Raw genomic sequence first — 62,327 nt, 5'->3', positions numbered from 1 at the left:
CTGCTTTCTCTTGGTCTGTGCTCTCTTGATCATACTTTCATGCGCTATCTTACCTATGTGCCCTTTCTCACACACTCTCTCTTATGTGCTCTTGCTCACACTCACACTCTCACTTGTTCGCACTCTTGCTTGCTCACACTTCTCCTCACTCACACTCAAATTCGCCGCTGGTCCCCCTGCAGCGATGGAAATGTGCACTCACTAGTGTTGGTCAGAGAGGTGACTAATGACAATGTAGGTCAATAATAACAAAGTAACTGTGATACCGATTTGCTGCACAGTGGAAAATTATGGAAAATCTACAGTGATTACAACTGCAGCGACCTTTACAGTAACATATGTTGCACATATGAATCTCTGCTCCTTTAAATTGATAGAACATTGAAAACAAGTGGGCAGCATTGATAGAGAATTAGACTTTGTTCTGCCCTGTTTTGAGTGTGGCGAGCGCCTGAGAGTCTGATTGTTAATTTGATTGTTTTGTTAATTCCTCCCTTCCTGGGCCAATAATTCCCACCCAGTAGCTGAATGTCAGGAAAGGACCTTGTACACAGTTTGTGGACGCAGTCTGTACAGGCCGGAATGTGTCTGCTCTGCCCACGTCTGTTCCGTGACCGTAGACGACGCAGAATGTGGGTTATCTCACAGTCAGTATCTGGAGAGCTGAATATAAACGTATATTGCCCCAGAGGTAGCAGAATCTGCCCCATCTTTCACTGCTTATTGTACAATATACACTGATTCATTTACATTACAGCTCAGTGTAAACTGAGGAACCTTTGTTTAGATTTGAGCTATGAACACGAGCGACAGCGGAAGTCAGGACACTAAGTTTATGTCAACACCACTTACTATACAAAACCACAAAACACTACTCACATTTCACAATGATGTGTGGAAGAATTAGGGCTTATACTGTATTGTTAGCACTGCTGAGAGGATTCAGTGGGGGTACTCCTACGATTTTGGGTCCAAAACAGGGGTAGTTGGGGTGGTATTTGTGAGGCTTGTTGGGGCATAAGACTCAGTTTATTCTGGATAATTAGATGTGCGGTGTAAGATTATACAATTATATCTGTGTACTGTGTGTTAGGTCGTCTTGGGGTGTAAGCTCCTGATTCAAATGAAGTGTATGGATTTCATATGTCTTATTCATTGGATGTTTTAAGATCATTGACCGTTAAAAGGATATTTGAAATGTGTTCTACTAACCAAATATATTTTCCTTTTTAATTTTTCCCATTAAGATATTAGATTAATGTATAAAAATATGCTGCTTATAAGACACATTTCTGCCGATGCATTGGATACAGACCTGGCGGATGATGGTTGGCGCACACTGATGGTTGGTGCACACTGATGGTTGGCGCACACTGATGGTGGACACTGATGGTTGGTGCACACTGATGGTTGGCGGACACTGATGGTTGGCGGACACTGATGGTTGGCGCACACTGATGGTTGGCGCACACTGATGGTGGACACTGATGGTTGGTGCACACTGATGGTGGACACTGATGGTTGGCGCACACTGATGGTTGGCGCACACTGATGGTTGGTGCACACTGATGGTTGGCGCACACTGATGGTGGACACTGATGGTTGGCGCACACTGATGGTTGGTGCACACTGATGGTTGGCGCACACTGATGGTGGACACTGATGGTTGGCGCACACTGATGGTTGGTGCACACTGATGGTTGGCGCACACTGATGGTGGACACTGATGGTTGGCGCACACTGATGGTGGACACTGATGGTTGGCGCACACTGATGGTTGGCGCACACTGATGGTTGGTGCACACTGATGGTTGGCGCACACTGATGGTGGACACTGATGGTTGGTGCACACTGATGGTTGGCGCACACTGATGGTTGGCGCACACTGATGGTTGGCGCACACTGATGGTGGACACTGATGGTTGGTGCACACTGATGGTGGACACTGATGGTTGGTGCACACTGATGGTTGGCGGACACTGATGGTTGGCGCACACTGATGGTTGGCGCACACTGATGGTGGACACTGATGGTTGGCGCACACTGATGGTGGACACTGATGGTTGGCGCACACTGATGGTGGACACTGATGGTTGGTGCACACTGATGGTGGACACTGATGGTTGGCGCACACTGATGGTTGGCGCACACTGATGGTTGGTGCACACTGATGGTTGGTGCACACTGATGGTGGACACTGATGGTTGGCGCACACTGATGGTGGACACTGATGGTTGGCGCACACTGATGGTTGGCGCACACTGATGGTGGACACTGATGGTTGGCGCACACTGATGGTTGGCGCACACTGATGGTTGGCGCACACTGATGGTTGGCGCACACTGATGGTGGACACTGAGCGGCTGTAGTTACCGCAGACAAGTGATATACACGCTGTACTTCCTGTATGTCTTGTAGGTCTGGACGTGTCTTCTCTCATCTCTCTTATACTCTCTCTCATTCCCCGACGCTCTCACTCACATTCTCTTACTCTGTCACTCACTGTTACACACTCACATTCTCTTACTCTGTCACTCGCTCATACTCTCACTGATACACACTCACATTCTCTTACTCTGTCACTCACTGATACACACTCACATTCTCTTACTCTGTCACTCGCTCATACTCTCACTGATACACACTCACATTCTCTTACTCTGTCACTCGCTCATACTCTCACTGATACACACTCACATTCTCTTACTCTCACTCACTCATACTCTCACTGATACACACTCACATTCTCTTACTCTGTCACTCACTGATACACACTCACATTCTCTTACTCTGTCACTCACTGATACACACTCACATTCTCTTACTCTCTCACTCACTCATACTCTCACTGATACACACTCACATTCTCTTACTCTGTCACTCGCTCATACTCTCACTGTTACACACTCACATTCTCTTACTCTGTCACTCACTGTTACACACTCACATTCTCTTACTCTTTCACTCGCTCATACTCTCACTGATACACACTCACATTCTCTTACTCTGTCACTCATACTCTCACTGACACACACTCACATTCTCTTACTCACTATCTCTCTAATGCTCTCACACTCATTCTCACTCACACTCTCGGTGTCACACTCTGGCTGTAACAAGATACTGCAATGACGGATAAATCAATACACTGATGATTAGTGTAACTATAGTAGTATATAAACCTACATGCACACAGTATAACTATGTACAGATGGTAATTGTCCAACAACTGAGGATAAAACCACTACATATGTATAAATAAAGTGTATGTCAGACTGAGTGACACATAAATAGAAGTGATATACCTATATAATGCAATAAACAATATCTAAGGTATTCGTGCAACTTGAAAAAAGTTGGTGTCTCCGTCCATCTCACTATATTATGTATATAATGTGAAACGCGTGTGCCCAGCTGTGGACAATATGTCCTTGTGTGTACGTAGAAAGGATGATCCGACATATAGAGTAATACAACTATGTTTAGATGTACAGGAATGGTAACTACTGGGGCTATAAGCAAAATATTTATTGGTTGGACGTTTAAAAACCATTAAAACAAAATCATTGTTACATCCACAAAAAGAGAGAAGTCAGAGTCCAGTTGTAACCATGAAAACAACTGGACTATGACTGAATAATAAAACGCTGAACATAACATCGAGAAGTGACAACACAAAGCCACAATCTATGTTTATCCAGATTGATAATCACCTCCTGTCCTGAACTGGCAACAGTCATCTAAACTCACTTGTAAGAGCATCTAAACCACCAGATATCAATTTACAAACAGTCATTCTGCAATATCCAGAGTATACCATGAATGTGAAACCAATACAGTATGATCACCAGATAAATGTACTAAATTATCAGATATACACGTACTACAATCACAATGTGCGCTGCTCAGTCTTGATTTAGAATACCAAACCTTGGAGAATTAATGCTACAAATATAAAATCACTGATAATAGTATACTTATTAGTCTACAATGCAGCACTTAGAAACATGCATGAAGTACTAGTTCCGGTGTAATAGCAGAACGGACCCATCAATCACCTTATATGTATTAAAAAAAAAAAAAAAAGATTCAAAATTAAGATCTTATAAACACCAGCAAAGATCCCAGCGGTCTCATGTACAACTAACATAACTAAATTCAATTAATCTCTAACGCAATGGACCTAACTACGATTGAGTAAAAGGCATTTTACCACAGGACCAGTTTGTATTACTGTGGCTGGGTCCCCCTCGATCCCTCACCTCTCACGTGGTTACAGTATCAGAGGGGTTAATACCCGATGCTTTGTTAGGCACCAGGGGAGGAATAAATGTACTTTAAAATGTATATATTAAATAATTATATATTAAATGTATGAGGGTTGCGACACCGGTCAACACATATTAAAATTCATTAGTTTTAAGACCATTTACAAGCTGCCCAATATGACATGGGAAGAAACCTCAGTTAGTTTCCTCAAGCCATGCTTTTACGTTGCTTCCTGTCTGGTTACTGCTGGTGTTATAGTCGCTATGTTCTGCCGTCCACCTGGTCCTAGGCAGCTGAGACGCTTTCTGACGCTGCTGATCTCTGCATTTCCTTTGTCTAGTTACGAATTTGAAGCTACCAAGGTTTCTAGGATACATTATCTCCACTGAAGGTTTCTCTTTGGATCCCAGTCAATTTCAGGCCATCCAAGATTGGGTTCAACCGACCAACTGCCATCCAAAGGTTTTTAGGATTCGCCAATTACTATAGAAGATTTAGTTGCTCATTTTCAGTCCTGGTCGAGTCACTGCTCTGACTAGAAAGTGGCTGAGACTGTGGATTGGACCCCTCAAGCCTTGGAAGCTTTCGTTGCCTTTAAACAAGCATTTATCTCTGCTCCAGTTCTCATCATCTCAACACACAATGACCTTATGGAAGTGGATGTTTCAGATGTGGGTACAGGAGCCGTCCTCTCTGCCGTGGACCCAGTACATGGGCTACACCAGTGGGCCGTTCTATCCAGCAAGTTTTATTCTGCTGAATCCAATTATGATGTTGATAATCGAGAACTCCTTGCAATAAAGAAGGACTTTGAGGTCTGGAAGTATTCGTAAGAAGGAGCCATTCTTACTGACCACAAAAACCTGTTGGATATCGAGTCAGCAAAAAGACTAATTTCAAGACGAGCACGTTGGGCGCTGTTCTGTAACCAAATGAACTTTATTATTACATACAGAACTGGTTCTAAGAACCTCAAAGCCGACGCTCTATCTCGTATCTATATGTCCAGAAACTACTGGTCTCGGGAGAGTCGAACTGTCTGCCGTTTAGTTTGGTGGCCAATGATGAATTATGATATCAAATAATTTGACCTGTCTTGTGAAATAGGTGCTAGAAATAAGTCTCCTAGAATGAAAACCCTGGACCCTTATCTCTGTGGCTTTTATTCTTGAATTCCCCATTGTTGTTAGTCATAACACCCTCTAGGTGATTGTTGATTTAGCAAAATGGCTCATTTTGTTCCTCTTGCAGAGCTACCCACTGTTAAATCGTTGGCCTCTCTTTTCATCCAACATATAACCAGACTCCATAGACTGTGCTGATATAGTCTCAGACCGAGGATCTTAATTTGTTGCTCAATTCTGGAAATCCTTTTGTTCCCAGCTGGGTATTAACTTAAGCTCATCCTCTGCTTATCACCCTCATTATAAGACTGAAAGGGTGACCCAGTGTTTAGAGCAGTATCTGTGATGTTATATTTCTAAACTTCACAATAACTGTTGAATACTTACCGTGGGCTGAATTTACATATAATAACTCCTGTTATTCCTCTTCTAATACATCCATTCTTTTGTGTAGGATCCTGGGTCTAACTCATGATCTCACCTCATGCTTACTAACCTCCCCAATATATATAATATATTTCTATGTTTTAAATCCATTTGGAGGAAGGTTCATTTAGCATTATTACTGCTTCCTTTTGTTCAAAAATTTTCTCAGATCAGCAACACAGGACATGTACTTTTAAAGTGGGTGATAGGGTCTGGTTATCCATCTGAAACATAAGACTCCAGCAACCGTTGAGGAAATATGGACCTAGGTGAAGTGACCCATTCAAAATTATTAGAGGGTGAACCCTGTTGCCTTTGGGCTGGATCTCCCTGGATCATTAAAAATTCCCAACACTTTTCACTGTTCTCTATTCTAGCTTGTTGGTTTCTTTTTAAAAAAAGTTTAGTCCTAGTCTTTCAGCTAACCCTTCTCTGGTGGATGTCGATGGGCCCCAATAACTTGTTGTATGTAGAGAGAATTTTGGTTTCTAAATGGGTTCAAGGCCAAATTCATTGTTTAGTCCACTGGAGGGGTTATGTGGATAGAGTGACCACTAAATGGGAGGAAGAGCTCGGCCACCCGGGCGGTGATAGTGTTGCTCCTGCACTTTGTACACTGTGAAGCCAGATGTTTGCTGAGACTATTCTTATTGATTACCTTGATTGCCTGTCCCCTGATATTCTTAACTGCTTCCCGTCTTGACCCTTGGCTTGTTTCTAGACGTACTTGCTCGCTGCCATCCTTGACCCTTTGGCTTGTCTTTGGTTATCCCTGCCACCTGCCCCTGCAACTTCCCTGGTTCTGGGTACCCTCTGGTGTATTTCTACTACTTCCAGTCTCAATACTTCATCGCTACCCGGTACCTGAGATAAACTCATGTGACTCTGAGTATAAGTCCAGAGGCATCTGAATACCTGTGAGAATAATACTCTCTATTGGGAAGATGGCTTGCTATAGGTGAAGACCTCTCAAACACCCAACTCTAAGAGTTTATCTGGCTGTATGTAATTTTGTTCTCAAAGTCCTATAAAAAGATTAGCATAACTTGGTAAAAACATTGTCCCCATGGCCGTACCTTGTAGCTGTAAATAAAAATTCTCAAAAATCCATAATTTCAACAATAAAATCGACTTGTCCCAACATTAGTGTGTTGTCCTCCAAAAATAATTTTCTAGATGCTTCATTTCCTTGTGAATTAATAATGAATGTGTACAAAGAAGACACACATCAGTAGTTTCTTAACAAATCTCCTTCCTGCCATTCAAACTCCTGCAGCATTTGGATGATCTGGATCAAGTCTCTTGGCTAAGAAATTTGTTCACAAGTTTCTTAAAAAAATTATGCACCTGGCTAGATAGTCCTGATGTAAGGGAGTTATTCCCAGAAATAATGGACCTTCGTGGGGGATTAATTGGGTCGTTATACAACTTGGGTAAAAAACAAAAATAGGGGAATCTTGGGGGAGTGATATTTAAATAATCTAACTTTCCTTTTAGTCAGGTTATTCTTCTTGAAGGCCTCTGCTAGCATTCTGGAAAGCTGCTTCTTGTAAGTTTGCGTAGGGTTAAGAGGTAACACTTTGCAAGTCATAGTATGTTCAGTCAGTTTGAGAATGACACAAGTATTGGTTTTCACACAGTTTGCTGCTTTAGTGTTTTTAGACCTTTTTGTCAGACGTTGCTATGTTATACTGAAGTAAAATTACAAGCATTTCATAAGTGTCAAAGGCTTTTATTGACAATTACATTAAGTTTATGCAAAGAGTCAATATTTACAGTGTTGACCCTTCTTTTTGAAGACCTCTGCAGTTCGCCCTGGCAGCTGTCAATTAACTTCTGGGCCACATACTGACTGATGGCCGCCCATGCTTGGAGTTTGTCAAAATTTGTGGGTTTTTGTTTGTCCTTCCGCCTCTTGAGGATTGACCACAAGTTCTCAATGGGATTAAGGTCTGGGGAGTTTCCTGGCCATGGACACAAAATTTCGATGTTTTGATCCCCGAGCCACTTAGTTATCACTTTTGCCTTATGGCAAGGTGCTCCATCATGCTGGAGAAGGCATTGTTCATCACCAAACTGTTCTTGGATGATTGGGAGAAGTTGCTCTTGGAGGATGTTTTAGTACCATTCTTTATTCATGGCTGTGTTCTTAGGCAAAATTGTGGGTGAGCCCACTCCCTTGGCTGAGAAGCACCCCACACATGAATGGTCTCAGGATGCTTTACTGCTGGCATGACACAGGACTGATGGTAGCACTCACCTTTCCTTCTCCAGACAAGCATTTTTCCAGATGCCCCAAACAATCTGAAAGGGGATTCATCAGAGAAAATGACTTTACCCCGGTCCTCAGCAGTCCAATCCCTGTACCTTTTGCAGAATATCGGTCCGTCCCTGATGTTTTTCCTAAGGAGAAGCGGATTCTTTGCTGGCCTTCTTGACCCCAGGCCCTCCTCCAAAAGTCTTCGCCTTACTGTGCGTGCAGATGCACTCACACCTGTCTGCTGCCATTCTTGAGCAAGCTCTGCACTGGTGGTGCCACAATGCCGCAGCTGAATCAACTTTAAGAGACAGTCCTGGTGCTTGCTGGACGTTCTTGGGCGCCCTGAAGTCTTCTTCACAATTATTGAACCTCTCTCCTTGCAGTTCTTGATGATCCGATAAATTGTTGATTTAGGTGCAATCTTACTAGCAGCACTATCCTTGCCTTTTGTGGAAAGCAATGATGTCTGCACGTGTTTTCTTGCAGGTAACCATGGTTAAAATAGGAAGATCAATGATTTCAAGCACCACACTTCTTTTAAAGCTTCCAGTCTGTTATTCTAACTCAGTCAACATGACAGAGTGATCTCCAGCCTTGTCCTCGTCAACACTGTCACCCGTGTTAAGGAGTGAATCTCTGACCTGATGTCAGCTGGTCCTTTTGTGTCAGGGCTGAAATGCAGTGGCAATGTTGTTTTTTTGGGGATAAAGTTTATTGTCATGGCAAAGAGGGACTTTGAAATTAATTTTTCACTCTTCATGATATTCTGGAGTATATGCAAATTACCATCATAAAAACGGAGGCAGCAGACTTTGTGAAAAATAATATTTGTGTCATTCTCAAAACTTTTGGCCATAACTGTACACCTACACTGAAGGTTAGGGATCATGGATCCCTCTGCTGTACGTGACTCACAACGCGCACAAGAGGGATGAAGATCACAGATTTGAAGGTAAATCGTGTAGGTGTTTACACATTAATCAGTGTGGTCAGTGGGACTTTTAATTGTTGGTGAAATCGTTACAGAAATCACATCTGAAGTAAGAGTACATAGATGTGTATCCAGCTTTAGATGTTTTAAATTTTTGTTCTGCAAATTTGTCTTTCTTACTGACGCCAACGTCTTTTCCTAAATGATACCCAAAACTTTGTCTCCCATATAGGGATCACCAGTTAATTCCTAGACAATGATCAACATCTGGACCTCTATAGAATTCAATATTTGATTTCTGGCTTGAAATCTGGATGATAAAAACATAATTATGATGGGGCTAGTTGTAGGGATGTCATTTAAATTAAAACTGGAAAAAGCATCCAGTTTTACATTCTGTTGTTCTTGGAGAAAACACTGTCTGGATTTAATTATTATTATTACTTTATACATTCACAGTGAGAGGATTATAATTCATTTAAATACCGATATCTATACTTTATACACCACATAAAATGTGATAATAATTTCAATCATACTATTTGAATCACCATGCTGGGATCACATAAAGTGATCCTGATATTCATATTATAAGACATGATAGTGATAGGAAATAATATGTGATTTGAATTAGCGACCAGGGTGAGTGACTGACAGGGATAACGTGTAATCATTAATGTCTCTTATAGGCCTGAGAAGCAGAACACACAACATACACAATATTTTATACCCATGTAGATCTGTGGGACTATTGTATTATCCTTCTACCTTCTGTGCGGATATCTCTGATAGATTAGTATCTCATTGGATCTATAAAACAACAGCAATGACTCCAGTCATGGAAGTTAAAAAAAATCCAGCAACACATAAAACCATTTTAACGATTAGATGAGTAATGGTTGGCTGACGTGCGCTACATTGGGTATATAGTAATATATAAATATTTCTTATTTTACTATGCTAATACCATGATAATAATAATGGAACCAGTAAGTAAATCCTCATATTATACCGCCCAGTGGTGCAGCCAGTTCAGATTTTCCACTCTTGTCGGCACAGACGTCTTCAGTTCCGCAGCAGACCCTGGGTCCTGGGCCCATGCGCATCTTCAGCTGCATTAGTGCAGCCCTAGAGCTTCGGCGTGTTACTAATCTATGTGCCCCCCTGGCACGTGCCAGTTGTGATTGCTTTAGCATCCCTTTAATCAGGACCAGAGGCGCAACTAGCGGACTGTGGGCGCCGGTGCAGGGAAGCGGGAAGGAGGAAACCGGGGACCACAGCTCCCTAGTTCCCTGTGCAGTGGACCCCATTATCTCCAGGGGCCCCGGGGCAACGCAGCTGCTGCATTAATGGTAATTCTACCACTGATCAGGACATTAGATGAATTACAGAGGTGCTGTCTCTCGCTGATTCGGATTAGGAAACCTCAGATCTACATCCTTGTGTATGATCAGATAATGTAACGTGAGCTTGTTTAAAATGACCTTTTAGATAATTACTGACAGAGAAAAAATACAGAACATTTTCCTTTATTCACGATATAACCAAGTCGGTGCAGATACAAATGTGTCATTGTGCAAGTCACAAAAGCCTTCTAAAAAGCAGGTACTGTTCCCATTACATTCCCAGCCTGTTGTCATGTGCAGGACGTGTCCTCCGATACTGAACTCTGGGACGTGGAACTTAATTATAGGGCAGGATACAGATTCCCTGGGCGGACATGTATTTTCATATGGGGCCAACAACAAGTACCAGCAAGCCCTGCCAGGGAGACACTGGGTCCCATGTGGAACTACAACTACCAGCAAGCCCTGCCAGGGGGACACTGTGTCATGTGGAACTGCTAGTACCTGCAAGCGCTACCAGGGGGAGACACTGGGTACCATGTGGAACTAATAGTACCAGCAAGCCCTGCCAGGGGGAACACTGGTGCCATGTGGAACTAATAGTACCAGCAAGCCCTGCCAGGGGGAACACTGGTGCCATGTGGAACTACTAGTACCAGCAAGCCCTGCCAGGGGGATACTGGTGCCATGTAAAACTACTAGTAACAGCAAGCCCTGCTAGGGGGACACTGGTACAATGTAGAACTACTAGTACCAGCAAGCCCTGCCAGGGGGACACTGGTGTCATGTAGAACTACTAGTACCAGCAAGCCCTGCTAGGGGGACACTGGTGCCATGTGGAACTACTAGTACCAGCAAGCCCTGGCAGGGGGACACTGGTGCCATGTAGCACTACTAGTAGCAGCAAGCCCAGCCAGGGGGACACCGTGTCATGTGGAACTACTAGTACCAGCAAGCCCTGCCAGGGGGACACTGGTGCCATGTAGAACAATTAGTACCAGCAAGCCCTGCCAGGGGGACACTAGTGCCATGTGGAACTACTAGTACCAGCAAGCCCTGGAAGGGGGACACTGGTGTCATGTGGAACTACTAGTACCAGAAAGCCCAGCCAGGGGGACACTGTGCCATGTAGCACTACTAGTACCAGCAAGTCCTGGCAGGGGGACACTGTGCCATGTAGCACTACTAGTACCAGCAAGCCCTAGCAGGGGGACACTGGTGTAATGTGGAACTACTAGTACCAGCAAGCCCTGGCAGGGGGACAGTGTGCCATGTAGCACTACTAGTACCAGCAAGCCCTGCCAGGGGGACACTGTGCCATGTAGCACTACTAGTACCAGCAAGCCCTAGCAGGGGGACACTGGTGTAATGTGGAACTACTAGTACCAGCAAGCCCTGGCAGGGGGACAGTGTGCCATGTAGCACTACTAGTACCAGCAAGCCCTGCCAGGGGGACACTGTGCCATGTAGCACTACTAGTACCAGCAAGCCCTGGCAGGGGTGGATGTACTGGGGGCGGCTCTGGCCCCGGTGGGCTGGCTGTCTCCTCCCTCCCCGGTCAGTCTGCGCTCAGTGTCTGCTCCATGCTGCTCTCTCCGGCTGTCCCTGCTCCGGGGGCCGCTCCCGCATGATGCTCCCCGGCTTCTGGCTGCTGCTCCTGGGCGCCGCCCATTGTGCTCAGACTCATCCGGACAGACCCTGGTCCTCCCCGGGGACCCCATCTCCCAGCGCCCCGGGCACCAGGACTGACCCGGGGGAGACCTCAGTATCACTGCCTGGTCCAGCACTGAGGGGGAGAGCGGAGACATCGGGATTATGGAAGAAGAAGAACTCACTAGAAGCAATCTGGACACAGACTGATCCATTATGGAAGACACCTAACACAGGGACCAATTCTTTATCAGAACCAAACAGGACACAGACTGACCCAACATCAGAACCAAACAGGACACAGACTGACCCAGCATCAGAACCAAACAGGACACAGACTGACCCATCATCAGAACCAAACAGGACACAGACTGACCCAGCATCAGAACCAAACAGGACACAGACTGATCCAGTATCAGAACCAAACAGGACACAGACTGACCCAACATCAGAACCAAACAGGACACAGACTGACCCAGTATCAGAACCAAACAGGACACAGACTGACCCAACATCAGAACCAAACAGGACAAAGACTGACCCATCATCAGAACCAAACAGGACAAAGACTGACCCATCATCAGAACCAAACAGGACAAAGACTGACCCATCATCAGAACCAAAAAGGACACAGACTGACCCAACATCAGAACCAAGCAGGACACAGACCGACCCATCATCAGAACCAAACAGGACACAGACCGACCCAACATCAGAACCAAGCAGGACACAGACCGACCCATCATCAGAACCAAACAGGACACAGACTGACCCACCTTCAGAACCAAACAGGACACAGACTGACCCACCATCAGAACCAAACAGGACACAGACTGACCCACCATCAGAACCAAACAGGACACAGACTGACCCACCATCAGAACCAAACAGGACCAATACCAATCCATCGTTCAATGCTGACATAGAGAAGACCCAGACGATTTCAGACCATCGGGGACCCCACATTTATTTTAAATCAGAACCTGGCTGGACAGAAGGGGATTTTATCCAGAAAAGCAGTCAGACAAGCTCAGGTGAGTGACCCCCTAACACCCCCACATAACATGAGGTCACTGTTGGAGACCAATGATTCAATTATGGTTTATAGTTTGTGAATTATTCTCTAGCTACTTTAAATATTGGTCTATTTAACCCCTGTCTATCAGTGTGCTTTATCCTTGTGTGTATGTGTATAATCTGCTTTTATGGACGTTGCATTGAATGTATTTTTAACTTTGTAAGAAATTGGTTTTATAAAAGCACCTTTTTTCAAAAAAAAATATGTAATTATGTAATTGTCCTGGAGGGATGGATGCTGTATATGACCTATGGAACACATAGTGCCGGCAGTGTGATCAGCACTTCTTAAAGGTCAAAAGACTTAGCGGCTACCAGGGCAAAGTATAATAAATAATCTGGGTAATAGGGGATAATGAGAAGGTGGAATCACATAGGAAACATTACATAACTGCACCCACACATTTCATATTAAGGGGTCGCCTCATGTACACACTTTTCCATTTCCTCTAAAAGAGGATTTCCTCAATAATACTTATATCTCCAAAATATTCATTTACCAGAAATAAGGAACCATTCAATCTGGCAGCGAATTCTCTATCATGCTGATCGGAAAACACATTGTAGACAATCACAGAACAAGATGCACAACATAGATTGTGAGCTCACGTGCAGCAGCCTCTTATAGCTGTCTGTCTGCTAATACCCAGTCTTATTGCTGTGTTTGTGCCCAATTGTAAAGTGCAGCGGAATATGCTGGCGCTATATAAATAAATGTTATTAATAATGATAACACAATGTCTCAACATACTATGTAACACTGTACACAATGACCAGACACAGTGCTGTGTACATTGACAGAACATGGGCTACATAAATACTGCACAAAGCAATCTACACAAATCACACACATCTGACAAGACAAAGAAATAATACACAAAGCATCAATCTCTGTATAACAATGTGACTTATATAATGTGTTTGTTATAGAGACACAGTGAACATCTACTTCATTGTATATCCATATAACTAGAGCCACATTAATACTCAGCTATAACTAGATAGTATTATAATGTAGTATATATTGTTATTTTCTTTATTATGTATTATTATTATTATGGATATCTTTTCCACCAACAACAGAGTAAATAGTAAATATTATTATAATCATTTATTTATATGGAACCATGAAATTAGTAGATACATCATAGTACAAACACAGAGGTATTATTAATGCAAAGTTAGTATGGAATTAACCATAATCCCACATACAGGGAGCTATGTCCAATCATAATAGTCAGATAGTGCGGAGAAACTTGTGCAATGAAGACCCGTTCACATGAGCTTACAATCTAATAAAGTTGTGAGTTGCACAAATACATGTATCTGTCACAGACACTTTTCATATTTGTTGATTTAGGGTTTAGGTAACAACTATAGAAATACATGGTAGATATTCAGCTTTGCTCCTTTCTCTACAACTGTTGCCTGACGTATAATTGTGAGTAATGTCTGCACTGACCCAGATCTGCCTATAGACCGATCACTGCCCTGACCCAGATCTACCTATAGACCGATCACTGCCCTGACCCAGATCTACCTATAGACCGATCACTGCCCTGACCCAGATCTACCTATAGACCGATCACTGCCCTGGTACAGATCTACCTATAGACCGATCACTGCCCTGGTACAGATCTACTTATAGACCGATCATTGCCCTGACCCAGATCTACCTATAGACTGATCACTGCCCTGGTACAGATTTACCTATAGACTGATCACTGCCCTGACGCAGATCTACCTATAGACCGATCACTGCCCTGGAGCAGATCTACCTATAGACCGATCATTGCCCTGACGCAGATCTACCTATAGACCGATCACTGCCCTGGTACAGATCTACCTATAGACCGATCACTGCCCTGACGCAGATCTACCTATAGACCGATCACTGCCCTGGTACAGATCTACCTATAGACCGATCACTGCCCTGGTACAGATCTACTTATAGACCGATCATTGCCCTGACCCAGATCTACCTATAGACTGATCACTGCCCTGGTACAGATCTACCTATAGACCGATCACTGCCCTGGTACAGATCTACCTATAGACCGATCACTGCCCTGGTACAGATCTACTTATAGACCGATCATTGCCCTGGTACAGATCTACCTATAGACCGATCACTGCCCTGACGCAGATCTACCTATAGACCGATCACTGCCCTGACGCAGATCTACCTATAGACCGATCACTGCCCTGACGCAGATCTACCTATAGACCGATCACTGCCCTGGTACAGATCTACCTATAGACCGATCACTATCCTGACGCAGATCTACCTATAGACCGATCACTGCCCTGGTACAGATCTACCTATAGACCGATCACTGCCCTGACCCAGATCTACCTATAGACCGATCACTGCCCTGATGCAGATCTACCTATAGACCGATCACTGCCCTGATGCAGATCTACCTATAGACCGATCACTGCCCTGATGCAGATCTACCTATAGACCGATCATTGCCCTGATGCAGATCTACCTATAGACCGATCACTGCCCTGGAGCAGATCTACCTATAGACCGATCACTGCCCTGGTACAGATCTACCTATAGACCGATCACTGCCCTGGTACAGATCTACCTATAGACCGATCACTGCCCTAACGCAGATCTACCTATAGACCGATCACTGCCCTGGTACAGATCTACCTATAGACCGATCACTATCCTGACGCAGATCTACCTATAGACCGATCACTGCCCTGACGCAGATCTACCTATAGACCGATCACTGCCCTGACGCAGATCTACCTATAGACCGATCACTGCCCTGATGCAGATCTACCTATAGACCGATCACTGCCCTGGTACAGATCTACCTATAGACCGATCACTGGCTGGCGCAGATCTACCTATAGACCAATCACTGTCCTGGTACAGATCTACCTATAGACCGATCACTATCCTGACGCAGATCTACCTATAGACCGATCACTATCCTGACGCAGATCTACCTATAGACCGATCACTGCCCTGACGCAGATCTACCTATAGACCGATCACTGTCCTCACGCAGATCTACCTATAGACCGATCTCTGCCCTGACGCAGATCTACCTATAGACCGATCACTGCCCTGATGCAGATCTACCTATAGACCGATCACAGCCTGACGCAGATCTACCTATAGACCGATCACTACCCTGACGCAGATCTACCTATAGACCGATCACTGCCCTGGTACAGATCTACCTATAGACCGATCACTATCCTGACGCAGATCTACCTATAGACCGATCACTGCCCTGGTACAGATCTACCTATAGACCGATCACTGCCCTGACCCAGATCTACCTATAGACCGATCACTGCCCTGATGCAGATCTACCTATAGACCGATCACTGCCCTGATGCAGATCTACCTATAGACCGATCACTGCCCTGATGCAGATCTACCTATAGACCGATCATTGCCCTGATGCAGATCTACCTATAGACCGATCACTGCCCTGGAGCAGATCTACCTATAGACCGATCACTGCCCTGGTACAGATCTACCTATAGACCGATCACTGCCCTGGTACAGATCTACCTATAGACCGATCACTGCCCTAACGCAGATCTACCTATAGACCGATCACTGCCCTGGTACAGATCTACCTATAGACCGATCACTATCCTGACGCAGATCTACCTATAGACCGATCACTGCCCTGACGCAGATCTACCTATAGACCGATCACTGCCCTGACGCAGATCTACCTATAGACCGATCACTGCCCTGATGCAGATCTACCTATAGACCGATCACTGCCCTGATGCAGATCTACCTATAGACCGATCACTGCCCTGGTACAGATCTACCTATAGACCGATCACTGGCTGGCGCAGATCTACCTATAGACCAATCACTGTCCTGGTACAGATCTACCTATAGACCGATAACTATCCTGACGCAGATCTACCTATAGACCGATCACTATCCTGACGCAGATCTACCTATAGACCGATCACTGCCCTGACGCAGATCTACCTATAGACCGATCACTGTCCTCACGCAGATCTACCTATAGACCGATCTCTGCCCTGACGCAGATCTACCTATAGACCGATCACTGCCCTGATGCAGATCTACCTATAGACCGATCACAGCCTGACGCAGATCTACCTATAGACCGATCACTACCCTGACGCAGATCTACCTATAGACCGATCACTGCCCTGACGCAGATCTACCTATAGACCGATCACTGCCCTGGTATAGATCTATCTATAGGTTGATTACAATGGGCATGTGAGCAGTTTTCTTTTACATCATGTGGACGGCTGTGTGCGTCGTTTACCTGGGGAAGAGATGGCACCAGGATGCACTATGGGAAGAAGGCAGCTGGCGGAGGCCGTGTGATGATGTGAACAATGTTCTGCTGGGAAACCTTTGGTCCTGACATTCATGTGGATGTTACTATGACACGTACCACCTACCTAAATATTGCTGCAGACCAAGTACACCCCTTCATGGCAGCTGTATTCCCTGATGGCCTCTTTCAGCAGGATAATGCGCCCTGTCACACTGCAAACATTGTTCAGGAATGGTTTGTGGAACATGACAAAGAGATCAGGGTGTTTATTTGGCCTCCAAAATCCACAGATCTCAGTCTGAGCATCTGTGGGATGTGCTGGAAAACAAGTCCAAGCCATGGAGGCCTCACCTCACACCTTACAGGACTTACAGGATCTGCTGCTAACGTCTTGGTGCCAGATACCACAGGACACCTTCAGAGGTCTTGTGGAGGCTATGCTGTGATTTGTCAGAGCTGTTTGGGCAGCACGGTGGCTCAGTGGTTAGCACTTCTGCCTCACAGCACTGGGGTCATGAGGTCAAATCCCGACCCTGGCCTTATCTCTGTGGAGTTTGTATGTTCTCCCCATGTTTGCGTGGGTTTCCTTAAGGTGCTCCGGTTTCCTCTCACACTCTAAAAACATACTGGTAGGTTAATTGGGTAATATCAAAAATTGACCCTAGTCTGTGTATGTATGTATGTTAGGGAATTTAGACTGTAAGCTCCAATGGGGCAGGGACTGATGTGAATGAGTTCTCTGTACAGCGCTGCGGAATCAGTGGCGCTATATAAATAAATGATGATGATGATATTAGGAAGGAGGTCCTAATGTTGTGGCTGATTGGTGTATATATTACTGCACCCCCCATGTATTCTTTCTCATGGGAGTACCTGCAAGACTATTGTACAGAAATAAGTCTTCTGATCTAGAATCGTATCGCTGTGACTGACTTCCATCCTCATGCCGGGGTCAGTACAGGTATATTATACATGTATATTATAATGCAGTAAGTGACTCTACGCTACAATTCCCCTCCCCCAGTCTCCTGTATGAAAAAGAGCAATTCTTATATCCTAGGTTTGGTTGATGATAATGTCGTATTTGTTGTTTTCACTCCAAATAAGTAAAGAATGGTGATTTTATGGCTACTTGGGAGAACGTTAATTACTTTCTGTGTCCCGAGGGGCTTCATTTCCTGCTTCCTCCCTTTCTCTATATATAAGTGTAGGTGGACACAGAGCCTTGGTCTCATACAATGGGCGTCTTCCTGTATTTTGTTCATACAGTTCATTAAACGTCTTGTTTTATTTGTGACACAAATATAGATACGGTGATATAAGAAAGTCACCGAGTAACCAGGAAACGTCACCTGCTGTATATAGGCATCTCCAGGATCTGTCTCCGTCATCTGAAGGAAACTGTTTTTATTTAGAAATTCAGATCTGAGACATTTTCTTCTGTAATAACAGAATCCCTGAGAATGATTTGGCAGCAGCCAGTGAACCAGCAGATGTGTACAAAGACCAGGCCGTGACCTTATTACACATATATATATATATATATATATATATATATATATATATATATATATATATATATACAGACATACGTTATGTAAAGATGTGTGTTTTATAAGAGAATTTAGATTGTAAGCTCCCTGGCACAGTAACTGATGTGAATGATAAAATGCTGTATAACATTTTGGTGCTATATAATGGAGAGAGTATATGTTAATGTATTATTAATTACAACAAGTAAATGAACTAGACAGTTGATGACATTTAGCCTAAACAAAGCCACAAAGGTACAGATCCATTTATCCATTTCAATCTGTTTCCATCTTACTCCCTGAATATCGTTTACTGTTTGGGTGACACAAGGACAGTAACGATCCAACGCGATCAATATAACGCCGCTTGTACAGCGCTTGAAGACCCTGTCGGTAGTAGTCTGTGAACTGATGGCTGTAGTAGTAATCAGGGGTTCTACTGCGACATTTTGCTCCAATTTGATCTGCCAGATGGAAATTGTGATGTGTGTTGTGTCACAATTCACTAACCATCAATTTAATTTGAATTTCTCCAGATTCATTAATTACGTGTGTGTCATTTTTATGTTTCAGAAAATAATCCATTTTGGTGCAGGAAAACTATACGATCTGTATGTGTACATCAAGCTTAGTACCCAACGTCTGCCCTGAGTCTGCGCCACACATCGTCTGGCTATATAGCAAATATATAACAGCGCAGGATAGAGGCCTGTACAGGACACTCCTTTGTTATTATTTATATTAATATATAGAATATATATATTCTCCACCATTCTGTGTTATCCAGTGTATGACAATCTTTCTGCTTCCATCATTCTGTGTTATCCATTGTATGACAATACTTCTACTCTCGACCATTCTGTTATCTAGTGTATGACAATCTTCCTGCTTCCACCATTCTGTGTTATCCAGTTTTTGACACTCTTCCTGCTCTGTACCATTCTGTGTTATCTAGTGTATGACAGTATTCCTACACTTTACCATTCTGTGTTATCCAGCGTATGTATCTTGCAGCTCTGCACTATTCTGTGTTGTAGGTGATTTGTGGCACTTTCTGCTAGGACTGTGAGGATCTGCTGCTTGGCCAGGAGTGGGGATTGCAGTCTGGGCAGCTGAATCACTACTTATGTTGAGTGCGGGTCTATAATGGACTATAGTGAGATGTCACCTTCTAGGCCCTGAGAGCCCCCTCCACTGTCCTCTAAACCAGGTCCACCTGTCTTCACCCCCCGAGGACCTCTCATAAGTCAGAGCTCTCACCAGCCTCTGCCGGCCGCAGATGCCCACTTAATCCTCTTACATTATCCAGGCAGCCGGGATTAACCTCTCTAGCGCTGGAAGTAACAGTCTTACACTTATTGTCCAGCTTCAGCCTCTGATAAGTCTGGCACCTGTCACAGCAGCAGGGACCCAGAGCTGTGACAGTAACCAGCCCTGACGTGTGACTGTTGGGAGTAACCCCCAGCCCTCCTCTGCCAGTGTCCGTAATACAGACCCATCTAAGTATTTCAAACAGTGTCTCTAAATAGCAGTTGTGTATAGAAGCTGGAGAACAGCGGAAGGATGATGGAGCCAGTAGTGGGAAATATTTATCTAACTGTACAATATCCATTCATCAGGGTGCACATTACAGATGTAACACTTACTAGAGAGATATGTCGGTCAGGAGGAGAATATGAAGGACAAGAGCACTTTCATAACGCAGCAATGTTAATATACAGGGAATGGAGAGCAAGAAATGGTGCTGTGCAATTCTCTTTACATACCGATGCTGGGAATTGCAGCAAATACACAACCAGCCTGGTAGTCATGTGCAGTTAGCAGAAGAGATACTGAGAATAACATCTGATCATTACATTTTAATGACTAACTAGTTCCAAGCCAGGAACACAGGCCCTTCAGGTGTACCTTGGATTGACAGGTGATATATAGAAGAAGAGACGCAGTACTGTGTCCTTTATCATACGGATAGAATAAGAAGCTGGCTCAGTGGTTAGCACTTCTCCCTCACAGTACTGGGGTCATGAGCTCCATTACCAACCATGGCCTTATCTGTGTGGAGTTTATATGTTCTCCCCGTGTTTGCGTTGGGGTTTCCTCCGGGTGCTCCGGTTTCCTCCCACACTCCAAAAACATACTGGTAAGTTGATTGGCTGCTGTAAAATTGACCCTAGTCTATGTGTGTGTGTCTGTGTGTGAGTTAGGTAATTTAGACTGTAATTCCAATGGGACAGGAACTGAAGTGAGCGAGGTCACCTGTGTCTGTACTTTTTTAATGACCCCCAGTCTCTCCTGCAAATCAGTATAAGTGGCATCTGTTACAGTGGGACAGACCAGCAGACACCTGTCCTGTAACCGAGCCGCAGGGGGGGGGGGGGGTCATTATGTGTCCTGTAACCGAGCCGCGGGGGGATGGGGGGGGGGCATTGGTCATTATGTGTCCTGTAACCGAGCCGCGGGGGGGGGGGCATTGGTCATTATGTGTCCTGTAAGAGGCCATAGTAGGAATATTTCTCCCCAGCCTCAGTGTGTAATGGACAAAGCCGTCATTGTACAGCTGGTGGGAAAGTCAGGTAAAGCCTTGGAGAAGAGAGGATCCTCTTCTGGGTCGGACAATGTGGCCTCTCAGGGATCTATAACATGGTAACAGGTCTGAAAGCTGCTTTGTGTAATGGTTCTCTCAGCACTGAGCTCAGGGTATTGTCCGAAACCATCTCACTTACAGGTCTGATGGGGGAGCAGCAAATCTGTGCCAAAATTACACAGATCCGAGATCACATCACACGGATACAATGTTAATTCACACAGATACATCGTTACACTAAATGGATACAGTATTACAACATATGGATACATTGTTACATCACATGAACAGACTTATATCATACAGATTCATGCTACAGATGTAGCTGAGGGTACCCATATCTCCTAGAGAGGGGGCGGTCTGCCTGCGAATGTGCCACAATGCTAGAATGTCAGCTCTTGTGTCGAGTAACTGCTGCCTAAAGTAACTTATTGTCAAGTTGTAAGAGGTAAATAAAATCCTCTCTTGTTTATTTTCATCAAGAAACTTGGCCTGGTGTCCGCCTTTTACAAGACTGGTAACTGTAAAGTGCGACAGCGCTTAGTGACCTTGTGATATGATTTTATTTGTCTATAGTATTAGCAGCACCTCTATCTGCATTGCTGGGAGTGACAGTGCTGTGCCTCCATGTCCCCAGCAGGGGGAGCTGCATCATTGTATCTGAAGGGTTCAGCTTTGGACTGTTATCAGACATTGAGCTCTTGGTGCAGAGAGACAGGAGATTTGTTGTGGAATTTCCTGGTAACACCCAGTATGTGAGGAATCCAATGTATTAATAGAGGGTGACAGCAATAGAAGGAGGAATTAACCCCTTCACTTCCCGCAATTAACCCCCATCATGCCGTCCTACTGGGCAGACAGGGAGGGTTAATGCACTTTCAGTGTTTAACAATAAATGATCAGACCAGCACAGGCATGGAAATGGTTAACATTTAATGAAATAAAAGAACGTTACCATCGTCCCAGTGTCTCAAACTTTCTTCAATAGAAAGTATCAGGGACAGAATATTCTGTACAGTACTTAATCTTTGGTTCACAAGGAAACAATACGTTATACTCTCAGGGCCTGAGTCACTAAGAAGAGCACAGCAAAAAAAGGTGTAAGTTTGTTAATGGACAAACCATGTTATAGTGCAAGGGGTGCAAATTAGTTCATTATATGGCACATATAACTGGCTGCTTTCGCATGTAGCACACAAATACTTGATAGCTTTATTTTTACATTTAAATTTAAAGTTGATCTAGGACACGGTGGCTCAGTGGTTAGCACTTCTGCCTCACAGCGCTGGGGTCATGAGTTCAATTCCCGACCATGGCCTTATCTGTGAGGAGTTTGTATGTTCTCCCTGTGTTTGTGTGGGTTTCCTCCGGGTGCTCCGGTTTCCTCCCACACTCTAAAAACATACTAGTAGGTTAATTGGGTGATATAAAAAATTGACTATAGTCTGTGTGTCTGTCTGTCTGTGTGTGTGTGTATATTAGGGAATTTAGACTGTAAGCTCCAATGGGGCAGGGACTGATGTGAATGAGTTCTCTGTACAGCGCTGCGGAATTAGTGGCGCTATCATCATAAATGATGATGACATGCTCTACCCGAACTATAAATCTATTCCCACATTTTAAATTTACCTCCCACTCCAATGCAACATGGTTTTGCCCAGGTGGAAAGTTACTAATTTTTTCATCATCATCATCATCATTTATTTATATACTTTTATATACTTTTTATGCTTTGCTCTCCTTAATGATTCCGGCCCTCAGACTTATTATGAAATCTATTCCAGTGACTCTGAATTTAGCGCTCTGTCACTGAGTTATCTTGGACTCAATTAACTGATGTAAAATGTTTTTTTTTTTTATCTTACGTCTGTTAATCAGTTGAGCCCAGCGCGTTTCATAGCGCTGCAGTTAAAGTCTGACAAAGAAAGGACGGCGTTCCAAAGCATGGATACACGTAGAATTATCGGGATCTCTATCCTGATATTGCACCAAATCCATTCTGTTGTTGAAACGCCGCGTGCAGCATTATAACAGCAGAATCACTTTGTGGTTACAGTAACAGCGATCCTGACCGACCGTTACCTCGAATTGGAACGTCACAGTTTCCTCGCATAAAATTGCAGTGTTATGTAACATTGCAGCGTTATGTAACGGCGTCTGACACTTCAGCACAAGAACAATATCTCCCGGGTCAGCTTGATGTCTCTGGTATTGGAGGAAACTGCAGGGAGCCACTTGGAGCCTGTAATGGCTGAATTCATACAGCTTTCTATCAGCATCTTACTTTGTCAGTGTTAACAGAACTGAGTCAGGTATTTGCTCCCTCAGGAGCTGAACATAACGATCTGTAGTTCCAGTTTAGATCTGCAGAATATCCACCCTCCAACTAGATTCATCAAGTTAATTTGCAGATCATCTCATCTCATAATACAACAAGAATTCCCCAAATCTCAATTCATTTTTAAGCCGTTATTTCCTGTACGATGCAGCTGACCAGGAATGTTTTTAGCCTCAGTAAATGCCCATATGTGATGTATTTTGCGTAAAATCGCTCTGCGCACGTCCAGAACCGGAGAATACGCCAGTGCAGAAAGTAATGAATGTTAATGAATCAGGCCCAAAATCTGCAATTCTTTACTACAATATGTCAGTTTTGCTGACACCAACCCACAGGATGACCAGGAGGGGGCGACATAGATCTGGGAAAGAATGAAAACATTAATGGAGCAGAAAACTGACATCGCCGCAACCTCGCTGGGAGTACAGATCTGCGCTTCCGCCATTTATGCTAAGTTAGCGGATTTACTTTCATACGTTGCTGCCTGGTTGTCAGCGCTGAACTTTCTTATCACACAAGCTGTACCTAGAAGTAGTGTTGGTGTGTGAAGGAGAATACATATCCCAGTGCTCCTTCCCCCCATGATGTCTCTGTCTATAGCTTTGTGGTTTGAGTTTCTTCCCAGATTAACCTGGACTATGAAGGGTTAAATGATACGTCTGCTCTGGGCAGTTCCTCCGTCTGTTCACAGCGGTGATCGGTGTATGTTGTAGGCAAATTATATAATGGGGGTTAATGTATCAGATCTCCACCATCGGTGACTGGGGCTCGGGGACACACGTGAGGGGTCTTTGTTCCCTGTAATCAGACTATAGGATGTTTATAAGAGCTGTCTAGACAATGGGCGATAGAGCTGGTTTCTGTGGCTGCTCTGTCACTAGGAAGGAAACCTCTGGACACTACAGACTGACCTCCGCCTTTGTTAGTACAAATTCCTCTGGACGCCAAATCTCCTCCACCCAGATCATGATATCCGCAGCTGAGGCTTCAAAACATGATGGTGGGGGGGCTACGTGGGCTCTAAAATTAGGCAGAATAACGGAAACTCCCACATTTCACAGAGGGGTCAACTAATCCCAAACTTCAGAGAAATAATCAGACGTCATCCTCACCTCTCGCTCTGTTTCTTTCTCTATTTTCTTACCTTTTGCTTTCTCTTTGATACTTACCTAGTGATGATCGAACATTCGGCTGTAGCTCAGTCCCTCACATCTCAGGGTCATGTGGGTTAAACTGCACCAACAGGAGTACATGCAGGTGGGGTGTAGGTGAGATATAGCTGGACTACAGGTGAGATATAGGTGGAGTACAGGTGAGATATAGGTGGAGTACAGGTGAGATATAGGTGGAGTACAGGTGAGATATAGTTGATGTACAGGTGAGATATAGGTGGAGTACAGGTGAGATATAGGTGGAGTACAGGTGAAATATAGCTGGACTACAGGTGAGATATAGTTGATGTACAGGTGAGATATTGGTGACGTACAGGTGAGATATAGCTGGAGTACAGGTGAGATATAGGTTATGTACAGGTGAGATATAGGTTATGTACAGGTGAGATATTAGTGACGTACAGGTGAGATATAGCTGGAGTACAGGTGAGATATAGGTTATGTACAGGTGAGATATAGGTTATGTACAGGTGAGATATTGGTGACGTACAGGTGAGATATAGCTGGAGTACGGGTGAGATATTGGTGACGTACAGGTGAGATATAGGTGGAGTACAGGTGAGATATAGCTGAAGTACAGGTGAGATATAGGCGGAGTACAGGTGAGATATAGGTGATGTACAGGTGAGATATTGGTGACGTACAGGTGAGATATAGGTTATGTACAGGTGAGATATTGGTGACATATAGGTGAGATATAGCTGGAGTACAAGTGAGATATTGGTGACGTACAGGTGAGATATAGGTGGAGTACAGGTGAGATATAGCTGAAGTACAGGTGAGATTTAGGCGGAGTACAGGTGAGATATAGGTTATGTACAGGTGAGATATTGGTGACGTACAGGTGAGATATAGCTGGAGTACAGGTGAGATATAGCTAAAGTACAGGTGAGATATATGCGGAGTACAGGTGAGATATAGCTGAAGTACAGGTGAGATATAGGCGGAGTACAGGTAAGATATAGGTTATGTACAGGTGAGATATAGGTGGTGTACAGGGGAGATGTAGCTGGAGTATTGGTGAGATTTAGATGCCGTACAGGTGAGATATAGCTGGAGTACAGGTGAGATATAGCTGGAGTACAGGTGAGATATAGGTGGAGTACAGGTGAGATATAGGTGGAGTACAGGTGAGATATAGTTGAGTACATCTGAGATATAGGTGGAGTACAGGTGAGATATAGGTGGAGTACATCTGAGATACAGGTGACGTACATGTGAGATATAGTTGAGTACAGGTGAGATATAGGTGATGTACAGGTGAGATACAGGTGAGATATAGGTGGAGTACAGGTGAGATATAGGTGAGTGCAGGTGAGATATAGGTGGGCTGCAGGTGAGATATAGGTGATGTACAGGTGAGATATAGGTGATGTACAGGTGAGATACAGGTGAAATATAGTTGAGTACAGGTGAGATATAGGTGGGCTATAGGTGATGTATAGGTGAGATATAGGTGATGTACAGGTGAGATATAGTTGAGTACAGGTGAGATATAGGTGATGTACAGGTGAGATACAGGTGAGATATAGTTGAGTACAGGTGAGATATAGGTGATGTACAGGTGAGATACAGGTGAGATATAGGTGGTACAGGTGAGATATAGGTGATGTACAGGTGAGATATAGGTGATGTACAGGTGAGATACAGGTGAGATATAGGTGGAGTACAGGTGAGATATAGGTGAGTGCAGGTGAGATATAGGTGGGCTGCAGGTGAGATACAGGTGAGATATAGGTGATGTACAGGTGAGATATAGGTGATGTACAGGTGAGATACAGGTGAAATATAGTTGAGTACAGGTGAGATATAGGTGGGCTATAGGTGATGTATAGGTGAGATATAGGTGATGTACAGGTGAGATATAGGTGATGTACAGGTGAGATATAGTTGAGTACAGGTGAGATATAGGTGAGATACAGGTGAGATATAGGTGATGTACAGGTGAGATACAGGTGAGATATAGGTGGTACAGGTGAGATATAGGTGGGCTGCAGGTGAGATATAGGTGCTACAGGTGAGATACAGGTGAGATATAGGTGATGTACAGGTGAGATATAGGTGATGTACAGGTGAGATACAGGTGAGATATAGGTGGTACAGGTGAGATATAGGTGGTACAGGTGAGATATAGGTGATGTACAGGTGAGATACAGGTGAGATATAGGTGGTACAGGTGAGATACAGGTGGTGTTCAGGTGATACAGGTGAAGTAAAGGTGAGATATAGGGGAAATACCATGAGATTATTAATCTGCAGCACCGTATGGTAAGTAGGACAAAATAGGTAAAGAAGACAATTGACCTGAGGTAATATAACACAATGCAGTTGGCAAGACATAATGTTACATGACATAATACGACATGATAATATAACATCACATATTAAAACATGATAATTATAACACAACATAATATAACATGTTTACATGCTAGGGAGCAGACATGGAGGAGGATGAGCGAGGATCATGGGAGCGAGATAGAGCAGGAGAAAGCCGGGTAACAGGATAGAGCGTGAGGATATAACACCCAACTTCTCCCCTACGTCTCTCCTCTGAGGGAGGATAATGGGAGAAACATGAAACGTAATAGTAAATGTTTATATATTTATAGATCTTACATGAAAAATAAGGAGATATATAATATATATTGTCATATCAGAATTACTGTGCCATAATTTACACACAGATATAATATTTTAATACCTGTTTCTCTTTTCTGTTATATTTCAGACACCGGCATCACCCAGAAATCAGCAACACGAAGACACGTCAACAAAAGGACCCCCCATATGGACACTACATTCATATCCACCACCTTCACTAGGACCCTGTTATCTGTGACTAATGACAGCAACTTATCAGACATTACGGAGATTCCCACTTACACCACCGCTTTGGACTCTGGTTCCACAAACACTCGGAGTCACAAACCTGGATCTACGACAGAGGATTTGGGGAACACAACACAGAAGTCTCTGACGACAGCACAAGATATGGAGAATTCTACAGAGAGCTCTGAGACCAGAAACACAGTTTCTGATTCTGGATTGTCAGTGCCCAGCACATACCCTCTACAGACCCATTCATACCCGCTGACGACCTACCCGCCCCCCACATCTCACCATTTGTCAAATTCCACTGTCCTGTTCACCAGTGACCCTGTGACTGCTTCTAACCCAACAAGGGATTTCACAGAGACAGATGTACCAGATAACAATTCATCGGTTGTCTTGTCATCATCATCATCATATCTTTCTTCATCCTCCAACTCTTCATTGCTCAGTGTTGAATCCTCATTCTCTACATCCACATTTCCAGCCTCTAGTGCATCATTTTCTTCTCCTGTAAGAACAGATTCCAACCAATCTTCAGTGGAGGACTCCTCATCTCCAACTCCTTCCACATTTGTCTTTTCACGTCACTCCTCTGTCACCCAAACTCCGTCTGACATTTCCCCAGGGTCTGTCTCCACAAAGTCCCCTGTCCCCCTGACCACCCAATCAACCACCCCCCCACTGTCATCTTTCCCATCGCTGCCACCATCTTCTCAGACAGGATCACCTTCATTTCAGAGCACAGATATGAGTACCCCTCATACTTATTCTTTATCACCAAGTCGGACCAATGAACCATCTAGAGCTGACAATAGGTCTGTAATCGGCATAACGGAACCTTACCAGACAAACACGGAGCCTGGAATTACAATGTTTGATGGAACGACTCCCGCTGTAAGAGTTTTAGTAACGACTTTGCAATCAGAGGTTGAGACGCAAATGACGATCACTTCCACAGAAGACAAGAGAACCCAAAGTGTCCTGGTAACGGAGCTCGATGACACTCCAGCACAGACCACTGATAATGTTCCATCTACAACAACTACCAAGGATCTATTGATTCCATCGTCACATTATACCACCCACAGAATCCCCAACGAGTCTATGAAGACAACTACATCAGAAAGCTCCACATTGGCCACTGGTGATGCCGGTACTCAGGTCATGACAGACAGGACAACCAGAATGGACCTTAAGACCGTAGCACCAAGGTTGGAGACGACAGTCCGTACTAAAGACAAGAAGTTACCTGCTTACACAACCTCTCCACCTGACATAGTTATTGTAAAATATACATCTACCCCTGCAACTACCCCCCCAGACGCTGCGGGTCCAAGATCTACTGTATCAGGTGCAGCATTTACTGTCTTGTTGGTTTTGTTGTACAGACAGCAGATTGTCAACTATAGTTGTCTCACCCCGTTTTCTCGTTTCCCCAGCCAGCTTCTGCGCCCCCAATCCTTGTCACAATGGAGGCGTCTGTGTGGACAGTAGTAAAGGCTACAGTTGTGATTGCCCACCAGCCTGGCGTGGAGACCACTGTGACAGAGGTGAGGACCTTTAGTTTTGTTCAGATCGACGGTTGGGCTTTTATATGTATAAGAGACATCGGTGTTGATACAGTAACAATGTGAGGATACAGAGTAACTCAGAGCTGCCAATCAGCAACTACCATCCATCAAACAAGGGCAAGTTAGGCAGTGACAAGGGTCCGACTTTAGTTACTAACCCTCATGCTTGTTTAGAAAACAATATGGTTCCTAAATATTTTGTTGTGTAGAACAAGGATATATATGAGAGATGTTGCACTTAGTGTTATACTTAGTGTTATACTTTGTTACAAGTTTTCTAGCCTCCTTCATGGCAACGTGCCGCTGTAATTATTGAAGGGTCGGTCCTACAGGGAGAGTAGGCTGGACTTTAAAGCTACTTTTTAACACTACAACGTGTGTTTTCTTGTGTTTACCCACAATCCTGCAAACGTAGACACATCTGAGTTTTACCATGAATGTGGGAGTGGTCTTATCTGTGCGCCAGGCAGACATAACGCTGCATTCTATGGATTATGAAAGTGCTGAGCTTAGTGCACCTAGCCATGCAGTCTCCATTTGCAAACATTTGTGATACAAAATGGGTCGTTTTGAAGAGGTCAGTGACTTCTGATTCCATAGCTGAAGAGTTCTAAACTTCAAAGTTCAACCTTTTAAATTACTTTATTGGAGTGCCCCAATTACACCCCTTTTTCTCTACTCTACTTGTACAATTGATATTGTGTAGGGTGCACCCCCTGGTTTGGTATTTTTATATCCCAGGTTTGTTATATAAGATCTATTTACTATTGAAGGAGATCAATTTACACTATATGTTATCTTGTGCGGTGGTATACTTTTTTCGTTTAGTTCCAAACTTCCACTGACATTAATGTAAGCACAAAAACTGTGGTTTCCATGGACTGTGGAGTGATGAATCACGTTTCTGTTTGGCAGTCAGATGGGAGAGTCTGGGTTGGCGGATGCCAGGAGAACGTTACCTGCCTGACTACATTATGCCAACTGTGAAGTTTGGTGGAGGAGGGATAATGGTATGGGGCTGTATTTTAGACTTTGGGCTAGACCCCTTATCTCCAGTAAAGGGCAATATTAGTGCTTCAGCATACCAAGTCATTTTGAACAAAGCTTTATGACAACAGTTTGGAGAAGGCCCTTTTCTATCCCAACATGACTGTGCCCCAGTGCACACAGCAAGGACTACAAAGACATGGTTTGATGAGATCAGTGTGGTAGAACTTGACTGGCCGCACAGAGCCCTGACCTCAACCCCATTGAACACCTTTGGGATGAACGGAGCAGAGATTGTGAGCCAGGTCTTCTCCTCCAACATCAGTGTCTGACCTCATAAATGCTCTACAGAATGAATGGGCACAAATTCCCACAGAAACACTCCAGCATCTTGTGGAGCCTTCCAAGAAGAGTGGAAGCTGTTATCACTGCAAAAGGGGCCCAACTCCATATTAAAGTATATGTATTTGTGTACAATATCATTACAGTCCCTGTTGGTGTAATGGTCAAGTGTCTGAATAGTTTTGTCCATATAGTGTATCTGTTAATGGTATTAGTGACTCCTTTATTTAAGGCATCTTGTGTTTTAATTCTGGTTGTCCTGTAAGATCTTTTTATACATTTATAATTTACAGAAGATTATACATATACTAATGACACTTGTGAATTATCATCTGAATGTATCCGTATATTATATGATTCAGGCTTCATTTTGTTTTGTGTTTGATGAGGACATAAAAAACATTCAGATAAAATAGTTCCTCTGTTTCCCAGACGTGGACGAATGTTTGTCAAACCCTTGTCCTGCACAGACCACGTGTGTGAATTCCTGGGGGTCCTTCCGCTGTCAGTGTCCTCTGGGGTATATTCTGGAGAAAGGAGCTGGATGCATCTTGGGTGAGTACAACTGTCTAGATAATAATATCACTGAATTATAGAAGAAGAGATGAGATAGAGAGAAATATCTTCCTTCAGTAACTTACATCATTATATTTCTTAGTACAGAAAAAGTGTAGGGATAACAGCGCTGCTCTAAAGATGTATAAAGCTGCCAGAGTGGGTCTGTGTGGGACGAATTCCAAACTCCCCAATATAGGTCAATGTAAACATAATATTGACCCACGGCGCTATGAATAAAAATGTATATTAACGGAAATAAAGTAGGGCTATATGGCAAGGATGAATGATAATAGATATAATAACAACAACAGGAGGCACTTGAAAAATAACCAGAAGGGTTTATTGAATATCCTATAACTCAACGATAATGTTGGGATGGAGCTATAAAATAAAAAAAATAAAAAAAAAAATAAAAATAAAAAATAAAAAAATAAAAAAGGTAAATTAAAATAAAAAATAAAAGGTTGAAAAATGAAAAAATAAATAAAAATAAAAATATGTATAAGGTCAAAATGGATGAAAAAAAGAAAATTCAAAATAACCATATAAACAAATCCAAAGTATGTACAACGAGGAGGGAAAATATCGTTTTACCCTCTGACAGAATGGTCAGAAAAAAACAACAGTCATGTATACTACTGTAAAACACAGTTCCAGCGATAAATATATAAGATGAAGATTACCTCTGTAAAGATCTTATAGGAGGTTCAATACCAGTGTCAGAGTCCGTAAAGCCCTCCAAAGCTATTTTTTATTTTAATTTACCTTTTTTTTTTTTTTTTTATTTTTTTTTATTTTATAGCTCCATCCCAACATTATCGTTGAGTTATAGGATATTCAATAAACCCTTCTGGTTATTTTTCAAGTGCCTCCTGTTGTTGTTATTATATCTATTAGCATTCATCCTTGCCATATAGCCCTACTTTATTTCCGTTAATATACATTTTTATTCATAGCGCCGTGGGTCAATATTATGTTTACATCATTATATTTCTATCTATTAAAAAGTACAAACACGAACCATATCCCAGTAGTAAACGTCACCCTTATGTAACTCTAATAACACAAATTCTAAATCTAATCCCTGTGAGAGCTCTGGTCTCAGCTGATATATTATATAAACGTGAAGGTATCAGGATCTGAAGATTCACAACTTCCAACAATCCAAGGGGTATATTTACTAAGCTGCGGGTTTGAAAAGTGGAGATGTTGCCTATAGCAACCAATCAGATTCCAGCTGTCATTTTGTAGAATCTACTAAATAAATGATAACTAGAATCTCCACTTTTTCAGTTCAGTAAATATGCCCCCAAATGTAAATGACAGTGAGTTTACTTGTAGTCCCCATTATACCCCCCTACTCCCCCCGTGTTCTCCCAGGTGGTATCGGGGCCACCGTCTACAACGCTGACTGTGTCATTCTGTCTTTCAGTGAGAACGTTTCTAGGACACATTGAAATTCCGAGAAGTTTCCTGAACGGCAGTAATGAGAAACACGGCCGCTTACATCAGATCGAGAGGGAAATTCTGCAGATAGTGAGTGTGGGCGCAGCCGTCGTTAGTGGGCGTGGTTATGCAGAATAGCGGGTGTGGTTTTGTTCAGGATGTTCCTGTGTTTTGGGGGTTGCCCCCACCCCAATATCCTCTAATTTGTTTATTCAGGAATTTATGAACTAGGAGCCTTAGGTCAAGTTATGGAAGTAATGGCCACACCTGTCACTCGTTACAGAGCGCCGGACGTCCGCTGTCACCGCGCCGTCTCTGCAGTGTAATGAGACGGATTTATATACAGTATGTAAGATACAAAAAAGCAGATTGCGCTTTTTTGTATCTTATGTATGTTTATCAGAGGATTTGCACTTCCTCTATTGATTTGCTGCATCTGATGTCCAGTGTGTATTTGTGTATTTGTTTAATTACCTATTATCGCCGGAGACTACAGATTATATATAGTATGTGTCTAACGAGACTCCATCTATATCTGTGCTTAGTGCGGGCACATTTAGTATAAGAGGAAATTGTATTTATTGTTATATCCCAATCATGTGACATCGATGTACAGCCCCATATGTTGTCTATCAGTTGTAGCAATTCATTAACAGTCCCTTACATTAGTGGCTGCCCTCACACATTGATGAATGGTTCATATAATATAATATAATATAACAGTTTCTCATGCATGATTCATCTCATACTCATTCAGGGACCTCAGATGACAGCCGTCACACATGTCGGCTGACAGTCTTAAGCATTGAAGGACTGTCACACAAATGAGAGAGCAGTCTCTGTATGTTAGAAAGCTGTCTCGTTTGGGGACGGTCTCACAGACCAGGAGAAATCTAATTTCTGTCTTTCTTCTGCAGCTGAATTCATCCTTCTCCACAATCACTGGATATTACCAGTCGTCGGTCACAAATACCAGGTGAGAGTCGGGGTTCCCATTTCACTTCTATAAAACCATTGTTTTTCAGTGATTTACGGATCCTCGGTGACGTCGCTCTTCTTTCTGCCATCTTGGCGCAGAAACGTTTCCCTGTCAGTGTAAAACCGGTCGGAGGAGGGAAAAGATTTGACATCAGAATAGGAAGACGCACTTTGTACACGATTATATTTATTTTATTAATGAGTGAAATAAAGTAGTCTAGAAAAATGTTTATAATTCACTAAAAGGATAATATAGGGGCACAAATCAAATGTAGAGCAATGTAAAGCTGTTTATTGGGCAGTGATTTAAGTCTCGTGGACGTTTCTCAAACCAAACAGTAAATGAAACAGGGATCTGAGAGAGAAAAGCATCAAACTACAGTGTCCTCTATTCTGTCTGCCGAGGTCACTGACTGCACATAACCACTTTTGTTTCAAGCAAAATACAATGAGATTTACGACAATGTGTCAAAAAGGAAAATGTTATAAATGTATTTTGTCTTGAAAACATTTGTAGTTACTTTCTGGCAATAACACAGTAATCTGCGTACAGACACAGACGTGCTGCTTATTGTCTGCAAAGTACAGATTAGCAGCTTTTATACTAAGGAAACGGGCGTACGCCCAACTTAGTGTGGGTCCCTATGTGTAAAAAATTAATTGTGACACTGATTGGTGTTCATTTCCAGTTACAGCAATCATATCGTGCTCACTGTGCAGAATATTTTCTCTATGGCTTCCAACGTGACGTTGTTCGATCTGAAGCGCAATATTCAGAGTTATATAAAAGTGTGTGAATCAGCCCTGGAGAGCTCCCTGGCCTGCCGACTGGTGCTACACCCTCAGCTGTATTACCTAGGTAACGTTATACGTCCTGTATGTGGCCTGCGCCCTAACCTGTGTTACCCAGGTAACGTTATACGTCCTGTACACGGCCTGCGCCCTCATCTGTGTTACCCAGGTAACGTTATACGTCCTGTACGTGGCCTGCGCCCTCACCTGTGTTACCCAGGTAACGTTATACGTCCTGTACGTGGCCTGCGCCCTCACCTGTGTTACCCAGGTAACGTTATACGTCCTGTACATGGCCTGCGCCCTCACCTGTATTACCCAGGTAACGTTATACGTCCTGTACACGGCCTGCGCCCTAACCTGTGTTACCCAGGTAACGTTATACGTCCTGTACACGGCCTGCGCCCTAACCTGTGTTACCCAGGTAACGTTATACGTCCTGTACGTGGCCTGCGCCCTCACCTGTATTACCCAGGTAACGTTATACGTCCTGTACGTGGCCTGCGCCCTCACCTGTGTTACCCAGGTAACGTTATACGTCCTGTACGTGGCCTGCGCCCTCATCTGTGTTACCCAGGTAACGTTATACGTCCTGTACGTGGCCTGCGCCCTCACCTGTGTTACCCAGGTAACGTTATACGTCCTGTACGTGGCCTGCGCCCTCACCTGTGTTACCCAGGTAACGTTATATGTCCTATGCACTGCCTGCGCCCTCATCTGTATTACCCAGGTAACGTTATACGTCCTGTACGTGGCCTGCGCCCTCACCTGTATTACCCAGGTAACGTTATACGTCCTGTACGTGGCCTGCGCCCTCACCTGTGTTACCCAGGTAACGTTATACGTCCTGTACGTGGCCTGCGCCCTCATCTGTGTTACCCAGGTAACGTTATACGTCCTGTACGTGGCCTGCGCCCTCACCTGTATTACCCAGGTAACGTTATACGTCCTGTACGTGGCCTGCGCCCTCATCTGTGTTACCCAGGTAACGTTATACGTCCTGTACGTGGCCTGCGCCCTCACCTGTATTACCCAGGTAACGTTATACGTCCTGTACACGGCCTGCGCCCTCATCTGTATTACCCAGGTAACGTTATACGTCCTGTACGTGGCCTGCGCCCTCACCTGTATTACCCAGGTAACGTTATACGTCCTGTACGTGGCCTGCGCCCTCACCTGTATTACCCAGGTAACGTTATATATGTCCTGTACACGGCCTGCGCTCTCACCTGTGTTACCCAGGTAACGTTATATGTCCTATGCACTGCCTGCGCCCTCACCTGTGTTACCCAGGTAACGTTATGTGTCCTGTACACGGCCTGCGCCCTCACCTGTATTACCCAGGTAACGTTATACGTCCTGTACACGGCCTGCGCCCTCATCTGTATTACCCAGGTAACGTTATATGTCCTATGCACGGCCTGCGCCCTCACCTGTATTACCCAGGTAACGTTATATGTCCTGTACACGTCCTGCACCCTCACCTGTGTTACCCAGGTAACGTTATATATGTCCTATGCACGGCCCGCACCCTCACCTGTATTACCCTGGTAACGTTATATGTCCTGTACACGGCCTGCACCCTCACCAGTATTACATAGGTAATGTTATAAGTCCTGTACACGGCCTGCACCCTCACCTGTATTACCCAGATAATGTTATATGTCTTGTATGCGGCCTGCGCCCTCACCTGTATTACCCAGGTAACGTTATGTGTCCTGTACGTGGCCCTGCGCCCTCACCTGTATTACCCAGGTAACGTTATTTTTCCTGTACACTGCCCCCGCCCTCACCTGTATTACCCAGGTAATGTTATATGTCCTGTACACTGCCCGCGCCCTCACCTGTATTACCCAGGTAACGTTATTTATCCTGTACACTGCCCGCGCCCTCACCTGTATTACCCAGGTAACGTTATTTATCCTGTACACGGCCCGCGCCCTCACCTGTATTACCCAGGTAACGTTATATGTCCTGTACACGGCCTGAGAGAGGGCCTTGCTCGTGAGAGCTTACAATCTAGAGGATATCTATCTGTCTTCCTCTGTTTTGCAGCTGTCAGTCTGTGTAATATGAAAAACCCAGGATGTGACAATGAAACCGCTGAATGTACAGACCCCAGTGGAGTCGCTTTCTGCCAGTGTAAGCCGGGATACTTCAAATACAGCAAGACGGATCACTCATGCCGCGGTGAGACTTTAATCGTGAGCACCCTGCGAATATGGCATTGAAAATATATATTATATGGGATAGACAGGTGTAGATGTGACTGTGCGTGGACAGGTGTAGATGTGACTGTGGGTGGACAGGTGTAGATGTGACTGTGTGTGGACAGGTGTAGATGTGACTGTGGGTGGACAGGTGTAGATGTGACTGTGTGTGGACAGGTGTAGATGTGACTGTGTGTGGACAGGTGTAGATGTGACTGTGGGTGGACAGGTGTAGATGTGACTGTGTGTGGACAGGTGTAGATGTGACTGTGTGGGTGGACAGGTGTAGATGTGACTGTGTGTGGACAGGTGTAGATGTGACTGTGTGTGGACAGGTGTAGAGGTGACTGTGTGTGGACAGGTGTAGATATGACTGTACGTGGACAGGTGTAGATGTGACTGTGGGTGGACAGGTGTAGATGTGACTGTGTGTGGACAGGTGTAGATGTGACTGTGTGGGTGGACAGGTGTAGATGTGACTGTGTGGGTGGACAGGTGTAGATGTGACTGTGTGTGGACAGGTGTAGATGTGACTGTGTGTGGACAGGTGTAGATATGACTGTACGTGGACAGGTATAGATGTGACTGTGGGTGGACAGGTGTAGATGTGACTGTGTGTGGACAGGTGTAGATGTGACTGTGCGTGGACAGGTGTAGATGTGACTGTGTGTGGACAGGTGTAGATGTGACTGTGTGGGTGGACAGGTGTAGATGTGACTGTGTGTGGACAGGTGTAGATGTGACTGTGTGTGGACAGGTGTAGATGTGACTGTGTGTGGACAGGTGTAGAGGTGACTGTGTGTGGACAGGTGTAGATGTGACTGTGCGTGGACAGGTGTAGATGTGACTGTGTGTGTGGACAGGTGTAGATGTGACTGTGTGTGTGGACAGGTGTAGATGTGACTGTGTGTGTGGACAGGTGTAGATGTGACTGTGTGTGTGGACAGGTGTAGATGTGACTGTGTGTGGACAGGTGTAGATGTGACTGTCTGTGGACAGGTGTAGATGTCGCAGTGTCTGTGCACAGGTGTAGATGTCGCAGTGTCTGTGGACAGGTGTAGATGTGACTGTGTGTGGACAGGTGTAGATGTGACTGTGTGTGGACAGGTGTAGATGTCGCAGTGTCTGTGGACAGGTGTAGATGTGACTGTGTGTGGACAGGTGTAGATGTGACTTTGTGTGGACAGGTGTAGATGTGACTGTGTGTGGACAGGTGTAGATGTGACTGTGTGTGGACAGGTGTAGATGTGACTTTGTGTTGACAGGTGTAGATGTGACTTTGTGTTGACAGGTGTAGATGTGACTGTGTGTGTGGACAGGTGTAGATGTGACTGTGTGTGGACAGGTGTAGATGTGACTGTGTGTGGACAGGTGTAGATGTGACTGTGTGTGTGGACAGGTGTAGATGTGACTGTGTGTGTGGACAGGTGTAGATTTGACTGTGTGTAGACAGGTGTAGATGTGACTGTGTGTGGACAGGTGTAGATGTCGCAGTGTCTGTGGACAGGTGTAGATGTCGCAGTGTCTGTGGACAGGTGTAGATGTGACTGTGTGTGGACAAGTGTAGATGTCGCAGTTTCTGTGGACAGGTGTAGATGTATGTGTGTGTGGACAGGTGTAGATGTGACTGTGTGTGTGGACAGGTGTAGATGTGACTGTGTGTGGACAGGTGTAGATGTGACTGTGTGTGGACAGGTGTAGATGTGACTGTGTGTGGACAGGTGTAGATGTGACTGTGTGTGTGGACAGGTGTAGATGTGACTGTGTGTAGACAGGTGTAGATGTCGCAGTTTCTGTGGACAGGTGTAGATGTGACTGTGTGTGGACAGGTGTAGATGTGACTGTGTGTGGACAGGTGTAGATGTGACTGTATGTGTGGACAGGTGTAGATGTGACTGTGTGTGGACAGGTGTAGATGTCGCAGTTTCTGTGGACAGGTGTAGATGTGACTGTGTGTGGACAAGTGTAGATGTGACTGTATGTGTGTGTGGACAGGTGTAGATGTGACTGTGTGTGTGGACAGGTGTAGATGTGACTGTGTGTGGACAGGTGTAGATGTGACTGTGTGTGGACAGGTGTAGATGTGACTGTGTGTGTGGACAGGTGTAGATGTGACTGTGTGTAGACAGGTGTAGATGTGACTGTGTGTGTGGACAGGTGTAGATGTCTTAGTGTCTGTGGACAGGTGTAGATGTGTCTGTGTGTGGACAGGTGTAGATGTGACTGTGTGTGGACAGGTGTTGATGTGACTGTGTGTGGACAGGTGTAGATGTGACTCTGTGTGGACAGGTGTAGATGTGACTGTGTGTGGACAGGTGTAGATGTGTCTGTGTGTGGACAGGTGTAGATGTGACTGTGTGTGGACAGGTGTAGATGTGACTGTGTGTGGACAGGTGTAGATGTGACTGTGTGTGGACAGGTGTAGATGTGACTGTGTGTGTGGACAGGTGTAGATGTGACTGTGTGTGTGGACAGGTGTAGATGTGACTGTGTGTAGACAGGTGTAGATGTGACTGTGTGTGTGGACAGGTGTAGATGTCTTAGTGTCTGTGGACAGGTGTAGATGTGTCTGTGTGTGGACAGGTGTAGATGTGACTGTGTGTGGACAGGTGTAGATGTGACTGTGTGTGGACAGGTGTAGATGTGACTCTGTGTGGACAGGTGTAGATGTGACTGTGTGTGGACAGGTGTAGATGTGACTGTGTGTGGACAGGTGTAGATGTGACTGTGTGTGGACAGGTGTAGATGTGACTGTGTGTGGACAGGTGTAGATGTGACTGTGTGTGGACAGGTGTAGATGTGACTGTGTGTGGACAGGTGTAGATGTGACTCTGTGTGGACAGGTGTAGATGTGACTGTGTGTGGACAGGTGTAGATGTGACTGTGTGTGGACAGGTGTAGATGTGACTGTGTGTGGACAGGTGTAGATGTGACTGTGTGTGGACAGGTGTAGATGTGACTGTGTGTGGACAGGTGTAGATGTGACTGTGTGTGGACAGGTGTAGATGTGTCTGTGTGTGGACAGGTGTAGATGTGTCTGTGTGTGGACAGGTGTAGATGTGACTGTGTGTGGACAGGTGTAGATGTGACTGTGTGTGGACAGGTGTAGATGTGACTGTGTGTGGACAGGTGTAGATGTGACTGTGTGTGGACAGGTGTAGATGTGACTGTGTGTGGACAGGTGTAGATGTGACTGTGTGTGGACAGATGTAGATGTGGATGATATAGTGGGTGGTGATTTGTGGTATAAATACATTTGATTTAACGCTGAACGTTTTTTATCGTTAACTCTAATTCCCTTTATTTTCATTCTTTCACAGCCTGTGACGATGGCTACAAACTAGAAAATGAAGGCTGTGTGAGGTGAGGAGGGGGCTTGTGAACTGACGGGTTTGCACCATGTGTATGTTGATTTGTTAACACTGAGTGGGGGGTTCCCTCTTAATTCAGCCCCCCACAATCACCACTCCATCATTTCTCAGTCGTCCTCACTCATCGCTCAGTCATCTCTCAGTTATTCATAGAGTAAAATGAGTTACGTAGATGCTCAGTGTGAGTTGGACGTACGCAATTATTTTGTTTTTGCAATAGATTATCACTTCTAGCACTTTGCACCAACAATGTGTCCTCGTCCATCCATATACAGGCTCTGGCTGATAGTACTTCATTCATTAGGGTCGCTGCTGATGAATACATGAAGTAGGGTCCTTTATTTGCATTATTTAATTGACATTCTCATTTGAAGTCAAAGATGAAAATAACAGATGTTTGTATTTTATTTGCATTGACCAATCACCATCACTGCTCAGTTACCTCATTCATTTGTCAGTTATCTCACAATCAATCGTCTGTCAATCATTCCTCAATTAATCTTTCATTCACCTCTTCGTTACCTCTCAATCACTGACATAGGTAGTACGACTGACAAGGACACGGATCATTCTAATTCAACCGTCCATAAATTCTAACTATGTTGGTACAGGGAATGGAGACGAAACCCCCAGTTTAGAGCTGAGCAAACGTGCAACAAAATTTAGCTCTAATGTTTTTGCAGAGATGCAAATATCCAGCAACAGAATCTCCGAGTTTTGTTGTTGCTTCTCCCGTCTATTCCACATTATATTTGCAGAATTTATAGTCCTGAAACGACAGCGGCCAGAGATCATTCTGCTGTGTGATGTGTTTGGGGAGAGGACTAGACAGACATAACCCCACATTTATCTACCTTATAAATCACCTTCTAGTCCACAGCGTAGTGTGATGTATTGTCCAAGTCTCTGTAGTAAGTTACTATTGTGTTAATGATACATCTTACACCCTAACACCCTGTCCTAGGTCACCTACTAGGTCATTAATAAGCTCTCAGGACAGGACTCAATACTGACCCCTGTGGTCACCACTAATAACTGCAGCCGGGTCTCAATATCTTCTATTTGTCTCCGACCTGGGGGTAAATGTATCAATCTCCGGCTTCTTCAACTCGCAGGAGTTCGGCGAGATGACAGCTAAAATTTAAAGCGGCGCTGCCTTGTAAAGACAAGTTTCCCTTCACAAGGCAGCGCCGCTTTAAATTTTAGCTGTCATCTCGCCGAACTCCTGCGAGTTGAAGAAACCGGAGATTGATACATTTACCCCTTGGAGCTCTCTCATCTATGTACCAGGCCGTTATGTGGACACTTCACGAGAAAAATCCAAATGTACCAGTTGCTCTAACAAGGTCCAGCCTGACACTTTCTGTCTAATGATATCAGACATGACCGGTCCTGTGATCGGACTATCCCCAGTGAGGTGCAGAAATAATGACTGTTTTTCATGTAACACACAAATATCAACTTTTAATTTCAGTGTGCAAATAAGCTATCAAGTATGTGTGTGCTACATGAAAAAACAGTCAGTATTTAACTTATGTGCAAAACAGAATACTAATTTGCATTGTAACATGGTTTTGTCCAGGAGACTGAAATAAGAAGTTTCTTAAGTTAAGATCCTTAATGAATCAGGCCCATGCCTCTATCTCCTCCGTCACTTTACAATCAGCGTTCAGTCACGTCTCAGTCATAACCGTTATATGAAATTATTTGTCTGATTTATTTCTTAGGTGCCCCTTTGGTCTCGGAGGATTCAACTGCTCAAACCGTAAGTAAATAGAAAGATATACGGGAGTGTTATAATAGAGAGAGCTATGAGAGTGTTATAATAGAAGGTTACATGGGACTGTCACATTTGCTATAACATAACTGTCATTGGAGTCCTCTGACAGCGCTCAGTAATAATATTATAACACGCTGCGTCGGATGAGGCTGATCTGGAGTCTCTGCCAGGAATGGGGGAGAACTGAGGGGTCAGCTCGCACACAGGGTCCCCAGGGAGTAGGTGGGACAACGCAGCTGACAGGAAGAAAATATTTACTATGAGAATGAGGAAGGCCGGGATCCTCTACAGACACAGATTATATCAGCTTTCTGGTGGAGGCCCGAGGGTCACACCTTCTATTTGCTGCATTACAATGTGCAGGACTTGCGGATTTTAGGGTGTAGCTGGGGATTGTAATGTGCTCACACTGACTGGCAGCGTTAGGCCAGAATGAAGTATATTGGTTGTCTGTTCCTTGTGTGAGAGCGACACCCAGTGGACAAGTTGTGTAATGACACCAAGCAGGAAACCATCAGACAGTGATCTATTCCCCCCTAAACCAGCACTAGGGGTCAGTAAGTGTCAATATCCAGAGAGACAAGGTGCTGGGCAAAAACTAAATGACACGTGTGTAATAAAGTACCAGCCTGACACACGGGGTTACACACGATGCTGATTATTGCATCTTATTGATTTCTGCTACTTAGATAACTTATTAATGAATTATAGAGATAAATTGATGAGGAAACAGTCTGCCCTAATTGACCGACGCTCCTTCCCTGCGCTGGATGAATATGACCATATATAATATAATCTATAACAAGTATTTCTGTATAAAGAGATCACTTTGTGCTGCTCGCTATACACATGTAATACAGATCACAGCGTTACACAGGAAAGCGTCAGGATGATGGAGAGACCGCGTCACGAAACCCTATAACTTTACCTTCTATATAATGTTTGTTTATTCGTTAGAGATCTCTATTCCAGACTGGACACTGTGTGGTTTGGTGTTTTCAGAGGTACTTTTTAGATATGATGGTTTATAACATCAGTAAATTTACTGACATGCAGTAAACATGAGTACAATTTTGGGCATTAGTTAGAAAAAAATGTGATAAATAAAAATGACATCCGGCATTCCTGAGTAACACGAGGACAGTTCTCCAGACCTGTTATTATCCAGATGTCCCTATTTCTGTATTTTCAGATACATTTATCTTGTATAAACTGCATGTCAGTAAAACATCTGTGCATTTTTATAAACTTGTCAGTAAAACCATTTCTCAGGGTTAGATATGGGGTCCTGATGCGGAGTTGGACGGGCGCACATTTGCGTAACAAAAAATCTACAAGATTGTACCGCACACGGCCACAAAACAAGCCATGTGTGCGTAGATCTGGTGCCTGGAGGGGGGAGGGGATCGCTAACGTCGGCCAAGTACAGAGGCAGACGCAGCGCAGAGACGCAGATACACGTCAGTAGCCATGTTTGCGGGTGTCTAATGGCTGGCGCACAGCACACAGATGATGATGATGACGGTCGTCCACCACTAGCTAGCCCTCTGATGGGCTGATTGCGGATTCACCTCTGAAGCTGATAGGTGCTCTCTGCGTTGATCGTACATACATTATAGGATTTTCTGACCATATTTTAGATTTTTTGGGCGTATTTCACTATCAAAAGTTTAAAAAAATTGGTTTTAATTGTATCTGCTGTAAACCTGGTGCAAATACTACTGGTGCAGAACTCTGCGCATCTTCGAATCGTCCAACTTGCATACTCGCACAATTACTTTTTTTGTAAATGCATTTAATGATTGCGTCATCTCAAACTCAGCATCAGTCCGGCTGGGTCTCTAGTGACACCTTTCCTGTATTTACCATCTGACACCTCTGTTCCTTACTCCGTCCTAACGTGTGGTCTTATTTTGCAGCCTATCAGCTGATCACGGTGATAATAGCGGCTGGCGGTGGCGGAGTCCTTCTCATCCTGGTCATTGCTCTGGCGGTCACGTGTTGTAGGTATGTAGAGACCCATAAACTGCGCTCCTCAGCGCAGTATCCCACCAGATCCGCTATAAATGATGTTGTATAATAGGATATACGGAGAGCACCAACAAAATAAGGGAGAAGAACTCATAGTGTAGTAAACTTTACACCATTAATGATGATCTAATAAAAAGCCGCTTCCATTGTTCAGAGTTGATTAATGATTATCTGTTGATGTCACACATGTGACATCCCACATCCAATGGTTTTTACAATGCCAATAAAACCCTTACAATGGGTAAAGAAACCATCGTCTTATCTGCAGGAGACATCTCCGGATCCAGTAAACAGTCTCTTTATATCCGGATGTAAACAGTGCAGGAAAATCTCGTTGTGACAGATTGACGACAATGATCCCATGAAACTGTGAGAACAATTACTCTACGCGTTTCGTCATGGTCATTAGTTTTGATAACAAAACGCGTAGGGTTCTTGATTTGAGGTAAAGAAAGTTGTCTGGTGATCGTGGCTGGTTGAGGCGCTGACACTAAAATAATTCTGCTTTCAGGAAGAGCAAACACGACATCAGTAAACTGATCTTCAAGAGCGGAGATTTCCAGATGTCTCCTTATGCCGAGTATCCCAAAGCCCAGAGGTCCTCCGAGTGGGGCCGGGAGACCATCGAGATGCAGGAGAACGGCAGCACCAAGAACCTGCTCCAGATGACGGACATTTACTATTCTGTGAGTGCTCTGCGCCTGTAATATATGCGGGAATAAAGAACAATATGGCCCTTATATAATAATAACATTGACAGATATATGTGGAAACCATTCCGGAGCCTCTAATGGCTGATTACATATTACATGAGCCGCTACATATAGATATTTGTCGGTGTAATAAGATTATTTTAATTACTGCATTTACTCATCTTTTAGTGTCTCTTTGAACCACACACAGAAAATAAAATACTAAACCCCCAAAGTCTTCATGACAGAGAAAGTGATAAATGGGCGACGCGTCTTCTATAACGTTACGCTCTGCTGGCTGGGAGCGGCCATCACACCGCCTCTCGCAGTGGGCGGAGCTATGCCGTATATAGTGGGAGGACAGAACATTCTGTGATAGTCTTAATGTTTTATGTCAGGTATAAATATATAAATGTTGTAATATATTATTAGACGTTGCAATTACTTCTGTAATCTGAGCGGTTCCGAGAGCCCTGTAATACAACGCACCAACAATATTTTTTATAGATTTTGTGTCTTTTGACGGGAATCGTGACATTTACTGAGGATTGTTTACTTATATTGTGCAAAGAGCCAAATCTGCAGTGGAAACACATCAGCCAATCAGATGTTTGCTTTCAACATCTAACTTGTACTAGTCAGATTCAAGCTGATGTCTGATTGGCTGCTGCAGATTTGGGGCAGTGTTAGTAAATCACCAATCAGAATCTAGATTCCTGGGTCCTCTACAAGCTTCTGACAGGAATATCTCATTTATTCATATAGGAGTCTAGCCAAACCGTGGTGCAAAAATAGAAATGGATTTTCTGCTTTATTTAGGAAAATATACAATGAACGTGAGTTTTTCTTTTATTCATAGTCAGCAATTTATACCTCTTATGATATAACACAAACGTTTTACACCAGATGTGATGTTCAGCGCTGGTTTCATTTCTTAAATTATAATGATCTCGTGAAACATCACATCTGCCGCAGATCTCTCATAACGGAGATCAGGGCGTTGTCTTGTCGTCTGTTAGGGGATATTTCACCTAGTTCCTGACCCCACAATTTGCATACAACGTGACGGCTATGGAGGGCGCCATGGAATGTCCCCGGGGATTATTTCCAGGACAGCTGAACCCACAACCCCGTCCCAGGCAGTAGATATATACAGCTATGGACCTAAGAGTCATCACCATTCTCCTCACTAATAGATCCATAAACTTCTTATTCTCATAACTCACAACTGTCTCAGTGGTTTCCTCACAGCAATAAACGGATCCAATTAATCTAAAATACACTGAAATACAGAGTAAGCCAAGGCCCAGGGAACGCTTGTTGTATCTCACACTTTGTCAGCAGTAATATATAGGGTTTATACTGTATATAGGGCCAGATCCAGTAAGACAAAACGCACATAAATTGTGTGGGGGGTTTTTGGGCATATGCAGGTCCTTATACAACAGGGAGCGGATGGGATGATACGTCCGGTGATTAATACGGGTCTAAGTCCGTGTCTGATACGTATGTGGACTGTAAAGTCCCAAAAGAACGCACAGGAAAAAAACAACAATTCTATTATTGTCTCCTTTTAATAATATAGTTATTAATAACAAAACATTAATATAAAATAAATAAATCCCCCCAGCTGTATACACAGCTGTAGCTGGTGCAAGTGATACGGCTGAAAATCACGGACCTTAGAGATGACCAAAGCTTGAATCGGACGCGGCTGTGTGCGCGGGAGCTCTGTACGTCCTTACTGCACACTGACTACGTGCGTACGTCCTTACTGCACACTGACTACGTGCGTACGTCCTTACTGCACACTGACTACTGCACACTGACTACGTGCGCACGTCCTTACTGCACACTGACTACGTGCGTACGTCCTTACTGCACACTGACTACTGCACACTGACTACGTGCGCACGTCCTTACTGCACGCTGACTACGTGCGCACGTCCTTACTGCACACTGACTACGTGCGCACGTCCTTACTGCACACTGACTACGTGCGTACGTCCTTACTGCACGCTGACTACGTGCGTACGTCCTTACTGCACGCTGACTACGTGCGCACGTCCTTACTGCACACTGACTACGTGCGTACGTCCTTACTGCACACTGACTACGTGCGCACGTCCTTACTGCACGCTGACTACGTGCGTACGTCCTTACTGCACGCTGACTACGTGCGTACGTCCTTACTGCACGCTGACTACGTGCGTACGTCCTTACTGCACACTGACTACGTGCGCACGTCCTTACTGCACACTGACTACGTGCGCACGTCCTTACTGCACACTGACTACTGCACACTGACTACGTGCGCACGTCCTTACTGCACACTGACTACGTGCGTACGTCCTTACTGCACACTGACTACGTGCGTACGTCCTTACTGCACACTGACTACGTGCGTACGTCCTTACTGCACACTGACTACGTGCGCACGTCCTTACTGCACACTGACTACGTGCGCACGTCCTTACTGCACACTGACTACGTGCGTACGTCCTTACTGTACACTGACTACGTGCGTACGTCCTTACTGCACACTGACTACGTGCGTACGTCCTTACTGCACACTGACTACGTGCGCACGTCCTTACTGCACACTGACTACGTGCGCACGTCCTTACTGCACACTGACTACGTGCGTACGTCCTTACTGCACACTGACTACGTGCGTACGTCCTTACTGCACACTGACTACGTGCGCACGTCCTTACTGCACACTGACTACGTGCGCACGTCCTTACTGCACACTGACTACGTGCGCACGTCCTTACTGCACACTGACTACGTGCGTACGTCCTTACTGTACACTGACTACGTGCGTACGTCCTTACTGCACACTGACTACGTGCGCACGTCCTTACTGCACACTGACTACGTGCGTACGTCCTTACTGCACACTGACTACGTGCGTACGTCCTTACTGCACACTGACTACGTGCGTACGTCCTTACTGTACACTGACTACGTGCGTACGTCCTTACTGTACACTGACTACGTGCGTACGTCCTTACTGCACACTGACTACGTGCGCACGTCCTTACTGCACACTGACTACGTGCGTACGTCCTTACTGTACACTGACTACGTGCGTACGTCCTTACTGGACACTGACTACGTGCGTACGTCCTTACTGCACACTGACTACGTGCGCACGTCCTTACTGCACACTGACTACGTGCGCACGTCCTTACTGTACACTGACTACGTGCGTACGCCTGGTTCGCTCCCTGTTCCGCCCCATAAATCGTAGATTGTAGTAGGGTTCTTTGCGCTAAGATGAATTGGATGTTGCTGCGCTCTCTGGTACATGGGTAGGTTCTGGGCGCGCTCAGAGCGATCTTACGCAAAATACGCCACATATCTGAATTTACGCTCCTTAATGACTCATGTCCTTGTCCGCGAGCGCAGGTAACAGGTAGATGCGCAGCGTAATGACATCAGGGCGTTCGTAAATCAACCTCACAGACCACCAGTAATGAGCGATCTGATGATGTAACAGATACGTTCCTAGACACTGAGTTTTCTTTGTTTCTCCTCTTACAGCCCGGATTGCGGAACTCAGAGATTGAGCGGAACGGACTTTATCCATACACCGGCCTTCCAGGATCCCGCCACTCCTGTATTTACCCCGGACAGTACAACCCATCATTTATTAACGAGGAGAACAGGAGAAGAGACTATTTTTAGAAGGAATTGTAGATTAGACTGCACAGGAGTCGCCCCGAGATCACGAAATCACCCCCAAACCTGAGATCCTTCCAATTACATGAGGATTATACAGCAGATACGGACTCGCAGCGCAGAGCGGTGTCTGGGTATTACGCTGTCCACTAGACGGAGGTGGTGGGGTAGAAATAACGGATATGGCAGCTGGTGAAATAATCACACCGGAGTATCGGAGATAATATTATTTTACATGTTTGTTTTCTGTGCAATTTTTGGACAGTTTCAGTCATATGTGTAGCTTATCATGGAGCCGACCTTGTCATGGAGCCGGCCTTGTCATGGAGCCGACCTCATCATGGAGCCGACCTTGTCATGGAGCCGGCCTTGTCATGGAGCCGACCTCGTCATGGAGCCGACCTCATCATGGAGCCGACCTCATCATGGAGCCGACCTAATCATGGAGCCGACCTTGTCATGGAGCCGACCTCGTCATGGAGCCGACCTCGTCATGGAGCCGACCTCATCATGGAGCCGACCTAATCATGGAGCCGACCTAGTCATGGAGCCGACCTTGTCATGGAGCCGACCTCATCATGGAGCCGACCTCATCATGGAGCCGACCTAATCATGGAGCCGACCTTGTCATGGAGCCGGCCTCGTCATGGAGCCGGCCTCGTCATGGAGCCGGCCTCGTCATGGAGCCGACCTTGTCATGGAGCCGACCTCGTCATGGAGCCGACCTCATCAAGGAGTCGACCTCATCATGGAGCCGACCTTGTCATGGAGCCGACCTCGTCATGGAGCCGACCTCGTCATGGAGCCGACCTCATCATGGAGCCGACCTCATCATGGAGCCGACCTCATCATGGAGCCGACCTAATCATGGAGCCGACCTCGTCATGGAGCCGACCTCATCATGGAGCCGACCTCGTCATGGAGCCGGCCTTATCATGGAGCCGACCTCGCCTCAGGTTCCAGCGATAACAAGGACTTATCATATCCTGTGATCAGTTTTCTTCAGTAACTTATTGTTTATATAAATCTTGTGTTTAGAATGTGGCGCAGCTCACTGTGGGGTTATAAGGTGGTGTAACCCCCGGCAACCAGTATAAGAATGAAATCAGTCGCTCCGGGTTACAGCACTTTCCGTGCGCCAGCTTTCAGTCCACAAGTGTTTGGATTACAGTCAAGCAGACGGTATTATGGCGCTATGATCTCTCCGCGGATACGGCTGCGCAACTGCGCTGTAATAAGTACAACGTTATTACCACGTCACCCGCCCGCTATCAGCTGCCAGTCACAGCGGCTGGAAACAACAAGTTATAACACATTTACCATATAGGATGAATTGTTACTATGGCCCCCATTAGTGAGTACTGCAGCTGGGTAGCACTAGTATCGGCTATAATAATAGTAATAGTATAGTTTCTTGGGGACACAAACTGTAACCGAATCACTTGTTTAGCTGGCGCTCTTACCCACTAATTACATTCTGTGTATTCACGAATATATATTTATCTTATTGTCACAAACAGCAACATTGTATCTCTGCACTTCCTCTCCGCTCTAAGCTTCCAGACACAACGGGGTGATTTGACCGTCCTGCGCCATCGGGGTCAGGTGACCTCGGTGCCCACATCTGTGATCAGTTAGTAACACTGTATTAACCCCTTCGGTGCTGCCGGCCGGGAGGGGGCCACAATCTGTATGAAATGTTGATTCTCAACATATGATCTGCTGCAGCAAAATGTCAGTTTTTTTAGAGATTGGATTATTTTTATACCGTGTTGTGTAATTAAGCCTGGCGTTCTAGTCAGCCACAGAATTAATATTAATAAAGACAGATGTGATTATTTCCTGCCGCTGGTCTGTGTTATTGTCTATAAACATGTAAACTAAAGAGGGGGGTGAAGGTGTAAGATGGGGGGGACTGGAGGAGAACCCGCTGTTATTAGCGCCCTCTGCAGGGGGCAGTTACACTATAGTCTCTATATTGCTGATTTGTGCCCCTGATCTGCGCTAACAGTCATCCTCTGGCTCTGGTGTTAGCAATCCGGCCCCGGTCTGCAATTCTCTTCACCCCCCAGGTACCGAGGGCTGGCGATGGCTCTGAGCAGAATTCGTTTTCTTTTGGAAAGAGATAAAAAAAAAAACAATGTGTGAGACAACGTAGTTCAGCTGGAGACTGACTGACAGCTCTGTGAGCTTCAGGACTAGAAGAAAGGGTGTAATCCACATTATTATCAGTAGTTTATTCCTGGTGGGAAATAGTGAATGGAAAAAACTGTTTCAAACTCTTTATTGGGGTTGCTCTTAATCCTATTAACTATATTATAATATTATATATTATTATTATCTTGTTTACTCTTTATCTCCGAAGCTCCCCTATTATTATCAGAACTCAGTTTTGTAGGGGCCAGAATGAATGTCCAAATGAATTGTTGATGCTGTGAGAGGATGGACCTCCTATGTCACCCTGTCCGTGTTTCTGGGGACTGGCTGGGCTTACTTGGCCACGTCCCATTTTCTTTATCCCAAATTGCGGCCCTCTAAACGCAGTAGGAGGGGCTTATACTGCTGCCACCACTAGGCTCCTTTACCGGCACCTAGAAGTGCTTCCTTCTGGGTAACTCTCACTGTTAGTGTACACCCTCGCCGGGCACCTGGGCTTGTACCCCTGACCTCTTGCCTTCAGATCAGGGTTACTGTGGATGTATCCCTACTGGCCTATCACACTGGACAGGTAACAGGCAGAGCGTTGGTGCTGGATGCTGGGTCCCAACCTCAGAACAGACGGATAACGGATTAGATTGGTCTAATCTGTAGGTCACAGGAATTACAGCAGGTAGTTAGGCGTCAAAGCAGGATCTTGAATCAGTGATGTTTTATTAGCTCAAGTGTCCTAATAAGGACAGTTACACTAGTCTGTGGTATTAGCCAGAAGTTACAGATAGTATAATGCTACATTACATGGTCAAACAGTCCACATTTTATACAGATTTACACAGATACCCTGGCAGGAGGTAATCCAGCCTCCTGCCCCTCTAACCACCCTAGGCACTTCATGTAACCTGCGCATAACTCAGCCTGGAGGGGTTTAACACCTTCTTACATTGCTGCTAGCGGCACCACAACGTCTGAGGTTTTATATGTAATGTTTACCATCAGGATATAACATTTCTCTAATCTTGCATTTAACACAATTTAACTTGCAAAATTCACATCAACCTGTGATCACTTGTATCCTGAGTCTTACAACACATAGGAAGTCTACCAGCCAGTGTAATTCAGTCTTTTCAGAGATGAAAAGGTCTAATTAACATGAGATTACCCGTCTCCAGACAGTTTCATAAAACAGCACAATATGGAAGAATCAGTACATTTGAGATGATATACAGAGGTACCCTGCACCCCTAATTAAAGTAAATATCTACAATTAGTTATTTCTACATGATCCAGCCACAGAGACAAGATATATAATTTTCTAATGAGCCTTTATTATAAATAAAAAAACATCTCCCACAGTCTCTTCCCATCACACTGTTCCTCTCCAGGACAGCCGAACAGGTCAGTTGCTGCCTCTGATATATCTCTGGAACTGCAATAACGTGATCTTGTGGGTGAAGCCCAGCGTCAGGACCGGTCTGTGCGCGACCAGATACAGATGTCAGGACAATAATCTACTCTCTGGCTTCTCAGTTGCCGACACCAACCAGAGCCAGGAAACAGCACCGCGTGACATCAGATCTAAACGCTTATCTGTCTTTTCTATTATTAGATTGTTAGGTCAGATTACTGGTTAATTCCCTCTCATAAGGAAGAAGTTTTATATTGTACATTACATCAACGTCTGTATTTCTGTGTCCAGGTTCCGGATTGTGAAAACCAAGAAAATATCTGAACAGTATTCACAGAGTCAGTTTCCTGCATTGGAAAAATACTTGTAATATTATTATTATTGTTGTTTATTTATAGAGAGCCGAAATATTCTGCAGCACCGTATGCGGAAATTACCCATTATACATAAAACATAGAAATTAAAATACTAAACTAAAAAACAAAAATACAAATCACAAAGCAGAATATAAAACATACAAGAAGATGATACAAGGACAACAAAATGGGAACGGACAAGAAAACAGCAGGAAAGAGAGCTTGCAATCTAATGTAATGTATTCTAACATGAAGACATCTCAGATTTACGGCCTCTGCTCATGTGTGACTGTCCGGGTCACACTTAATTAATCAACAACCCCCACCCCCCCCCCCCCCCCCCCCACCTGCCCTGTGATTGCTTTAAGCATTCCTCAGAGATTCTGGTCCATGGTGACATAATGGTAGAGCGCAGTTGCAGATTTGTCGGCTGCACATTTATGCTGCGAATCGTCAGTTCTCAATGCTGCTCTACTGAACAGATCTGGAGACTGTGGCAGACGTAGGAGCACACCAGCTGGAGATGACGCGTGCTCTGTGACACGACGTGTACTGTGTGACATGACGTGTACTGTGTGACATGACGTGTACTGTGTGACACGACGCGTACTGTGTGACACGACGCGTACTGTGTGACACGACGCGTACTGTGTGACACGACGCGTACTGTGTGACACGACGTGTACTGTGTGACATGACGCGTACTGTGTGACATGACGCGTACTGTGTGACATGACGCGTACTGTGTGACACGAAGTGTACTGTGTGACACGACGTGTACTGTGTGACATGACGTGTACTGTGTGACACGACGTGTACTGTGTGACACGACGCGTACTGTGTGACATGACGTGTACTGTGTGACACGACGCGTTATCCTGCTGAAAGTAGCCTTTAGATGGGTAGACTGCGGCCATAGAGGGATGACATGGTCAATACTCAGACAGGCTGTGACATTTAAATGATGCTCAGTTGGTATTAAGGGGCCTAATGTGTAATATATATATATATGTGTGTGTGTGTGTGTGTGTGTGTGTGTGTGTGTGTGTGTGTGTGTGTGTGTAAAAAAAAACCTTACCTTTCAATCGCCTTGTGCTCCGAGTTCGATCCCCTTGTCTTCTTCGTCGCTGTTCTGCGCTCCTCCGTGCTGTGCTCGCAGTGAATGTCAAACGTGATGACATCATCACGCCCGACATTCACTGCAAGCGCAGCACAGAAGAGGGGACCAGGGAGGGAGCGGGATTGCCACCTCACCTGAACGGTCAAGTGACTGCAAAAGGTAAGTTTGTTTTTTTTCAGGAGTCCTACCTCGGGCCCCCTTGTCCGCTGGACCCCCAGGCACTGTCGAAGTCGTATAATTGGATGAACGAAAGTATATTGGTTAATACTGTTTTATTGGTCGATTGCACTCAGTATGCCACGCTACACGTGGCATACTGCGATCGCACGGTAAAATAAGCACGCACACACTCGCATTACAACATTTATTTATTTATATAATTCATATTCATATTGGTTCCGTTATACAGTGATTTATGAGCAGATAGTATTTAGTTTATTATTAGTTTATATATTAAGATTATATGTGCACTTCAGTGTTATTTAAGGTTCAGGTTATAGGAAATGTGTCATGTCTGATATCATTTTATTCCCCTATTCATCAGCAACTCTCCGGTTCCATCGCCGAAGAGATCGCATATTACATACTCTAGTTATTGATGTTAGGCAATATCTTGTCAGATTGATATCAGACTGTAAAATAATAATGGACTAGTTGTAACTGGTTTCTGAGCGGGAGAATCATCTGGAATGTTGACCTCAGCCTTTGAGGGGGTTTGAACTAGCCTATGACCTGCTTACCCTGGACCCACCCGAAGTCTGGACCTATAGAAGCAAGCCACGTTATCTGCATTGTTCTCTCTGTAACACTGAATGTATATAATCATAGCTGCGCTCCTAGTAGCTTCAGTCATTCTCTGACCACAGTATTCAAGGGTGAACTACTGTTCACTGGTGCCCGTGGGAGTGCAGCGAAGCGCATGCAAACGCAGCGGTATGTATGTATCTTTTGGTATTGGCTGAACTGTACTGTATCATAATATAATAATGTATTGAACTGGTAACTATTTACATCTCCTAAAATAAATCACTTTGTGTGTTGGAAACACAATACAATCGCCAATGCAATGCTTATTTGAAAACGATAGAATTACTTTAATAGCACCTACCCATCGTGCCCAGTTGGAAAGATGGCCCTGATTTCAGAATCTGCTCTCTGTCAGAATTGTTGTGTCTCTGTGCACTGGAGTTGGCTAAGAACCGATACTCATCCTACTTCCTGAGCTGATAACAGGGATTCCACATTGCAGGTAATTTATCAGCTCTTGCAATACTCATTACTGCATACTATCTATCAGCTGATCAGTCAACATTCTCTGCTCACATGATTTTTACCCAGCAGCTGATTGGCCAGGAACTACATAGGATACAATCATTGCCATTATTGTCTTGCTGATTTTAGGTTTACCTGAGCTAGTTCATGTACCTTTGTTATATATAGGTTGATATACCTTCTGTTGCTGGATGTCTGTGTTTGACCTTGGCTACATTCACTGGACCTTGCTGTTGGGTCTTTGCCTGTCCTTGAGCTCTCTGCCTGTGTACTGACCCTATGTACCTCTCCTACCCTCTGACCCGGCCTATTGACCATTCTCTTTTGTGTCCTGTTTGTCTTGATTTCTCTGCGTGTTGCTCCACAGCTGCGAATCCCCCTGACTCTCCCTCATTCACAGCTGATACAAACTATACACTGCTGGGATCAAGTCCAGGGGGCATCCGAGTACCAGTGAACAGTGTGGTTCTGGGAAAGGCGGCTGCTAATGGTGATAACCATCCTGCTCCATAGGTCCTGTATAGGGGTTAACAGTCGCTGATTGTGGGGTTCATAACAGCATGTCACAGGCTCCACTTTCTTCCTGTCTGTTCTGATGTCGTTATCCTTTGCATCTTATATGTTCTGTATTATGCTTCCTGATGTATTTTTGTTATTTAGTTAGTTTAGTATCTTCATTTTCATGTTTTATGTGTAATGTGTAATGCGGGGGCAGAGAGAACATCTGATCAATGGAAGAGCCCTAATGTCACTGAGCACAAGAAGCTGAGGACTCTGAGGATGGTGAGAAAACTGGAGGAGAGTCTGACAGAGTGAGGTGGAGAGTTCCGGGGTTAGCTGTAGAGAAGTCCTGCGGGATTCATTAAGTGGTGCTCAGTTAAGAATAGAGTTTTATCCCTATGGTTGGGGCAGGGCTGCCGAGAGGCGGGGGTGGGTACTAATTACCCGGGCCCGGGCCATTGCGCTGCCGATTTTTTCTTTATTTTTTTTTTTTAAACGATTTTTTTTTTCTTTATTTTTTATTTTTTGGCGGTGGGGGGGGGGGGGGGGGCTCGGTCGTTGGTGGGGGAGCAGGGTAGTTTTAAAAAAAACAAAACACCATACTCATCTGATCGCGGAGCCGGCATCCCTCCTCTCTGCTGCTCTGTGCTCCATTCAGACTGTCTAAATGCTGGGTGTGATGTCATCATGTCATGCCCAGCATTCAGTCAGTCTGGAGCAATGGAGCACAGAGCAGCAGAAAGGACCAAGAAAGGAGAAAAGGTAAGTGAAGGGAGGAAAATGAGGGGGGGGCACAGTGGGGTTAAAAAACGGGGGGGCAGCATGACAGAGGGGTTAAAAATGAGGGGGGGGGCACAGGGGGGTTAAAAAAGGGTGGGCAGCATGGCACAGTGGGATCCAGATAAGCCGCAACTAAAGAAAGCAGCAGCCACATGTGGTAAAAGTGAGAAGAACGGGTAGGAGAGAGCAGCACAGTGTGTGAAATGTTGTGATTCTAGTAGGGACAATGTCAATTTTTGGTGAGTGTTGTGCCCAATGTAAGGTGCAGGCAAAGACTGAACTCTTTGTGTGCACACTGCATTGTTTCTATACTACACTAGATGTCCTGAAACTCACGATTGCTTGGACATATGTGACGCTCGGGCGAATTGAGAGCCTAGTGATTTTGATGTGTTAGCCACGCCCCAATGGCGTATTTGCCACGCCCTCAAATGCATGACCACACTTCCGAAAAATTTAGCGGCGCTGTAAGGCGTCCCAATTTTTTTTACCATACTCAACTATAAGGGGGGCCCCATGAATTTGTTGTACCGGGGCCCTGAATTCCTCTTGGCAGCCCTGGGTGGAGAGAGGGGTCTTGGTGATGGCAGTGGTGTTTATTATGGACTGTAGCGGGTCAGTCTGTGGAGGAGACAGAAAGTTGGCAGAGGGTTACAGTAGTCTAGCTGGGATAGAACAAGGACACGAGATCTTGGTGACCCTGTGGGCCAGAAAAGGGGCGTATTTCACAAATAACTTGTGTCATGGTGCGTACAGTACAGATGTCACGTTGCTGAAAATGGCGAAATATGGTCATTAATTGGATATGAGGTTTACTAGTTACGAAACTACCTGTAAGCCCTCAATAGCGAAGATACGAGTACAGTCAGCTTCTCAGTATTCACCACTAGAACACACCTTTGTGATGACATCGCAGCATGTAAGAGTTATTACCTGTAACTTATCAGTACCCATAAAGATGGTTATCACAGTATGAGGCAGCGGAGGGAACAAAGTCCCCTCTTATCACAACATATTTTATTATCCAGAACAGCTACGATTAACTCTTTCTATTCCTGCTGGGTCATTAGTTCTGGGGTGATGTTTGATCTGTAGGTTATGTCCATCTCTCGGGTGTTGTTTTACATTGTGCTGATGTCCGTGGTGCATTGATGATAAACAATAGAACATGGATCCTTTAGAGGAACAAATCCAGTATTGTGTGAAGTGAATTTGCATCTGGGAACCTGTTGGGAGTAAAACTCCTAATTATTAACCGGAGCATAATTAGCCTCTGACGTCAATGACAGAATGGACTCTGGACCTATGTGCAGCTTAAAGATGAAGAGTCCTCAAACATCCGTCATTTCTCAGCGAGGTCGCAACAGAACAATGAGGGGACTCTCAGTAATCTGCCTGATCTCCGGCCTTTTGGTCGCCTCAGGACAAGGAGGTAAGATGGGGCGCAGGATCGGGGGGTGTACGGAAGTCGTGCCGGAACCGGGTGTGATATCATTTTACTATGAAGGGCACACAGGCCTTGGGGTGGGTCAGGAGTCCACAGAAATAATGGACACACATCGTAATGGGACGGATTTCGAAGTTAAACATTTAAAAAATCTGGATCTATTTCTAGCTGTTGGGGCTACGGATGGGTCTATAATGGGCAAACCGAAGATTAACTTGTCTCAATGGGTTTTGGGGGTAAAAAATTTCAGTGAATAATTGAAGCCTGTAAATTTTCTAGAAAACTATATTATCAGTTTCTATCTTGTTGGTAGACCCCACATTGACTTAAGTGACGATATCTGTGTTTTATAGAGTTCTAAGCGATTACAGACGTAGAGGGAGATTTGGGGAAGAGCTGAGAGAGGAACCTGAGTAGATATTGCGCAGCGCTGATCAGAGAATATCTAATTATTCACATCAGTCCCCGCCCCAGCGGAGCTGACACTCTATATCCCCTATAACTCAGAGACACATGCTAGATAAGGCCCTGATTGTAACTGAACCCATGACCCAAGCACTGTGAGACAGCAATGCTAACCACAGTGCCACCTTACTCCCTATATCGCAATGAATGGCAACAGCAAAAGCAAAAACTAGATTATATTTACCAAAAAAAAGACTGGAATGTAATATAGTTTTGGTTCTACATTAATCTTGTAAATGACGCTTTCCAATGGTGAATTTCCAGTCTAATATTCTGTTATTGTCTCTTGTTTCAGCAAGCACAACAATAGCAACGACCAGCAGTCAGACACCGCCAACAACAACCAGCAGTCAGACAACGGCAACAACGACCAGCAGTCAGACAACGTCAACAACAACCAGCAGTCAGACACCGCCAACAACAACTAGCAGTCAGACAACGTCAACAACAACCAGCAGTCAGACAACGTCAACAACGACCAGCAGTCAGACACCGACAACAACGACCAGCAGTCAGACACCGACAACAACGACCAGCAGTCAGACAACGGCAACAACAATCAGCAATCAGACGCTGGAAACTCCGGATAACAACATTAACGAGACTTCAAGCAGCCCAGATTTGACGCTCCCAACTACCAATGATACAGACACAACAGGACCTTATAACTCTGCAGAGACAACACTGGACCCAGGAATCAGCGCTACCACCGTGCCAGAGAAAACCACAACTAAGAACTCCACAACATCCAGTAAGAGCTGAGGGATGGGCACACTAAGCATTGTCCTAGGCTGCCTGGTCTACTGACTGGCACCAGACACTCCTCCACATCACAGCGATGAGCACCTATCGGAATTGGTGCAAAGGATAAAGGAGGCGATGTCCAATCCAACTAGATTGTACAGTTGGCCCAACACGAGTGGATCCTGCCGCTCCAAAACGAGTGGATCCTGCCGCTCCAAAACGAATGGATCCTGCCGCTCCAAAACGAGTGGATCCTGCCGCTCCACCCGCGGTTCCTGTGATAGGATTATTGTACAATCTGGCCACACGCCTGGTGGTTGAATTGTACAATATCTTGCGATTTGGCCTCTCAGGTCCAGTGTCTGAGACCTTCCAGACACACGATAGTGATTCTATGGATCTCCACTCTGGTACATGTAGGAATTAGCATCTCTTACACCCCACGCGCTGCGATATCCGCCCAGTTGGTTCCCACCAGCTGCCATATTGCAACGTGAGATCCCAAATTGCCATTTTTCTAGTGCGGTTTAGAGGATGAAAGGAAACCTCTGACCGGGTTACTACTTATAACACCAACTGAGCAACAGTTTTCGCAAACGTCCCTACTTTTCTCTTCTTCTGAATGTTTATAGCCCACCCTTCCTCCTCCGTCTGTTTAATATAACGTTCAGTATTGTGTGAGGTGACATTATAGACCTAATGGATCAGGCAGCCCCACAGGACACAATCACACGTCAGTCAGTGCTGTAATCATTTACTGACATTACAGTACGATGATGTCATGGAGGTTGGGTGCGGTCATTAAGAGATTCCTGCGGTGGTTCAGTCTGTAAAACAGAAGCGTCAGGAAGAGATATTTTAGCTGTCAGTAAAGTCTCCTCATATATGTGTCAGTAAATCCCGTTTTATTGTGTCATGTTGTAGGTTATTATTAGAATGATAAATATAAAATATGTAACTCACATCCCCACTGAAACCTAACAACATTCTCCCCCATTGTCTATTATTGGGGGGATTCTCTTCCTTTTACGTCCGTTCCCCCATATTGCTCTTATTCCCCCCGTCTTCTTGTCTCTGGTCTCATAGCATCGTCCCATCACACCCACTGTGTCTGTTGTTCATCTTTCTATAGAAAGTGTGCTACAAGTATACAATTCTAGTAGTCTTATAATATATAATTATATTGTAATATACATGTAAACGTTAGTCGTATAAGCACTGGTTCCGTATGTATCGTTACATGTAACTTTGTATCTGACTTTATATATTTCTCTACACAGAGCCGACAATCTGCACAGGGAATATCTGTGGTAACCAATCGATCTGTCTGCAACTGGCTAATATGTACGTCTGCCAGTGCCCACTAAACTATTATTATAATGAAGGCGCCTTAGCCTGCGATCTAGGTAAGAATGGCTCTGGTCTGTCTGATTTTTTTTAAAATATCTTTTTAAATTGTTTAAAAAAAGATAAAATGTATAAATCAGGCAGTGTCATAATTGTCTTTTCAACGGTTGTTGATTGCGCCACCTGGTGGATTATGTAGGAAGTGAAGTTGCAGCAATAGTGTCGCTCACACTGAGACTGGCCTGGGGATATTTTTATTAAATTGTGAAACTAACTAATTTCTTCATCCTGAGAACTGTCATCAGGGTTTTAATAATAAATAGGCCCCACAAACTCATTTAAGAGCAAAGAAATTGAATCCTCAGTTTGTTTCTTTCCACAAGAGCATTTCTGTGTCCGCTGAACGCACTTTGCGGTGGTTGCCCACCGCACGCTGCTTGGGGCTGGAATATCAATCTGCGTCTATGTGAAAGTGGGTCTAGTGGAGTGAGTTAAAGACCCTCTGCCACCACTAAGACCAAGCCCCTCATTCATTTCACCCAGATCTCCTAAAAATCAGCGTCTTTGCTGAGACCAAAACTACAGAATAAACACGATGTCTCATATTTAAATGAAGAGTATTGTACCCAAATTAGGGGAAGTCCTCCCAGATCTGGCTTCACTGTCTTCTGAACTAAGCGTAGCGGGGCCTCTATGTGCAGCGAGAGGTGGGACTGTGATGACCCAAGTCACTATGTCACCCCCTACCCCCCCCCCCCCCTGTACCTGTCGCAGGGGGATGTCCAAAAATATATACAGGTGGTGAAATAAGTATTGAACACATCAACAGTTTAGACTCCGTGCCTCCTGGACTAGCTGCACCGATACCAGAAGGTGGGTCTATTCTCACGGCTAGCGGGACAGATTTTAGCTGGGGTCTCGGCTTTCCATGCCATTTGCACCTTCCTTTCTTCATGTGTTCAATACTTTTCCCTGTGTCATTTACACAAAACTTAATTATGACCATCTATGGTTTGATTTCTGTGCATGTGTGGATTGTAAGGGTTGTTGCTGACATTTGGTGTAAATTTCATTGCAATAGCCACATTTAATTTTATATGTACTTTGAAAAATGTTGATGTGTTCAATAATTATTTCACCCGCTGTATATAGAATATTATGAGACCCAATTTCTGCCATCTCAGAGGAGATGGATACACTCCCCAATAAACGCCCCACCCCTCCCCCACACACAATTTTTCTCGCTTAAATAATCTCATTCTACAAAACAAAATCTCATTTTCACATGAGGGTATAAACCTCGGTTCACTCATACGGTGCCCTCAGTACAGAACCCAGACACTTTGTACCTTTGTCTCTATGTTAAATCATATTACTGAGCGACAGAGGCGGAACTAGCGAGCTGTGGGCCCCGGAGCAGGGAAGCGGGGAGGAGGGAACAGGGGCCCACAGCTGGCTAGTTCCCCATTATCTCCATGGGCCCCGGTACACGGCTTCTGCTGCACCAATCGTAGTTACCTCACTGCTGGGTGCATTTGCTCCAGTTTAGGCATCTGATGTCACAACGAGAGTTCAGCAGCCATGACTGGACTTTCAGAGATCAGCCTTGAAGGTAAATAAACTGCACAATAACCTTAGCAGGGGGAGATATTATATATGTGCAGAGCCAGAGATGGATACCAGCAGATCTCAGTATGTAGCAGCCCAAGGCCAGTGAATGATAAATATCACATAAATATCACACGTTCGCCCAAAGCAAAAACAGAAAAAGATATTTTCATAAACTTGAAAGAAACCGTCACAATTTTTCTTATTCAGGTGAAAGTTTCTTTGGCGATCTTAAGGTTACCAAGGCATTTAATCCAAGTCAAACGTCAGACGACTATACCGCAATATATACATACGTGATAGATAACGTGAGTATAATTTATCAGCTAATCTACTGTTCATAATATTGTCACCAGTGTGCGGTGACCTGAATAATGTGTTGAACATGGGATGTAATGTAATAAGCTGCAGTATGAGATAGGAATATATATATAGTCCCCCCGTCCCCGTCCCCCGGCCCATAGCCCCGGGGGCCTGCCACAAGCTGTCAGTCCTGGGGCTCCTCTGTTTCTCTCACAGCCCCGGTGAGAGGTGGTGATCGGAGGATCAATCATGAGATGCGAGCAAAGAATTGTGGCTTGTGATTGGTCCATCCGCTCCGCTGCCATTTAACAATGGTTAACAAAATTTTGCGGGGAGGGAAACCTAAGAATATATCTTTTTACTTGTGGTGCAGTTTTAGGAAGAGATCCAGAACTGTAAAGTCGTGTTAGTTATTTGATATAATAAGGACTCAACTCAGTAGCCTGTTAGGAACATTGTAAAGGAAATAAAATGGCAGCCCAAGGTAGCCCACTATGGGACCGGCCCAGGGGGTAGATGCCCC

At 44.6% G+C, this 62,327-nt stretch overlaps 2 protein-coding genes and 1 long non-coding RNA gene across 5 annotated transcripts in view; all 3 read left to right on the top strand.

Annotated features, from left to right (window-relative positions):
* Positions 1-11,925: 11,925 nt before the first annotated feature.
* On the top strand, positions 11,926-50,137 carry HEG1 (heart development protein with EGF like domains 1). 2 transcript variants are annotated; one of them, XM_075181202.1, is made up of 14 exons: positions 11,926-13,040; positions 27,751-29,205; positions 29,294-29,404; positions 31,187-31,309; positions 32,745-32,848; positions 33,676-33,734; positions 34,426-34,595; positions 36,584-36,718; positions 40,059-40,101; positions 41,837-41,874; positions 43,809-43,896; positions 44,432-44,606; positions 45,378-45,448; positions 48,162-48,266. In XM_075181202.1, exons 1-13 carry the CDS (start codon positions 11,984-11,986, stop codon positions 45,405-45,407), a joined length of 3,588 nt encoding a protein of 1,195 aa, XP_075037303.1. In that variant the 5' UTR covers positions 11,926-11,983; the 3' UTR covers positions 45,408-45,448; positions 48,162-48,266. The 2 variants fall into 2 exon arrangements, with proteins under 2 accessions (XP_075037303.1, XP_075037302.1); XM_075181201.1 differs by lacking the exon at positions 45,378-45,448 and having other exon boundaries at positions 11,928-13,040; positions 48,162-50,137.
* On the top strand, positions 36,726-37,688 carry LOC142098386 (uncharacterized). Its single transcript, XR_012678345.1, has 3 exons — positions 36,726-36,813; positions 37,240-37,287; positions 37,548-37,688. It is a non-coding gene; the product is annotated as an uncharacterized LOC142098386 (long non-coding RNA).
* A 6,862-nt stretch (positions 50,138-56,999) lies between the features above and the next one.
* Positions 57,000-62,327, top strand: part of MUC13 (mucin 13, cell surface associated) — a 17,281-nt gene continuing 11,953 nt past the window's right edge. Inside the window, exons 1-4 of one of the 2 annotated variants that reach the window (XM_075181198.1) lie at positions 57,000-57,322; positions 58,098-58,553; positions 59,827-59,952; positions 61,712-61,809. In XM_075181198.1, the coding sequence (XP_075037299.1) occupies positions 57,181-57,322; positions 58,098-58,553; positions 59,827-59,952; positions 61,712-61,809 (822 nt within the window). In that variant the 5' untranslated portion in view covers positions 57,000-57,180. Of the gene's footprint in view, positions 57,323-57,374; positions 57,574-58,097; positions 58,554-59,826; positions 59,953-61,711; positions 61,810-62,327 lie in introns of those variants that run through there. The other variant, XM_075181200.1, reaches the window with a different exon arrangement.

This window comes from Mixophyes fleayi, chromosome 7 (genome assembly GCF_038048845.1).
Source record: "Mixophyes fleayi isolate aMixFle1 chromosome 7, aMixFle1.hap1, whole genome shotgun sequence".
Classification (NCBI taxonomy): Eukaryota; Metazoa; Chordata; class Amphibia; order Anura; family Limnodynastidae; genus Mixophyes; species Mixophyes fleayi.
Note: the sequence above shows the minus strand (reverse complement) of the source record. Positions and strands in the feature narration are given on the sequence as shown.

Bases quoted from the DNA above. Each gene is read 5' to 3' on its own strand.
- HEG1 (XM_075181201.1), top strand. From the start codon at position 11,984: ATGATGCTCCCCGGCTTCTGGCTGCTGCTCCTGGGCGCCGCCCATTGT. The intron at 13,041-27,750 runs GTGAGTGACCCC...GTTATATTTCAG, and splicing joins AAGCAGTCAGACAAGCTCAG to ACACCGGCATCACCCAGAAA. The intron at 40,102-41,836 runs GTGAGGAGGGGG...TTTATTTCTTAG, and splicing joins GAAAATGAAGGCTGTGTGAG to GTGCCCCTTTGGTCTCGGAG.